Source organism: Peromyscus leucopus, chromosome 3 (assembly GCF_004664715.2).
Source record: "Peromyscus leucopus breed LL Stock chromosome 3, UCI_PerLeu_2.1, whole genome shotgun sequence".
NCBI classification, from domain to species: Eukaryota; Metazoa; Chordata; class Mammalia; order Rodentia; family Cricetidae; genus Peromyscus; species Peromyscus leucopus.
Genome location: NC_051065.1, coordinates 53686927 through 53758468, shown reverse-complemented (window position 1 = coordinate 53758468; position 71542 = coordinate 53686927). Strand labels below are relative to the sequence as shown.

General features: G+C 45.4%; 2 protein-coding genes across 2 annotated transcripts; one reads left to right on the top strand and one right to left on the bottom strand.

The window, feature by feature from the left end:
- Nucleotides 1-11556: 11556 nt before the first annotated feature.
- Nucleotides 11557-25537, bottom strand: LOC114691039 (aldo-keto reductase family 1 member B1). The gene is made up of 10 exons (XM_028866151.2): nucleotides 25391-25537; nucleotides 20596-20763; nucleotides 19835-19951; nucleotides 18815-18892; nucleotides 18379-18501; nucleotides 17827-17933; nucleotides 17491-17572; nucleotides 16922-17005; nucleotides 14989-15071; nucleotides 11557-11945 (listed from the first exon to the last, which is right to left on the bottom strand). Exons 1-10 carry the CDS (start codon nucleotides 25454-25456, stop codon nucleotides 11903-11905), a joined length of 951 nt encoding a protein of 316 aa, XP_028721984.1. The 5' UTR covers nucleotides 25457-25537; the 3' UTR covers nucleotides 11557-11902.
- Nucleotides 25538-52701: 27164 nt separating this feature from the next.
- On the top strand, nucleotides 52702-67597 carry LOC114691037 (aldose reductase-related protein 2). The gene is made up of 10 exons (XM_028866149.2): nucleotides 52702-52914; nucleotides 54785-54952; nucleotides 56041-56157; nucleotides 56919-56996; nucleotides 61500-61622; nucleotides 61889-61995; nucleotides 62636-62717; nucleotides 63581-63664; nucleotides 64204-64286; nucleotides 67286-67597. Exons 1-10 carry the CDS (start codon nucleotides 52849-52851, stop codon nucleotides 67326-67328), a joined length of 951 nt encoding a protein of 316 aa, XP_028721982.1. The 5' UTR covers nucleotides 52702-52848; the 3' UTR covers nucleotides 67329-67597.
- The last annotated feature ends 3945 nt before the right edge of the window (nucleotides 67598-71542 follow it).

Genomic DNA, 71542 nt, shown 5'->3' with positions numbered 1-71542 from the left:
TACTCCACCCTATCCAAGAGGAATTTCATCCTGTAAGTGGGGAGAGTAGACGCTGGGTCAAGGGAACTTCAGCGGCATGTAGTGGAGGCCATGTATTGCCTCTCTAAGCCCATCATGTTCTCTAATTCTTCACCAGCCTTCTTATTAGCAGGAATATCACCTCCCTGCCATGTAGTCCTGGGGTCCATCATGGATCGATCATACTGTAGGAATCCTCTCCTGTCCCCCATCACCATCAAGCGATTACTGCCTATAGGCAATAGTCTGCAAAGGTTTTGAACTAGCTCTCTACAGGCACACACAGAGAGAAGCCTCTACTGTAACGTAGAAAGGTAAGAAGTTAGAGTCACTGAGAGCTCAGCCTGTCTCTTCTACCTTTCTCCAGAGCAATCCAGGAAGTGAGATGCAATTAAACAAGGTATAGGAACATTGTGCATGAAATAGGCAAGCTGATCATCTTTTGTAGACTTTCTAAAGGAAAGTGCTGCCATCTTTCAAGTAATTCTGAAGAATCAGTCCTAGATCTGCCTGCTAGAGACAATAATCCTTTTCTATGGCCCTTAGCAAGCAGAAGAAAGCTGGCCATATAACTAGGCCTCCAATATGCAGCACCTACTGAATATCACCCAAGTGCAGGAAGGAAGCAGAGAATCCCAAGACATTCAACTTTGCTCTTCATGGAAGATTTTTTTTTCTTTTTCCTTAAACTCTTTTTAAGAATCAGAACCTGAGCCTAAGAAGATGGCTCAGTGAGTAAAGGTGCCTGCCTCCAAGCCCGATGACCTGAGTTCAATCCCCAGGTTCCATACTGTCAAAGATGAGAAGCAGAATTGACGCTCACGAGTCTTCTGAGCACCACACGCTTGCTGTATCATGTATGCCTGAACACACACACACCTATCAAATAAAATAAATAATAAAGAATCAGAGCTGGCGTGATAGTGCACAATTTTAATCCCAGCATTCAGGAGGCAGAGACAGGTGAGTCTCTGTGAGTTCAAGGCCAGCCTGGTCTACATAGTGAGTTCATGACTGTTAGGGTTACATAGAGAACCCTGACCAAAAACAAAACAAAACAAAACAAAAACCCTGTCTCAAAAAGCCAAACTAAACTGAAAGAATCAGAGCTCCTTTTCAAATAAGATGGTGTGGAATTAAACAAAGTAATCAAGAAGGACTTTGTCTGGTTGAGGTGGGGATGGGAGGGGAACAGAAAACCCACATCCCATTTTCCTTATTCTCCCCCAGTCCAGAGAAGAGACCTTAGGCTTCCTTGTGGGTCCCCACTGAAAGATGAAAGTGTAGTTTGTAGTCTAGACAGTACCACAGCTGATGATTGCGAGTGGCCAAAATGATGTCCAGACCAAGAGGACGGCAGTATAGGTGACTGTCTTAGTTTCTTTTCCTGTGGCTATGACAACATACTCCAACTTAAAGAAGAAAGAGTTTAATATATATATCACTCACAGTTCTGGGTTACAGTCTATCATGGGAGAACAGGAACTTGAAGCAGCTGGTCCCATACATCCACAGTCAGGAGGGACCAGTGAATGCTTGTATGCATGCCACCTGCTGCTCATCCTCTCTACACCTATACAGCCCAGGATCCCCTTCAGGGAATGGTGATGTGTACAGTGGGTGGGTCTTCCCATATCAATTAATAATCAAGAAAATTCCATACACACATACCCAGAAGCCTATCTCCTGGGTGATTCTAGCTTCAGTCAAGTTTACAGTTAACTCTACCTGTAGCAGTGACCTATGGAAAAAGAATACTGTACTAATGCTAATAGGCTAAGCTCCAGTCTTAACTGTAACCACTCAGACCAGCTGGCTGCATTTGATATAGTCATTTAACCTCTCCTCTACAGAGCCTCAGACCACTGACAACTTTTACAAAGACCAGCATTTCCAGTCCAAACCTGTTGAGCCATGCTACCTGGGGTGTGTGTGGGGGGGGGGGGACCACGTGTTTCTCTTGGGGGCTCAGGTCCAGGAAGCCATTGCCAGAGGCCCATATGGACCACACAGTGAAGCGGGCTTCCACCCTCTGCTCCGCACCTCCACCCTATTTCTGATTCATGCTATGCTCCTGCCCCAGGACCTCTCCACTGTACTAAACTGTACTGACCCCATTGCCTCCTCTCCTGTGGGAACCAAGGACAGCTGCAGGTCTACTCTTCCTGTGGTCAGGATCCCACTCTTTGACCCCTTTTGACCTATACTCCAAATTCATCCAAACTTGTCTGACCCCTGGGCAGGGCCCCAAGGTTGGCCTTCTGTTCCCTGTGTTCCAACTACCTGCAAGATCGGGGCCCTGATAGTTCAAAATCTGTTGCTTCGTCTCTGACCACCTCTCTCACATCCGCATACCACTGGAATGACTTCTACCTTATGGAAAACCATGCTTCTCGCTCATGAGTGAGCAAACTAAGAAGAGGCAGAGAGAAAATCAGTTTAAAAAGATAATTCTGTTCAAAGGACTTGCTTGCTTTCTTCCTGCTTTAGTCACATGCAGCTGGCCACTCCAAGTTCTCTCTGTCAAGAGCTACGAGAACAGCAATCATCGTAATAATAGGTCGGTGTGATTCAGGGGAAAGAATCAGATCAGGAGGTGGCATTGTTGACAAGCTGTGAGATCTTCAACATGTCACTGGGTTTCCCCTGGCTAAGTCCATCTGTAAAGTGAGACTTAGGATATGTAAATTTCAAAAGACTGGTGTGAGGACAAACAAAATGTAGCAAAAGTTCATTTTTTATCATTAAAAATGGGCTATGGATCGCTGGGCGGTGGTGGCGCACGCCTTTAATCCCAGCACTTGGGAGGCAGAGCCAGGCGGATCTCTGTGAGTTCGAGGCCAACCTGGGCTACCAAGTGAGCTCCAGGAAAGGCGCAAAGCTACGCAGAGAAACCCTGTCTTGAAAAACCAAAAAAAACAACAACAACAACAAAAATGGGCTATGGATCTGAACATAGAATTCTCAATAGAAAAAATAAAAATAGCCAAGAAATGTCTTCGATAATGTTCAACATCCTTAGCAGTTGGGAAAATTCAAATAAAAAAAGCTTTGAGGTTTCAACTTACTCCAGTCCGAATAGCTGGGATCAAGGACACAGCTCCCAAGCACTGGTAATGCCAGGAAAGGGAGCCCTCCTTCACTGTTGGTGGGACTGTGGACAGGTGCAGCCTCTCTAGGACACTGTGGAGACTTCTCAACAAGCTCAAAGCAGCTCTACCGTCTCACCCAGATATACCACTCCTCGGCATAAAACCAAAGGGTTGGCTTTCCTGCTACAGAGACACTTGCTCAGCCATGTTCACTACTGCTCTATTCACAGGAGCCAGGAAGTGGAAACAACCTAAAAGGCGTTTAACTAATGAATAATGGGCTACATATATACAATGGATTTCTCTTGATAAAGAAATATGAAATTTGCAGGACACAGATGGAACCAGAGACTACTGTGCTGACTAAGGTAGCCCCCACCCTGCCCCCAGAAAGCAACACCACGTGTTCTCTCTCCTTTGGTTCCTTGCTCTGAATCTTTAGATTTGGATATATAACCTGAAGTAACTGCAGCAGACAGAAAAATAGAAAGGGACCGTGGGGGCAAGGGGGCGAGTGAGGTCCAGAGAGGGGCATAGTAGGAGAGGATGTGCCAGGAAGGGGGCAGGGATGGGAAATGAGGAGAGGACTTTACCTGGGGAGGGGAAAGGGGGGGAATATAGTCAGGGAGGAAGAAGGGACAAATAACATGAACGATGTTTGAAAAAACAGAACATCTTACAAGCTTCCTTTAAAATACATTAGATAGCTGGGCAGTGGTGGCGCATGCCTCTAATCCCAGCACTCCGGAGGCAGAGGCAGGTGGAGTTCTGTGAGAGCCAGGCCAGCCTGGGCTACAAAGCAAATTCCAGGACTGTCAGGGATACACAGAGAAACCCTGTCTCAAAAAATTATATAAAATAAAAATTAAGATGCATTAGATGATTATAGATAGATAGATAGATGATAGATGATAGATAGATAGATAGATAGATAGATAGATAGATAGATAGATAGATTTAAATAGAGTTATGCCATATAGGGTGCTCACCCCAAGACCCACAGACTAATGAAATCCCCATGCCAGCTTAGGAAATCTCCCTTTGAGTTGTTGGTTGGGAGAGCCCTGTGACTCTCAAAACAGTATAGGCTATTGCTGTTGTCCTTGGTCCCTGAGAGTTTATAATGTATACAGACAATAGTATAGATCCTCTGTATAACACAAGCACCTGGAGGGGTGGCTCAGTAGGTAAAGTGCTTGTTGTGCAAATATAAGGACTGGATTCAGATCTCCAGAACCCGTGTAAAAAGTGAGACCTAGCAGTCAGTATGTCTGAGTAACCCCAGTGCTGGGGGGCAAGTGTGTGGGTGGAGACAGGCAGACCCTGGAGCTTCATGCTGACCTGTCTGTAGATGTAACCAACCGTCTTATTAAATAAGAAACACAGAACCAATGTAAAAGAGAAAGCCAAGAGGTCAGAGCTCAGAGCTAAAATCTCACCCTTCCTCCTGCGGTAGTCCTAGCTCTCTGAAAGAGACCTATTTCCTGTGTGTAAGTCTTTTCATAGTCTTTTGTTCTGCTTTCTCATTGGTTGTAAACCCAGACACATGACTGCCTCGTCACTGTCTGTATGTACAGCCCCCCAGGGCTTAAAGGCATATGTCTCCAATGCTGGCTGTATCCCTGAACACACAGAGATCTACCTAGCTCTTCTACCAAGTGCTGGGATTAAAGGTGTGCGCCACCACCGCCACACTCTTGCTATGGCTCTAATAGCTCTGACCCCCGGGCAACTTTATTTATTAATATACAATCAAAATCACATTTCAGTACAATTAGAATACCACCACACCTGTCTAGCCAAATCAATGAATTTCAGGTTCCCAAGAACCTTGTCTCAAAAAATAATGTGGAGAATATCCAAAGAAAACACCAGATGTCAATTTCTGTCTGTACACACACACACACACACACACACACACACACACACACACACACACACACATCACATCACATGAATGCTTATATAAAACACACACACACTAGAATACAATTAAAATAATAAAGATTGAAAATAAGCATGCATGTTCTCAGGACCCAGGTTGAGAAATCAGTAGTACCTCAGAGGACTGTTGTACATACCTCCCTCATATCAAGACTGAGCATGGATGTTAAATTGTTCCCTTGTTCTTCCATATAGTTTTAAGACCCATAATAGTTTCAAAACATGTTATTCAGTTTGCCTATTTACAGCCTTTATATCAATGGAATTTTACTGTCTAATTTTATTTACTATTTTTTTATAATTTTTTTTTTTTAGATTCACTCACACGGAGGCATATGGCTATAGTTTGCACAAAGTGAGGCTTTACTATCAGAGAGAGATGTTGATAACGACATAGATGCCCTTTACCATGTTAGACATGCTTTCCTTTTCCTTATTTACCAAAAGATTTTTATCATAAAATCATTTGAATTTTATCTGATATCTTTCTCTAATATACATATTCTCTAATATATGTGTATATATTTGTTACATATATAATTTATTTAGCTGGAGAATTGTATTACTTTGCAGCAGTAAACCAACAGTGAATATCTGAGATAAAATCATGTTGGTCATTTTATACATTATCTAATATTGTTAACTATATTTTGTTCAAGATGTTTGTCTTTGATGAGATTAGTCTGTGATTTTTTTTCCCTTTCTTGAAGTGTTCCACTCAGATTTTAGTATCAAAGATGTGTTGCTATATAAAATGGGTTTGAGCCGGGCGGTGGTGGCGCACGCCTTTAATCCCAGCACTCGGGAGGCAGAGCCAGGCGGATCTCTGTGAGTTCGAGGCCAGCCTGGGCTACCAAGTGAGTTCCAGGAAAGGCGCAAAGCTACACAGAGAAACCCTGTCTCGAAAAACCAAAAAATAAAATAAAATAAAATGGGTTTGAAAACCTTCCCTCTTATTCTGTGTAGTAGTTAGTTCTAACTGTCCACTTGACTCGGTCTAGAATTATCTAGAGTCTTAGTTGAGAAATAGTCTGGATAAGGTTGGCCTGTAGGCATGACAGTTGGGGGGTTGTCTTGATTGTTAATTGGTGTGGGAAGCCCCAGCCGACTGTGGGCAGCACCATTCCCCAGGCAGGGGGTCCTGGCATGTGTAGTAGTAGAGAGACAGAGCTGAGCAGCAAGAAAGCAGGCATGTATGCATTTATTTCTCATCTGCTTGATTATGGAAATAATGTGACTGGCTGGTTAAAGTTTGTGCCTTGACTTACCCACAATGATACAATGTTGGACTATATCCTGAAATTGCAAACATCCCTTTCTTCTCTAAGTTCTTTTCTGTTAGAATATCTTATAACAGCAACAGAAATGAAAGTAGAACAGTTTTATGAAAGAATTTGCATAAGATTGTCATTGCCTATACCTGAAATGTTACATACTCTAAAAAGCCATTGATTATGGAATCTTGAGGGATGCTGGAGATTAAACCCAGGGCCTTGCATATGCTAGGTAAATGCTGTACCACTGAGCTGTGTCCTTTACCTAGCTCTTTAATTTATGGAAAGATTTTAAAGCAACCATTCGATTTTTTTCATGGGTATGACACTATGAGTGTCCCTAACCCATTGTCTGCACAGCAAAGGTCTGACATTTCTTTAAAGATCATTTCTTCATATTTCTGCATGTGTTTTCTACTTTATACTAGGAGGTAGTCAGAGGGGTTAGACTTAGCAAGGAGCCAGAAGGCTATCCAGAAATCCCTGCTCCACCATTTTCCAGCCCTATGACTTTGGGCTGGTGGTCTATCATGTACCAACCACAGCAGCTTCATCTGCAAATGGGATAAAAACTTCATATCACAATTAGGGGGCTTAGTGAATATTAACATATGCCAAGCTCATAAGTAATAAGTAGGCACCATTGCTACCATCAACTCTAATTCTTGACTTGATTGTATATTTGCTTGAAAACTTCCAAATGCATTTAGAGTGGTAGGGGACAGTTTCTGGATAATTTTGTTACAACTTTATAGGTTTGCATAAAGGTGGCCAGAAAATATGAATGTGCTATCAGTTTTTGGCAACGTGTCAAGGCATTTTGGCCTAGCATAGTACTGATTTTCATAAATACGATATCTTTACATAGAAACGTGTCATCCAAGAATGAGGTTAGCCAAGATGCCACCTGACTCTGAGAATAATTGTATCTGTTCAATGTAAGGAGTGTATGTGGCTACCCTAAAGCAGATGAGTGTTCAGATCTTTTGCTCACAACAACCACTTGCTAAGTATTTTTAAAGTTCTCTCTTATGAGACATCTTATTTTAGAATTTTTGGAAATTTTGTGAAGGCAGGATAGCCAGTTAGTTGTCAAACACCTCACACCTACCTTCCTGTTATTAACACTGACTTGAGCTAACTTGTGAGCCAATATCGATGAGTTCATCAGCTGAGGTCTGTGTTGATTCTGATAGTTCTAGTTTTCGTCTGATGCTCATTTCCCATTGGAGGCCTTGTCTGTATTTAGCCAACATGTCTCCTTAGGCTGTTCTCAGTTGTTGCTTATTCTGATGGCTTTGATGAAAACTGGTCATGTGTTTTATAAAGTAGCCCTGCTGCTGTTTGTCTGTCTTTTTGTTTGTTTTTAATTATCATTAGGGTTTTTGTTTGGAGGAGGAGTAGACCGAGTGTTCTGGCTAGTTTTATGCCAATTTGACACAAGCTAGAGTCATCAGAGGAGGGAGTCTCAGTTCAGAAAATGCCTCCATAAGATCAGGCTGTAGGCAGGACTACAAAGCATTTTCTTAATTAGTGATTGATGGGGGAGGGCTCAGCCCATTGTGAGTGTTGCCACCCTTGGACTGGTGGTCCTGGGTTCTATAAGAAAGCAGGCTGAGCACGCCATAAGGAGCAAGCCAGTAAGCAGCACTTTTCCACGGCTTCTGCAATAGCCCATTTCCAGATCCCTGCCCTGACTTCCTTCCATGATGAACAGTGATGTGGAAGTATAAGCCAAATAAACCCTCTCCTCCCCAAGTTGCTTTGGTCATGGTGTTTCATCATAGCAATGGAAACCCTGACTAGGACACTCAGTCTCAGGCTATCAGATTAAGTTCATATCATCAACATGACCTGCCACTGTAGATTACTTTGTAGTAACTTTGGTTACTTGTGATAATATTTTATACATGTGTAATCTACTATAATTTTTAGTGTTGAGATTTTTATTACTTTAAATTATGTTTCTTTGTTTGGGTATGTGCACATGGCAGGTGCCCGTGGAGGCCAGAAGCATCAGATCTTCTGGAGCTGGAGTTACAGGCAGTTAAGAGCCACCTGATATGGGTACTGGAAACTGAACTCAGGTCCTCTGAATGAGCAGTACATCCTCTTAACGGCTAATCCATCTCTCTAGCCTCTGTAATTTTATTTTAATCTAATATCATAATATTATAATACAATGTAGTAGACAAAAATCCAGAGACCCAGATTCTGGGCCCATTTTACATTAAACTGCTAGTGAGCTTTTGGTATGTTACCTCTCTGGTCCTCAGGGATTTTGTTTTTTGGTTGGTTCTAATCTGAGCATATATTTTTTAAATAGTGTACATAGGCCAGGCATGGTGGCACATGCCTTTAATCCCAGCACTCGGGAGGCAGAGGCAGGCAGATCTCTGGAGTTCGAGGCCAGCCTGGTCTACAAAGTAAGCTCTAGGACATCCAGGGCTGTTAAACAGAGAAACCCTGTCTTGAAATCAACAACAAAAAGTATGATTTGTCTAAGCCGGGGGTGGGGTGGTGCACACCTTTAATCCCAGTGCTTGGGAGGCAGAGGCAGGCAGATCTCTGTGAGTTTGAGGCCAGCCTGGTCTACAAAGTGAGTTCCAGAACAGGCTCTAAAGCTACAGAGAAACTCTGTCTCAAAAACATAAATAATAAATAAATAAATAAATAAATAAATAAATAAATAAATAAATGAATAAATGAATAAATAAATATGGTGTACATGTGTATCATTGCTTCGAAGTGTCCTCTAAGCAATATGTACTTTTCAGGTTTTAAGTTTTTGTAGCCTCAAGGTGTCCCCAAAACACGAGGCTGTTTGATCTGTAAGATAGGGCAGCAATGGTGCTGTATAACCTCTGGATGTTATCATGAAGGGCATTGTAGCTTGTGTGTTATGTTGAGGTCACTCATTCAGGGAGAGTCAGCAATGATGGGACATTCCAGGAGCTTTGGGAAAAGGTACATGAAGTGAGCAAGTGAGGGCCTTGCCTGTATCCAGTACTGACATACTGTGGTTCAGTACTACCTTGAAATTAGATGCCAGCCAAGAATTTCACAATCACATCCTCAGACAGCCTTGACCAATGATGGACTCTGATGTAGATCCACCCAGGGTTCCAGATACCAGCAACTCCATGAAATGAAAGTTTATGTTTGTTAGGAGCAGCAAAAACGGGCTTTGAAACTGTTACAGGCCCTGCTGGGGAGGAGGCTATGGGAAAAGATGCTGCTGGCTCCATGCCCTGGTTCCTCCCTGACTTGGTGCACAACAACTTAGCCTTTATCTGCAGTTTATACACTGAAGGTCCAGGCAGAATTTTTCAGAATAAAGTCTGCTGCCAAAGTAAAACTGAAAACAATGGTTTGGAGAAACAGCAGATTAGATGTTCTCTCTGATTCTTACTATCTCTTATGTCCTCTGACTGTACTGAACTGTTTCTGTGAAACAACCTTGATAAAAGAACACCATGGGCAGCCTTCACCAGCACTCATTCCTTGTCACTAAATACGATCCTAGAGATGAAAAATCAGGTTTATCAGGAGCTGCTCCTTCCTGTGGGTGAGTCTGGCAGAGCTCAGCCCACAGGTATGGTGCTGTTTCTACAGAGGAAAGAGCCCTTTCTGGGCACGGCTACGCCTCTGGGTACCATTTGTGAGCTGTAAAGGGACCATGGGTTTGCTACTGTTGTTTGGTTATGATAATGATCTATCAGTAATAACAGCTGACATGTTTATTAGATGTGCGGGCATGTGTGTGTGCATGCGTGTATGTGTGTGTGTGTGTGTTGCATATTGAGGTCAGAGGACAACTTATGGGAGTCAGTTCCTTTTCTTCCCTTCCGCCATGTATGTCCCAGGGATCACACTCAAGTTATCAAGCTTGGCAGCAAGCACCTTTACCTACTTAACCATTTCCCTGGCCTGGATGCCATGTTTGAATAGCTGTGTGCCTGATGTTTTGGAAGGGGTTTAATATTCATGACATCACTTAATTCTTATGTCCACTCTAAGATAAACATTTTACAGACTGGGAAAGAGGCTGATAAAGTAACTTGCCAGCCGGAACAAGTGGAATTGTAGTACAAAGAATGTAGTGACAGAACCCTTAGCCTTGAGGAATATGGATGGCAGAAGTGAACACGCTCCTCTTGGGGTTTGAAATACACTGGGGTTCAGCTCCTCTTTCACTTCCTGACAGTGTTTTTTGTCTGAAAACAAAAACTCTCTTCCTAGTGATTGTCCCCAAGTTTTCCAGAGTTTTCTGGCCAATTCTTAACTACCTGAAGAGTTAGGCGTGGGGATTAGCCAGCTAGTAACCTATCTTGTCACACTACAGGTGGTAATGTAGCACTGGCAGCTAGAGAAGGTGGAACCTGCCTACTCCAGCAAGGGAAACTGGACCCGTGTGGTGCTAGAAGCAGGGCTCAGGTAGAGCTCATGTTTTGAGGTTCAGAACCTAGTTCCTCCTCTGGAGAGGTCCAGCACTGGCTGCATCCCTACTCACCTTCAGGAGTGTCCCAAATCCCAGGCACATGGAAAGCAGTCACTGGGCATGAGCAGCTGGTCTATAATCATTCAGCAAAGCCAGGAACAGAGCCGCCGGCTTTATGAAGCCTCCGGTCACACTGCGCATCCTGTCTCTCCTGCCTCGGGTCAACTGAATCCTGGATGAGGAAATGCTACCACAGAAGCCAGCAGGAGCACGAGGGCCCCAAACCTGCTCCGTAACCCGTGTTCACCATCTCCAGCTGACGTCGGCTTCTTGTGCCTTTCTTCCCTGTCTAGATGACGGGTTTCACAAAAGCCCGTTTCCCTCAGGCAGAGCGCCTTTTCACTTTCCTTCATTGGGAGGAAGCCCACCCAAGTAAAATGTGACATCCAGGGGGTTTTGCCCTAGCAGAAAGCCCTGGCTGCAGCAACGCTAGCCCAGAAAACTTGTAAACTGTTAAAAATCCCTGGGTATAACCTGGCCAGACTGCTCAGTCTCCAGAGGCAAGGTCCTGACACCCTGTTTAAGCTTACCATGTCACCAGAGTGTGGCCAGGGTGTGACCCCCCACCCTAACAACCCTAACACTAAGTGGTAAAGTGCTAGGGTGCGGGTCCTCATTTTGATCACAGCTCACCAGTCTGTGCTTGGGTCCTCAGGGAGGGCAGGCTGGAGTGGGACAAAAGGCGTCTATTGTTCACAGAACAAGAACAAAATAAAACATCACCAAATTCACAAAAGCAATTTTTATTTGAGGCAAAGGGAAGTGTGACCCAAAGGACTACAGTTCTAAGCACTAAAAACTTAACCGTTAGTGGCACTACTTGAACTACAAATCTTGCTTCTCTTTGGTTGGAAAGGTACTGTGTTAAATGTTCCCCAGGTGGGTAAGAAGAAAGGCCAAGAAAGGCTGAAGAAGATCCCTCAGCTACTGACACTGCTCTCCAGAGACCCCCGTGGTCTGATGGGCAAGGCTCCACCATTGCGGAGGGACACAGGCCACACGACACCTCTCAGGACAGATGAAGCAAGAAGAACAGGCGCGAGTCACTTGGGGTACAGCAGGCATCCACAGCTTCAGACTTCCGCATGGAAGGGGTAATCCTTGTGTTTAGCACAGCTGTCAGGAAGGAACACACGGACACTCAAAAACTGCCTTCCCTTACTTGTCGACTGTTCGTGTGCGGGTGTGCATACTACAGGCCATGTGGGAGGTCAAAGGACAACTTGTATGAGTCAGTTCTCTCCTTCTACCATTTCGGTCCTGGGCATATAACTGTTCATGAGGATTGGTTCCAAATGCCTTAATAAACCCAACTATCTTGTCAGCTCTCAAGGAAAAGATTTTGACTGTAGTAAGTCACCACATAGAGAAATGATGTCTCATCTTGAGCTAAGCCTCAGAGGTAACAAGCCAGTCCTAAGAGTCTTCTGATCACACACACAGTGAGAGAGCTACTCAGCCTCTGGGCTCCTCTTGTCTCGGAATGTCATTGAACTGGCATGCCTGTGACAGACTGCACCAGCACTAGGCCTGGGGCACACTGGGCAGCAAGTCCTGACTCTTGCCTCCTAGTAACTCGGACTAGCTGGCAGGATCATCTAACATCATATCATTTTCCTGTTGTTTTTAAAGACAGGGCTTGGTGTAGTCAGGCTGGCCTCAAACACTAATAGCCGAGGATGACCTTGAACTTCACATCTTTCTGCCTCCAACTCCCAAGTGCTGGGATTACAGGCATGTGACACACACACACACACCCCTCACCTGATCACCCTGAACACAGGACAAAAAGAGCATCGATAATGAGGCAACAGAAGGGTTTAAAAGCTGTAGAAAGCTGAATCCCAAAGGGCAACTTAAACAGCTGCTGCTCCCAGGAGAGAGGAGAGGACACTTCCTTGTCGTCTGGAGCAAAATGATTTGCTGCAGGAATCAGGGGAGGGGCTGGCCTGCAGCCGAGGCTACAGTAGGGCCAGTGGCTTATACTAGGAAGAAAATGACACGAACACTGGAAGAACTGGACAGTCAGGGTGTCAAAGTCCAAACACACGCACATACACAATTGCATACACATGGAAAAATGAAAAACCCAGTAAGTTCTGCAATGAGAATCAGAGACGAGAGCATGAAGTCCCAAGTGGCTCCTGCTCTCTGGAGTTGGGAGGGCAGGAGGGTAAACCAAATGTAAAGAAAGGTTGTTATGTTACTCCTCAGAAGATGCATGTAGTTGTTGTTATGTCTCAAGTGGTCCTTCCCTTCTGGAACTTCTAAGTCAGTGGTTCTCAACCTTCCCAATGCTGCGACCTTTAATACAGCTCCTCATTGCTACTTCATTACTGTCATTTTGCTGTTATAAATCATAATGTAAGTACCTAACATGCAGGATATCTGATGTGACTCTGTGAAAGGGTCGTTTGACCCACAGGTTGAGAACCACTATGCTAAGCAAAAGGGCATTGTCCACTTCATTTCTTCCCATCCGCTCTCACATGCAGTTCTTCTGTGATAAGCACCAGAGGTCAAGGGTGAGCCAGGCCTGGGCATGTTACTCTCACTGAACACTCGACCATTCACAAGCTCTCCTGACCCACCCGCCTTTCTCTTCGTCCTGATGAGTCAGCAGCAGGACAGGCTCAGGGAACAGTGTGTGTCCATGGGGCTGGCATGTGACAGTTAGGAAAAGCTTACTGGGAGGTCTGAGCACCTTAGAGCCAGCCTCTTCCTCCCCCTGCCACCCAAATCCATGACCACTCACTATTGCTAATGCACAGCTGTTTCTAGAACAGCCCTGAAAGGTGCAAGGGAGGGAAGCAGATACGAAGGGTCAGTTAGAAAGCACATGGTTTGTCCATGCCCAAACCTTCAACGTAAACATCAGCAGTGGCAGGGGAAACGCAAGACTGAGTGACTACTACAGGTTCTAAGAACGGAACGGATGCCACAGGCAAGTGATTCACTGCTCTCTTGCCCATCAGATCCAAAACAAAACAACAACAAAATGATTTTCACATTAAGAGGTTAAGTGTCATTAATATAAAATTAGGAAGGGTCCTGGTTGGGACTCCTGGGCTGGCTGTTTACGGTCTACTTAGAACCTGAGGCCCCTGTGACAGTAACATGCAAATAGGCAATCTCAGCCTGAATCACAGACGTGACTGCCTTAGGCACACGTGATGGTAGAGGATGCAGCCACTGTGTAAACCCTGAGCTATGCAGACAGCAAGAGTGTGAGTCAGAATTAAGGCTAGCATTAGAGCCACCAGGGATACAGAGGTTACTTGTTTTTTTGTTTTTTTTTTAAGATTTATTTATTTTATGTATATGAGTGCTCTATCTGCATGTATGACTTTATGCCAGAGGAGGGCATCAGATCCCACTACAGACGGTTGTGAGCCACCATGTAGTTGCTGGGAATTGAACTCAGGACCTCTGGAAAAGCAGCCAGTGTTCTTTTTGTTGTTGTTTTCGAGAGAGTGTTTCTCTATGTAGTTTTGGTGCCTGTCCTGGATCTCGCTCTGTAGACCAGGCTAGCCTTAAATTCAGAGATCCACCTGGCTCTGCCTCCAGAGTGCTGGGATTAAAGGCGTGCGCCACTGCCACCTGGCAAGCCAGTGCTCTTAACCGCTGAGCCACCTCTCCAGTCCCCCAGAGATTAGAAGTAAACATGTTCCCAGGGACTTGGAGTCCAAACCCCATTTCAGAGGGAAGGTAAGAAACCAGCAAAGGTAAAGTGGAAGGGTCCCTAGTGACTGAGTGGCATTCTTGAGTCATGGGGCTATTTGGTGTCACAACCAGGGCTATCCTGAGAACAGCAACAGTCTTCCTACCAAACTATTAGGGCCATTAAGTCAATGAAGTCACATCAAACTATCCTAGGAAAGTGGGCACCAGATGAGCCCCTGAGGTCATCTGAGTTCAGAAGAGCAACTGAAATGTCAAGGTTGGGCCAGCTGTGTTCTAGGCCGGAGGAAGAGACTGGACAGGGTGTTTGGCGGCTCTCCTCCCCTGGCTTCCTGCGGTGCGACCTGCTCTGCAAGGATCAGAAGACGAGGTCTGTGTGACAGCAGGGTGGGCTGCTAGGAGCCCCTGGGGCCTGAAGAGAAGCCTCTCACTCTACAACATTGGTGACATTGAACAGGCAGCACCCTGACTCACTCACCTCATCAAGGCACACACCCTCCAGTTCCTGTTGTAGCTCAGTAGAGTGGTCATATCCTCCTTGCTCAGCTCGAAGTCAAAGACCTTACACACAAACAAGAAAGGGAAAAGAGCAATGAGAGCAGACAATACCGTGAAGTTCAGATGGCTCCCACTGCCCGGAGTGCAGAGGGCACGACAGGAAATGGACCTTCAACAAGACTATTAAATACTCTCCACAAGATGCACACACTTCCGGCTCTATCTGAAAAGGCCTTTCCCTTCCAGAATTTCCACGCACACTAAGGCGTTCCACTGTGATAAGCACCAGGGGAAATTTTAATGAGTCGCCCGTCTGCTTCCATTCACCATGAAGCAGAGGAAGGTGTTTCAACAGCTGGAATACTCAGTATTCTGTGACGTGCTATGTGAGATGAAACAAAGTCGTCAGGCTGTCTAGAGGCACCAGCAATGCATTCCAGCTGGGGCACTGAAGGGTAGATAATGCCCTGTGGAGCTAGTGTGTGAGATGGCCTAAGAAAATAGCTAAGGTTTTCACAGTCAGAGCAAGAAAGGCAGATTGGGATAATGGCATCACTTCCATGAAGACAAAAGAATACAGGAATATGTAATAGGCCCCCAGACCTTAGCACAACTGACTCCATGAAGGAAGTACCATTCAGGACATAAAACTCAGCATGTAGACAGCACCACCAGCCAAAACAAAGTCTAATGCATCAAAGTCCGTAGTTCTGGAAAAGTCTCTAAATGTACTAACCTTGTTTTCTGCCTTCTGCAGATCTGCTTCCTGACAACTGTTCCTGTAACTAAAGTGTGTCAACCTAGGGTGTGGTTTTGTGCTTAAAAACTCACCCTGAGAAAGGGATGGGGCTACACTGGGATTCTGAACACTTAGTGTAGTTGTGGCTAATGAAGACTTTCTTTTTGCTTAACCCCATGTCCAAGTAGCCTTCTCTGGCAGATACCCCACAATAGAATACAGAGAAGAATTTAGGGTGTAAGGCAGGCATGTAGACAATTAGGCCAGAAGGCCGTTGGCAGCACTGGGGCTTGGAAATGGACCCACACCCAGACAACCCATTCCACTTGGCTCCTGATCAGAGTGTGCAGGACAAGAGTCTGCTACATACTCTTGTGATTACAGCCAGGTAAAAATATGCAAAGAATGCACAGGAAGATGGAAAAAACAAAGACACCAGGCTAATATTTTGAGATTTGTCATCTACCTTTTCTTTTCTAATACTTCAGAAATGAAATACGAGGTGAGTGGTTAACCTATCTGTAGCAGGACAAGGCCTTTCTTCGCACATCTTTCCACAGTAAGGGTCATGGTCATGGTCTAGGAGGAGGCATGACTAGTTGTTACGTCATCAGAACCACCTGACCATGGCCTATGGATAGGGCTGACTGCTGAAGAGCTACACTTCTTGGTGCTGCCACACTTTGAACCAGACCTCAGCAGAGCGTCCTTCTGCTTAGAGAGCACAGAGGCTGGTGGGACCCCAGGACTGTCCTGGAATAGCTCTTCTCCCAGCTAGCCCTCTCACCTGGTAGCCTGAGCTGCTGGGGTGGTGGGGGCGAGGGAGGGTGATGCTGGTAGATTCTGAATGCCCACACGCCTGGTGCCCAGACATTCCCAAGCCCTGCTCATGACTCCTTAGGCACCTCACAGAGTCAGTGGGTCAGCATGTATCCTAGAAGGCCCTAGCAGTCCACGGACTCACCACTAGCATAGCAACGTTCCCAAGCACTTACCGTGGAACCTGGCACTAGGAAGTGTTGTGTGTGCATCAAGACCTTGAGCTCACAACAGCTCTCAAAATGGGTATTACATGTGAGTTCAGTCTGTCACATAGCTGGGGAAGGAAGAGGAACCGGAGGCCCCCAGCCCACATACCATGGAGGGAAGCCAAGTCTGCCAGCTGGCATCTTACCTTCAAGTTCTCAGTAATTCGTGCTGGTGTCACAGACTTGGGGATCACCACCAAGTTCCTCTGTATGGGGAACCGAATCAGCACCTGTGGGCCCAGAGGTGCCGAGTGCGTACACATGCCAGGCACCGTGTCATCACCTCAGTCACAACTGCACAGGCAGAGGTTCAGAGACATCTAGTGATGCCCACCAGTCCTGCTCTATCGATGGCTCCAGGCATATCACAAAGCCAAAGTACCTCACTGCCTGGGATTCACACTACCCACTCAAGAAAGAACATCTCCCACACTGCAGAGAGTAGGGGCTCTTCTATTTGTCCCGGGATGAACTTTCAAACATTAGTAAATGCTGTGTCAATGTCTAAAGACAGCAAGGCAGAAACTATTATTCCAAGACTACATGGAAATTAATCCATTCAAACCCAGATCTGTGTCCTTAATATTGCATTCTAGGAATACAAACCACACTTCCAGAGAGCGCTTCATGGGCTCTGCTCTCTCCACTCCTGACTAACAGGGACCACCGGGAGTGTAGTTCAGGCAACAGTCTCGAGTACCTGAAGTAGCCATACCTGGGCTGTAGTTTTATTGTACTTGGATGCAATTGCCTTAATCCGGGGATCCTCCAGGAGAGAAGGGTCTTCTGGCTTGGCCCTGGAACAGAGAGACTATGAGATCAATATTCTTAACTGCCACTCAAGGCAGCTGGCCACACTAGGCCTGACCCTCCCTTTGACTTCTGGGTGGTTGACAGGCTCCTGGACTGAGCCTTTGTACAAGCCTTTGTACAAGACTGTTCATCAACCTCCCAGAGAAGGTCTGCACGGCAGCACAGAGGCATTCCTGTGACATTCAATCATTGCTTTCAGTCATTTCTAATTTCCAACAGCAACCCCATGGAAGCTCACCAGGGCCTGTCAGGAGAGCCAAGAGGACTGTACGCAGTCACCACGATGCCTTTGGAGTGGCAGTACTCAATCAGCTTCTCCTGAGTTAGGTACGGGTGGCACTCAATCTGCAACACAAGCAGGAAGGTTGACTGTGGCAGTGGACCTAGTTAATGTGATGTGGTCAAGTCCCTTCTCTCCTGAAACAGAAATGCCTGCCTGCCAGATAAGCTGTAACAACTCTGCACATTTCCCAGCTGGTGGCCTTCACATTAAGAATAATGATTTTATTATCAATGCTCTATGGCCATAAACCTTTAAGGCGTTCTCTGGCCTTGGCCACTTACCAACTGATAGAAGCTGGCAGATCTCGCTAGCTGCCCACTGCTCACGTCAGAAGCCACATCTTTGCTGGCTAGCCTTAAGTCCTATCCCTGCAAAGCTCCCACTCCCAGATGTGCCTGTCTGTCACGATAAATGAGAACTCAGGATTCCCTGGGTGATGTGGACCACAGGTAAAAGCCAGGACTGGCTGATAAAACAGCACAGCAGCATCCTCTGGGGGAGGCTCACCTGGTTAACTGCAGGCTTATATTTTAAGCCAGGTTTGTTTAAGATCCTCTCAATCTGGAGAGGGTTGAAGTTGGAGACACCAATCGATCTCACCAAACCTTCATCCACCAGCTGCTCCATGGCCTAGAAAGAAAAGAGATCTATCTGGGTGCCAAATGAATCCCAAAAGAACAGGGACTAGAACCAAGTTTGTGTCCAGAAGCTTAAAAGACTATGTCCTCCCTATGCACAGTCAGCTTTCAGAAGCTGAGAGAAGGCCATGAAAGCCGGACTGCCTTTCCGGAGACTAGACAGATAACCATGGAGACAGGATGATTTACACACGGTGAGAGGCGGCAGAGCAGACTGCTCAAATCAGACCGCTCCCATCTGCCTCACATGCAGGAACAAGACACCAGCAATAAATAAGGAAGGGTCCCAGCCAGAGTCATCTTACCGTCCACGTGTCCACAAAATCGGTGTCACTGGGAATCACATTTCCTGATGCATCCAGTGGGAAATAATCAGGCCCAGGCTGTCATTAACAATAAAAACACATATGCAAAGTGATCACTAACAGTTCTTCACAGAGCCATCTTCACCTTCAGCATTACAAACACTGTGGAAGATGGGAGAGGCGGATCTGGCAGCCAGGATGGAAAGGACACCAGACAGTGACCCCAGTGGAGGTCCCTGTCATGACTGGAGCGCTGAGGCTGTCAGATGGAGTCGGACATGCTCAAGTCTGAGACTAATCCTGCCACGGGGAAGAGATGTAGACAGGGAAGGTACTCAAGGCTGGGAAACTCAGGGGCCCATGTCTCAGCTAGCTCTCAGGCCTCTAAAACTATCATCCTGCCCAGGCCTTGCTTGCTTGTCATTAAAAGAACAAAAACAAAACAACAACAACAACAAAAAAAAACCAAAGAGTGAAAATCAAGTCCCTCAGGCCCTAGGAGATCACAGTGAGCTAAAATAGAGCTGAAGGATAAAACCCATAACCTTTCAATCTGGGTAACCATGCAGAAAAACAAGCCAGGGGCTAGAGGCAGAAAATGTAGTGATTCTGAGAACCAGGCTGTGAATGTGTATATTTACACAAATGAGAACGACATGCAATAAGGTGTAAACTCCTATGTATGAGCATTGTGTGCACATGCCTGGAGGAGGAAGGGCAGTGGAGGCTGACTGCACCCGCAGCTGTGTGCAACAGGAACAACAGTAGCCACATCAGCCAGTCATCACCAGTTTTCAATTCTGGAAGCACCAAGTGAGAACAGTGCTGCTCCCCAAACTGCAAAGGGTGCATGTGAGTCACAGGTGGTTCAGATGGTGTAGGAAAGGCACGAGGCTGGTTTCTAATACATTATGGGTGGTGATCCTGATGCTGGTCCGAGGCCCACACCTCTAGGAGCGGAGGCAGGAAGAGTCAAGCACCGATCACGTGCTGACAAGGAAGCTAAGGCCCTGCCCTTACCTTGAAGCCTGTTGGCCAGTGAATAAGGTAGAGGTCCAGGTAGTCCAGCTGCAGGTCGCTGAGCGTCTTCTGGCAGGCTCCTTTCACCATGCTCTTGTCGTGGAACGTGCACCACAGCTGGACCAGCAAAGGTACATCTTAGCCCTGCCACGCAAATGCCTCTTCCCGGCTGGGAGCCACGCAGCTCCAAGGCAGAGGACACACTCCTCTCCATGACACCAGCAGTGGCTGGAGAGTTCCTAGTTCATACTGTGGACCCCAACTTTCCAAAGGCAAGTGGGACGGTCAGGTCCAGGGCACCTCACAAAAACCAAACAAGGCATAACTACAGAACTGAAGGTGCTAACCACATGCTCAGGGTCTACTTCCCTGCCAAGCTGGTTCACACGGAGCCAGCCTCACCCTCCAATCTAAGCTCCTTTGTGTGCCCACAGCCTCCGGCTAAAAATATAGGCCAGCAGTGAAACCCTGTCTGTAAAGGGGAACTAAGTCCTGTCCCTGAAGAAACTCCTTAAAAAGGAAGAGTCAACCCCCAAGCAATCTAGTCAACCCCCAAGCAATCTAATCAGCACAGGGCTCTCCACAGGTCTAACAGAGAGATATATAGGCGGAAGACAAAGACCAAGTCCCCCTGGAGGGCTTGAGCTGGACCTGGAAGAATTACCTACCGAGAGCTAACTGCCATCAGGGTAAGTGTGGACCTGACTGGCATCTAGGTCCCCCTGGTGGAATCGGACCCCAGGATCCTGACGGGTCGGTACCTTGCTGACGATGAAGAGCTCCTGGCGTTTCACCACCTGCTCCTTGAGCTTCTCCTGGAGGGCCACTCCCACCTCCTTCTCATTCTGGTACACCTGGGCGCAGTCAATGTGGCGGTACCCAAAGTCAATGGCAACCTTCACGGCCTCAGTCACCTGGCCAGGAGGGGACTGGAAAGGAAGGAATAAAAACCATGAGATTAAAAACAAAACAAAATGGGGCAGAGTCTGCAATAGGCCAACGAAAAGCAGTGGAGCAGTGGTCCTGGATCAGGCTCTGATTCAGCCATCACACATTCATGTGGTAGCACTCCAGTCAGCTCCCAGGCAGGAGGCCCAAGGTGTAATGGCTCATTACTTCACCTTAGCACAGCCTGACAGCCACTTGCTAGCAGCACAGGTTGCTGGAAGCCTGGGACATAGGTGTGATCCCATCCCTCTGGGGGCAGAGGCCAGCCTGGACTAGACAATGAGGCCATGTCTTAAAAGCAATCCCCCACTAGCTGAAATCACAGGTAATGCAGGACACCATTGGACTGAAATAGTTAGGTATTTATCATACAGCAAGATCTCAACTGCTGACACTCGGTGGATGAGAACCCAGCCTAGGAGGTGGACACAGAGATGGCCCTGCAGAGGTATTAGCAGACAGAAGTGAGTGGGAAGCCTGGCCAGTCAGCAGGACGAGCCTGCATGGCCCTGAACTTCACCAGCCCCCAGACTGCACAGCAATGTTCCTATCTCCTGGCTGCTCCTGTCTAGACTGGAGGGCTGAGCAAGACACTGTGTGGGGCACTACTGAATGAACACAGCACATTCCTTTTGGAGAGCTGGGGCAGAGCAGGAGCAAATGAAAGGAAAACTCCCTAGGGCCACCAGCAGCTGCCAACATCTATTTTGTCTGGAGCCTTGCGAACAAAACAGTCTGGGGAAAACATGGAACGCCAGAACAAGTCCATCCCCAGCACCTGCTGGCAGTGGGACCTGCTCCTCACCCAGCAGAGAAGGAATCTGCCTGCTGGAGGGGCCATGCCATTCCCCTTTACCCTGCTGGGCAGCCTCTTGTTTCCCTGGAGGATGACCTAATAGTACACCCGTGGCTTCTCTCCACCCTTCCGTGGGTGGCTGAAGGAACTATCTCAGCATATGCAGAAGGCTCCCCCGCCACGGGCTCTCGGGGGGCACCCAGACATAGCCATGGCTGATATTAGCTGTGAGGGGAAAGCACATCCCTGCCTGAGGAAGCCAATGTAAGAGGGGCCGGGTGAGTTGGGGCTCTGCCTCATGGCACATGTTGAACTTTTACCAGGAATTATGGCACTTTCGCTGCCTCTTCTCTTAAAGCCCCCGCCCCCACTTGCCTGGTAGTGAGCCTGCCTGGGGCTTGGCAGCACCTGGCTTTGGATAGAGTGCTGGGCACAAGGCCCAGGATGGGCAAAGCCAAACAACAATTGCTACGGCCACTCATGCACAAACAGGAACACACTTGAGCCAGGCTATGAGACTCCATCTCTGGACCTGCACTCACCTGCTAAGGGCCCTCCTCAGCTAGAGCCCTTTGCTGGGAGAATGCAGGCTTGCAACTCCTTGAAAGAATGGGGCCGAGAGTGACTGAATCCTGGTGACCTTAATTTCTAACTCCAAATGGAGTTCCAAGTGTGAATCCAGTGGCTGTCATGGGTATCGTCAATGAGACCCCACCCCAACAAAACTTTTGTGCTTGTTATCTGCTTATGGTTAACTTGACTGTTCTGTTCCTCAGAGCTAGAGTGCAGACAACACTAATCAAGGTTGCCAGACAACTAGACCAAACTAAAATCCACAGAAAAATCTGTGTGATGTTTTCATGGGAAGACAAAGACAGATAAAAGCTAGACAGGCAAGAGGTCAAGGAGAAAGCCTGCTTCCAGAGGTGTCCTTCCCTACACACAGAACCCTGGTGGCTTAGTAAGCAGACTTCAATCTGCCACATCCACAAGCCTCTGACAGAAACCCACGGAATGATCACAATGTGCCACCTTCCATGCCCTACCCACAGTCACCACAAAGAGCACTTTCCACTGTCGTCTCAGAAACCAGCCTCACTTGTTTTGAGGGGGTAAGTTCATCTGACAGCTCAGTAATCTACACAGTAATTCCAAGAGATAAAGTCTGACCCTCAAGAACGACCCCTCCCCCAGCCTTACCATGCTGAAAGCCCTAACCTGGTTCAGCAACACTAATAAAATGTGCTCTACTGTAACAAGTCAATAAACCTGTCCTGATTTTAAGACACGGCTCCACCCAATAGATGTGAGTCCAGGACTGGCCCTACAGGCAGGATTCATTTGATGGCTTTTGATCTTGAAGATGGAGAGGTTAAGGTGTGTAGCCTGATCACTGGCAGGCAACCAGGAAACCAAACTCCTATTTCAATGGCCACAGCTCTTCCTCCTGGCCCCAGAACGGTCACTGGAAGCTTGTTTTAACTCAGCAAGTGGCAGGAAGACTATTGCACATTTTTCTTCTAGGGGCAAGTACTACCCCAAAGAGGCAAAAATTAGACTTGAAAAGAAAACCTGTCACAGCTTAAGAATGGCAGGGCTACAGGGCATGTGCACATATACAGCAGTTTCACCTGAGATACCAAGATCTGGTTGGGGTGCAATTAGGCCAAAAGAATCTCAAAAGACTCCTGGCTGGGAGGCACAGGGGACATTAACTGGAAAAAGACTGAGAACACAGTTGTCCCTCCATTCCTGGACGCAGTCCTAGTCTACATGTGGAAGAAACAATGGCCATGTCCTTACAAAGATTTTCAAATAGGTCAAAACATCAGTACAGGATGCTGGTCTGTATCATGGTTAGCTCTGTCTTACAGGCCTCCTGGCCATATGGGTGTATTTACTGTCCAGAGCAAAGGCAAGCCAGCCAGGAAGAAACTCCTCTGAAGTAAGAATGTCTCCCAACTGCCTGAAATCCTCACCTCTGAGGAGAAGGGGGGCGGCGGGGGGGGGGGGGTAATGAAGGCTCTAGAGGAAAGAGTGGATCATAGACTACCAGAGTCCTGCTGCTAGTCTGCTGGGTACCACAGAGCCACTGACATGATTTCATGAGAACAAGAAACTGCATCCATGTGCCCTCTCCTGTGACCGTCACAATGATTATACTGTTCATCATCTATGAAGGAACATGCACACATATGCAAGGGAAAACATTACGTTAATATTCTTTTTTTTAAAGAGGGAAATTTACAAGTCTCTACTGACCCCATCTCTTTCATTTCTACCCTTTTCCCCCTTCTATACCAACCTCACCTGGCCCCCAAAAACACAAGTGGACATTTTCTCTACATAGTTTCCTTAATAGTGGATTTGTTCACCTTAATCTAACACATGATTTCTAGATCCTTTATACCAGCCAGTCGCTGTGGGATGGGACAGAAATAGCTGACCGAGAAGAGGCTAGAATGATCTAACCATACAAATGTGTGTTATTTTAAACGAACACCCAGCTCTCCGGGGCTGCTGCATGCTCTCCAGCAACTGACTTGTGAACTTTAACTCCTGTTGTGTTTGAGAATTGATCTCCAAATGCTGGCCTGTGAAATGATTTTCTAAAGTTATGACCACGGTTTTTGGAGAAATGGGATAGCATTGAAGTATCAAAACTCTACCCATATTGTGGGTCGCGTCTTACTTCCAAAACTTCTACTGTAGTTACGTGTGCCTATACGTGTTGTGTTCTGTAGCTGTGCTCACTACAGCAGGGAGACCATCTTCCTCATCATTCCAATGCACGAAGTTCAACCTGGTATACGGCTGTAATTCAATTACACCTTTACAGACCCCAACCGCCCTCTGGAAACACAAGCTGCATATGCTGATCTACTGGCCTAGAAACACGCTCAGAGAAAGACAAGTCTATACTCTGCTTCTTATTCACCATATACATTATCCATTTTAACTTGGTACAAAAGGACTCTGTCCTGCTTCAAACTATTAGCGCTCAAGTCTGCCCATTTTTCTCTTTCCCTCACTGTGTCTAAGTGCTTACTATCCAGGTCCATATTCAAAGTTCCTTTAAAATCCCAGCGGTGGGATGTAACATATACCTACAACTACCCTGTAAGTAGCTTAAGAACTAGGTTTTTCCTCTGTTCCAGTAATGCCACCAAAACTGGTTCCTCGGCTGCCAGATAATCAAATCAGTTACTGCTTTTAGTGTTGAATTATCTGTTCTCTCCTCTCCCGCTCCCCGCCCACCCCCCCACCCCCCGAATCTCACTCTGATGTATCAGGCCCTCTTCTCAACCCTGCTGGGATGTGTTGAGGTTTTGGAGGTGTCCCACCTGGATCCCTCTTCTTTAACAGTGGGTGGTACCCAGCAATGCGGAAGCCAGATTAATTCTCTGAGGAGTTCCGCACTCGTTAGGAGCTGTGCCCAGAGCCTTAGGGGGCAGAGAAAGAGGCGAGTTCCTGGCAAACTCTCGCCTCCTAATTTAATCATCTCAGGCCCATTGGCCCAACTGGCTCATTCCCGAGAGGGCAACATCCGGGCCAAGTGGGGACAACCTACACGTGAGGCTGGGGCGCCACGGGTGCCTGGTGGCAAAGCTTGGGACTCAGCTTCCGCCCCTCTCGCCGGGTACCCGTGGGTGTGTCTCCACCTGGGGCGCCCATGCCGACTCTAGCCCCGAGCCCGACAGGCGGGGCCCCGCCCCGATGCGCACCACAGGCCCCGCACTCGAGCCCCACTCGACATAGGCCGTTCGGGGTCACCCAAGCGGGGGGCGGGCCGCGTCCCTCAGTGCTCCTACCTTCCAGGTGCCCAGGCCCAGGGTGGGCATCTTGGCGCCGCTGTTGAGCTCCAGATGGCAGGCCATGGCCGCTGCACGTCACACGCCCCGACCGACCCGCAACTGTGCGGCGCTGGCTCCGGCGCGCACCTTTAAATAGCCCCAACGGTCTGCAGAAAGGAGGCCTGCGATTGGTGCACGGCTGAGCGAAGGCGTCTTCTGATTGGTCACCGCCGCGGTCCATGAGGGGTCCGCGAGGATGCTTCTCCCGCGAGGTCCTAGCGGCACGGAATTCTCCAGCTGCTTGACCCGCGCCCCACGTGGCAGAGTGATTAACTGCTGTTGGAGCGCCAGAATGTGCATGTTCCGAAAATAACCCGCATCCTAGAGAGATAAAGAGACTGGGAAGAAATTTTGGTTTCGTTTTAGAGCCCAGAAGACGTTTAGAGTCCCAGGATGACACTTTTCTGGACTCCTACGCTTCTCGTTTTCAATCTGATGGAGCAGATAGGCTTCAGGTGTATTTGAGTGTGCTTTTTTCTTAGATTAAAATGCTTGTAACCGATTTTGCAGAATACCACGAAATTTCCGCTATCCTTTTGTATGGTTTTCTGCCACCACCGGTGTCTGGACATGGCTCAGTTTGGTTCAGCAAGCCTTGATACAAAACCCAGCAGCTGTTGATGTTATGAAACCCTCATAAACTTGATCCAGAACGCACAAATGATTCTGGAAAGTAAGACTGTTGAATTGGCAGGTTCCCGTTTAGCAAGTTGGCCAAACCAAACTGGGAGAAAAGTGAACGAGCAGAATCCCACAGAAGGAAAAGTTCACTCTCACAGTGCAATGATTCTGAATTAAGAGGCACTAAGTAAATTGACCAGTTGTATTGGGTAGAAAGACAGACTTTTCCTAAAATAATCTAGGTTGCCCCAAGAACTAAGGAGGCAATTTTGGTACTCTTCCAACACCCATCTGGGTGTTCATCCCTGTCTCCTTTTGCTGGGTCATGCTCAGTCGACCCCTGATTATGCAACAGGGCAGCTGCATGGGCTGAGTCACGGGTCAGGAACCCACCTCTCAAAGTCCCATGCTGGTGATTTTCCAGACGGTGCCCTCTTAAAAAGTGACACTCCTCCACCCCCATCCCAGGGAAAATTTATAAAGAACAGATATTTTTCCATTCGAATTTTGTAAAAGAAAAAAAAAACACGTTGGCATGGGGAAATTCTGGTGTAATTTTTCTCTGAATAATAGAATTTGAATTTGAGTCTCCTGCTGGGAACTTGGTTTGTGTAAGATAGCAGATGATGTGGCCCACCACTTGTCTTCAGTTAAATCCCTCTTGGCATTCGGAGGGCTCTGCCATTGAACCTCTTGGGTCCAAACACAAAAGGGTTGATGCCTTGAGAAGCAATGCACCTGCTCTATGTGGCAGCCCACATCTCCTTACTCACATTCAGGAAATTGAGGCAAAGGGATTGAGACGTTGGAGTCAGCCTGGTTGCTTAATGAGATCCTGCCTAAAAGATAAAGAGGACCATACTACCGCCACGACAAAGCATGTATCTTTAGCCACAGGGGGCATACACAGAAGAGTCATCATCAGTTATGGAAATGCACTATGTACCAAAAGCTTTGTTATTGCAAAAGAAATTAAATAGAACGGTTGGTTGTCTAAAACTCAGTATTTTGCCTGGGCCATTCAAATGTGAAAAGACACACCCATGGAATTCTCCTAGTAATCACAGTGCTAAGTTGAGACAGACTATTACAGTAGTCTCCTGGTAACTCCGGTTGCCTCCGTAATCTTTGTAAAATGATTGTGCATGCATCAAATTCTTCTTCAAAGAGGAATATAGCCAGGCATGAGAGTGCAGGCCTTTAATTCCAACACTTGGGAGGCAGAGGAGTAGATTTCTGTGAGCTCCATAGAAAAGCCTTGAAAGGGAACCTTTCTGTAAACCTTTCTGTTAAAGCTTTCTAGTTTCACCTAACACACTCTGACAATAAACTCCCACCACAGGGATTATTTCACAAGGATATAACTTGGGGGGGGGGCAGCTATACTGTAGGTATAGGTGTGAATTTTCATGAGAGAGGTGAGTACTACTGCCTGAGATTTTATTCCCAGGGTACATCCCAACACTGCACAGACATGTGTACATGTGCATACAAAAATCAATGTAATGCACACAAAGTCAATCTGCAAATGTCTAATAATAGCAAGAAATAAAGCTTAGCCATTAAATGGGAAGACAGTACAGACACAAAGAAGAGTGTGTTTGAAATGATGCTGAAATAAAAATACGCTGGGTGGTGGTGGCGCATGCCTTTAATCCCAGCACTCGGGAGGCAGAGGCAGGCAGATCTCTGTGAGTTCGAGGCCAGCCTGGGCTACAAAGTGAGTTCCAGGAAAGGTGCAAAGCTACACAGAGAAACCCTGTCTCAAAAAAACAAAAATAAGTAAATTAATTAATTAAAAAGGTAAAATAAAAATAGACACAAAGTCATGTGAACAGGAGTTAATGACAAGCGGGAGGAAAAGTCATATTACTTTTAGAAAGGAAGAAGCTGTAGGAAATGAGGGTATCATTGGTCCGACCATTTCCTTTGTAAACACATTATTTTTTGCAACTAATAGACAACCTCTGGGGCTGGAGAGTTGGCTCAGTCGTTAAGAGGACTGGCTGCTCTTCCAGAGGAACCAGGTTCAATTCCCAAGACCCACACAGAGACTCACAACTGTCTGTAACTCCAGTTCCACACCATATTCTAACCTTTGAGGGCACCAGGAACACATGGCTATAGACACATATGCAGGCAAAACACCCAAATACATTAAAACAAAACAAAGAATAACGTCAACAAAAACCAAACGACTCAGCAATTAAGAGCACTTGCTGCTTTTCCAGAGGACTGAGTTCAGTTCCCCAAACCCACGAGAGGCTTACAATGGCCTATAACTGCAACTCCTGAGGATCTATCTGACGCCTACTTCTGGATTCTGCAGGCACCTGTATATGTGTGGCATGTAGTCACACACACACACACACACACACACACACACACACACACACACTTGAATAAAAAATAAGTCTTAAGAAGTCTATTTTTGAAAAGGACAACCTCCCTTTAGCTGCCGAATGCCCACAGATGCCCAGAGTATAAAGCTCGAGTTTCTTGTGCTGATATTCACAGAACTATTTTCAATCTGACACAATTGCATGAGTATACTAAAGGCCACTGCAGGGTATACTTTTAAAAGATGAATTATGATGTGTGTGAATTATACCCCAATCAAGCATTTATAAACAATCCAGCCAAGGCTACACGTTGCACAGCTCACCGAGGCTGGTGGAGGTGAGCTGTTGGAGGCTTACCTCCACACAGTCTCTCAGGACCCAGGGTATGGAGGTCTCCTCTGACTGCTTATTGTTCCAGCCCAAGTCTTCAGAGTTTGTCCCAGAAGAGCCAAAGGAAGGGAGGGTCTCACACGAATTGTTCAGGTCTGGAAAGGGTGCACATCACTTCTACTACAGTGTATTGACCACATCTAGCCAGCAGGCCTTGTGTACTAGTTAACTTCTCTTGCTGTGATAAACACTGACCAAAACCACCCTGAGGAGGGAAGAGTTTATTGGGCGTACAGGTCCCAATCACAATCCATCATTTTGGGAGTTCAAGGGAGGAGCTCAAGCAGGAGCAGAGGCACTGGCTTGCTTCCCACAACTTGCTCAGGCTGCGTCCCTACATAACCCAGGACCGCTTACCTAGAGGTGCCATCACCCAGTAGGTCTGGATCTCTTACTTCAACTACCGGTCAAGAACATGCTCCACAGGCATACCCACAAGCCAGTTTGATGTAGGCATGTTCTCAGTTGAGGCTCTCTCTTCACAGTTGACTCTAGTTTGTGTCAAGCTAACAAAACCGAACCAGCACACTTTACTTATCCATCATGGTATGACTAAGTGTCACCATTATGTGTTAGAAAGCAAGGGTACCTGGGATGTGGGAAGAACCACGAGTCTCTCCCACAATGACAACTACCGAGCTTTCAGCATACTTCAAGCAGCGAATTAAGCACTATACAAATGTAACCTAAAGGTAATGCTGCTGCCAGTTATAATGCCAGCAGTGATGATAACACAACAGCGGGCACCGGTTGTGCTCAGTATGTTTCCAGCATCACTCCATAAGCATTATGCACATGCTTTCGTTTCGTCTTCAATGTCATGGATGGTGTGGGTACTGCTATTAATACATGTTACTTATGATGGAAACGGGGCATCAAGATGTGAGATAAGTTGCTGTCTTGCTAAAAGCAAATGTATAGTCACAATGTGAACCCAAGGAATTTGACTATAAAAACTGCAATATCTAGTATTAATTTTTAGCTTGGTAGCATCTAGAATCACCTGGCAGATAGGCCTCAGGGCATGCCATTGGAGGGGTACTATTCTTGATTATATTAATTGTTGTGGGTGGGACCATTCCCTGGTCAGGGATCCTGGCTGTAAAGAATAGACAGGTAACTGAGCAGCATCCTCTACTTTCTGATTGCGTATATGATGTGATGAGCTGCTTCAAGCTCCTGCTGCCTTGATTTCCCTGCCACAATGGGCTGTAACCACCTTGAACCGTAAACTGAAACAAAACTTTTTTTCCTTAAGTTGCTTTTGTGAAAGTATTTTATCAAAGAAAGGAAAGCTAAGGCTGAACTCAAGCTCCAGACAGGTGGGTAAAGACACCTTAAGAGGGGCTGGAGAGATGACTCAGCGGTTAAGAGCACCGATTGCTCTTCCAGAGGACCTGAGTTCAATTCCCAGCAACCACATGGTAACTACAACCACCTGTAACTTCTGCTCCACAGGACCCCATGCCCTCTTCTGGCTTCACTGGGCACTGCACATGTGTGGTGCACACACACACACACACACACACACACACACACACACATCCAGGCAAACACTCATACACATAAAATAAAGAAAAATAAAAATCTCAAGAAACTTTAAGAGGTACATGACATTTGTCATCCTTTTTGTGTGGTTTATTCTTTACATGTGTGGTACATTCTGGTCTTCCTTCCTTCCTTCCTTCCTTCCTTCTTTCCTTCCTTCCTTTCTTCCCCTCTTTCTTTCTTTGTTGAGCTCTAACTCATTCAGAACATGAAATTTCATAATCCACTAAAGAACTGCTACTCACAGTTAGGAAACCTTTGCTCTTCTTTCACTTCAGATTTCACATGAAGTCATAACTCACAGAGCAAGGAATCTGTGACAATATCACACAGGAAGCATAACGACAACTCCAGGAATGATAGGAGATGTCCCCCATGGGTTGAGGTATTGAACACTTGGTGTCTACTTGTGGAGCTAACCTGAAGGAAGTGAGGCCTTTGGGAGTTGGGGCCTGCCTGGTGGAAGTACACCATCTGGGATGGGCCTTGGGGATAGGAGTAGGCCTTTAGAAATTGTTCCTGCCCAGGATTCTAGCTTGCTCTCTCTGCTGACTGTTAGTTTATCAACTTGACACAAGCCAGGGTCACCTGAGAAGAGGGGACTTCAATTGAGAAAATGCCTCCATCAGATTGGCCTATGGGCATGTTTGTGGGACTTTTTCTTGATTCACGATTGATGTGGAAGGGCCCAGTCCACTATGGGCAGTGCCATCTTGGGCAGGTGATCCAGGAAAATCCATATGCAGACTTACCAAACCATGAGAAACATGCCAGTGGGCAGCATCCCACCATGGTCACTGCTTCAGTTCCTGACTTGAGTCCCTGCCCTGGCATGCTTTCATGATGGCCTATAGCCTGTAAGCTGACATAAACCCTTTCCTCCCCAGGTTGCTTTTGGCCATGATAGTCATCACAGCCACAGAAAGCAAACCAAGACACTCTCGCTGCGTTCTGCTCCATCATTGAGAAGCTACTGCCTGATATGTCTGCTTCCCTGGATGGAGCTACTTCACCGTGCCTGCCCTAATGGGGTGGACTGAAATCCTCGAGAGCCCAAAAACCCCTACCCCATGTTGTTTCTGTCAGGTAGTTTGTTCACAGCGATACGAGAGGTAACCAATACAGTGATTTTCTTACCACATCTGCACACACATCTCTATCTCTACTCCCACCCATCCATCAGTATTGCCAAGAGAACCCAGTAGGGGTTTTAGGGCAGGGACACAGGGCATGGCAAGAGAGCAGGAAGGCAGAGGACACAGGGTGCTTAGAGGCCCTTAGCCCCAACCTTGAGGGAGATGAGATTCAAAGACAGAAGAAATGGGTCCGTCCGGGTGCTGGCTCCAGTGCGTCAATATTTGTTCACGTTTGTGAGGCCAGGTTTAGAGGACAAACATCACTGAGTTAGCTGTTAATATTATTTCCTCCTACCAGACAGGGTGGACAACAATAAGAAAAGGATGAGCCAACCCACAAGTGAATTTTGTCTGTCTCACCCTGACTGTGGCAAGTTCTTATGGGTGATATCATTCATTGATTGCTCCGTCCCTCTCAGCTCCAGCAGCTTCATATGCATTACCCCTCCAACTGCCCCACAGAGACGACTATCTATATACCTACCCCTTTCTATTTGCAGAAAGAATACACTGAAGTTTTTTGATTTAATTTGCCCCAAGGCAAAAAACGTTATTAAATGGCTTTTCCTTGAAACTTTGGTATTTTGTTCAGCCTGGATCTTTTATTGCATTCGATTTTTAAAGTTGCGTTACAACATTATTTATCTTGATTTTTGCTTTAATTAATTGATTGGTTGGTTTTGAGCCTTAGTCTTGATGCGTAGTTCAAGCTGGCTTTGAACTTGTGATCCTTCTGCCTCAGCCTCCAAGTGCTGGGGTTACAAGTGTGTGCCACCATGCTTGACTTGATGATTGAAAATTGTGGGCCTTCCTCCAAGCCTCTAAATTTCTAGGAAGAAAATACCTGACTCGCCTCATGCCGGCTAGATCATCAAAAGAAGTATGAACCAAGTGCCAGTGGCAGGGCTATGGACCCCGAGCGGTCATTACTCCCTGGCAGTAATTTGTGGTTGTCACGTTACTAAGTGTTGACGCCTGGATGTGTCGGCACCACTCTCTCCAGCTTCCAGCCATGAAAGTTCTAGAAAGAGCAGGTGAAGAAAGTTCAACTCAGATGACTTTTAAAAAAGACACGAATTTTTAAAATTGCAGCATACTCATCCCAGGGTGTGTGTGTGTGGAGGTCAGAAGACAACTTGTGGGAATGGATTCTTCCCTTCCACCAAGCGAGTCTTGTAGATCCAGCTTAGGTTGTCAGGCTGAACAACAGGTGCCTTTACCTCCTGAGCCTTCCACCGGCCCAAGAAAACTTTAAAAATTTAATTGCACTTACTGACGCATTTGTGTTCGAGGAGGAGGATGGTGTGCATGTGAAAGTTCGAGGGCAGCTTGTGGGGGTCAGTTCTCTCTGCCATGAGGTTTGCACGGACTGAACTCAGGTCGTCAGACCCAGTGGCAAGCGCCGGATGTACTGAAGCATTTCACCAGCCCAACAGAGATGTGGGGGCTACACTAATTTGGGAGGTATGCCTGGGGCTTACAACTCTTGGGATGCTCTAAGGCCTTGTAGACCCATGGCTGAGAACCTCCGGTGTCTGACACTTCCTGAGTGAGGGGCCCAAGGTTGCTTAGTGGCAAGAGAATAGACCTATAGAGAGAGTGGTGCAGGGAACCCGTTCTTACACCAGAAAACAATACATGCCCTGCACTCTGGTTTAAGAACAGGTTGGTAAGACTGACAGAATTGCCTACTAATTTGGGGTTCTGGTCTTTGGGCAGGAAAAGAAGTGTTAGAGGTGCAAAACCAAAATGTTTTTGACTTCAGAACTGCTAGCATATCCTGGTATTGTGTGTGCATGTGTGTTTGTGTGTGTGGCGGGGTGTGTGTGCAGAGGCCAAGAGTTAACCTCAGATGTCGTTCCTCAGGTGCCACCCTTCTTGTCTGCAGAGTGTCTCACTGAGAGCTGAGGCTCACTCACGGCCAGGAGTCTGCCTCTCTCCACTTCCACACACTGGGATTATAAGTGCATGCCACCGTGGCTGTCCTTTTATGTTGGTGCTAGAGATCAAAATGGGTCCCTGTGCTTCTGTGACAAGTGCTTTGCCTACTGACCTATCTCCCGAGCTCTGGCGTCTTGGTATTTTTAAGTGGGCTGTGAAGGAGCCTCTCTTTCCCCACCAGCATGGACTTCCCATACAAGGGCTAGGATCACAGGCGTATTGATTCTTCTACATGGGATTCAAACTCGGGTTCTTATGCTTGTACAGCAAGTGCCCTACCTCCTGAGGCTGGCTTGTATTCTGAATGTAACAGGAATGTGGACGGATTTCAGCAAGAAAATACTGTTCTGACATACATTATAGAATGGTCATTCTTGATGATGTGTGTAGCCTAGACATGGGGCAGGGTACAAGAGAGGAAGTGGAGAGGCCAGTTTGTAGCCCCCTATGATGCTCTCAGAGAGATAAGAGGGTCTAGGTTGTGGGTGATGTCACACTCGGGGTTTGCTGGGTAGTAGACTGAGATGGAATCCAGTATGCAGGATGTCAATCCAGGAGGATGCTTGGCATCAGTCCCTGTGAAAGGGAAGGGTCTGAAGAGGAGGGAGCATAGGGTGGAATCCATTTTCATGTAGGTCCAATGCTGTTTTGACCGATGTACTGAGAGCTATGGTGTTATCATGGTATTGAGATGTCCTTGGTTGTACCAAGATGACCGCAAAACTTGCCGAACCATGAAATTCATTGTGCATTGGATGTGGGCCACATTGGAAGAAATGTGACACTGGACAAGGCAGCTCCCTATCAGAGGGTCTGTGTGCCAATAGAATTCCCAAGAATTCTTAACTGTGTCACCCTGCAAGTGTTACCCCTTTGGGAAACAGAACAGTTACTGAAGAGTGTGGAGGTGTAGGGATGGGAAGCACAGGTCCACAAGTCTTATTGAGATTAGCAATGAGCAGGACCCCTCCAGTTCACCCTTGGACCCTAATCCACTATACACAAAGGACTTTGATTCAATGTGTGGCTCCCCTTTCAGTTTAATGATGTCTGATTTCTAGATTAAAACTCACACTCTTACATGTGCTTTATAGATTGGAGCATCCTTGAGGGAAGATACCGGATGGGGAACCTGGTGTGGTGCTCGCAGTTGCTGGCTGATTGGAAATCTGGTGATAGCGGTTGCATCAGTCTTGGTGAGTCATGATGCTTGCTGCTGGTTTATGCACAGTCATATCACTGTCCCCACTCTTCCTCTTCTCATGTGCCTAGCATGCCAGCACTGACCAGAAGGCTGATGCCAAACCGGGTCAATGTTAATGGCATAGCCCATGCTGGATGATCCGCTAAGGCGTTGATATGATTTGGAGGTATTTTTCCAGCTCAAAAGCAGTGTGTAGAATTTATAAAGACAAAAAGCACCCTCTCCTGCTTCTCTAAAGAGAATTTTGGGTAAATCACAGAGGACCGCTTTAGATGGTTATCAACCTTGATGGGACCAGGGATGTTTATGGCTTTACTAGCCAGCCCTTACATCTCCTATTTGTCTTCCTCCAGCTCATTGTCAGAGAGGGTTAAAGACCCTGTGCTTTGTCCTGCTGCCTCCCTAAAAGTTCTGTGAGGAAGGTTTTCACAAGGTGGAGGCCCAAGGCCCTGTGTTTAGCCACCTTTTACTGTTTCTCTTAGCATCATCCTAGCACTGAAAGAGTTAAAATAGAACAAGAAAGAGGTGAAGGCGGTGTGGGAACCAGGGCAGGCTATCTCAGCCTCCTCACAGGCCTTCCAAGTCCTCTGGAAATGAAATTCATGAAAGAAGTCTTGTTGGCTGTTGTGAGAGTCATCAGTTTCACCAGAATGAGGACTTAGAGTCATCAGTTTTTTCAAGACGTTTTTGTCAAGCCGTGAGAGCACACCCCAGAGAAAGTCCCTGAGTGTGCAGAGCCCTGGGAGCACGTGGCTGGGCTCGGGACATACATTCTTTCTTATTGGAAAACAACAGGAAAGATCATTGTTAAAACAATCCGCCCAGCTTCACTATTTGTAAAATCAGCCACAAGTCATTTATATTATTTATATATTTTTTGTTAGGAAAGTACATTTCCGATGCCTACAAATTCCCCATTATATGTATAATCTGGAGGGTATGTCTTTTTAACTTACATTTTGTGACTTTGTGTGTCGGAGTGGACACATGCTGCAGTGTACATGGTGGAAGTCAGAGGACAGCTTTTAGATGTCAGCCCTCTTCTGCCATGTGGGTCCCAGAGCTTAAACTTGGGCTCTCAGGCTTGGCAGCCAGTGCCTTTACCATTGAGTCATCTCACCAGCCTGGAGTGCACATTCACCCATAGAAGAATTCAATCCAGGTGGTGGTGGTGCACATGCTTTTAATCCCAGCACTTGGAGGGGGAGCAGAAGCAGGAGGATCTCTGTGAGTTTGAGGCCAGCCTGGTCTACAGTGTGAGTTCCAAGACTGCCAAGACCACACAAAGAAACCCTGTCTGGAAAAATCCCTTCTAGATGGTTACTTTACAATTTGTTTCATTCTGTTGTAAGCCTTCTTGTTCACCAAAGAAATGAGGCCAAGGACAAAGTTCTCCTTTACTCACTGGAAGAAGTAACTTTGGGATTCAGTGTGTGGAACTTGAGATGGAGACTGTGCCACATTGGCATAACCCGGCATCTTAACAAAGACTTCTCTACACCAGGTTGGCTTGTGGGTATGTCTGAGAGCAACTGTCTTGATGGTGAATTGATGTAGGAAGACCTAGACCATTGTGAATGGCATCATTTCATAGGTCTGGGCCCCGGAAGCTCTAACAGTAGAGAAACCTAGCTGTGTGTTGGCAGAAATCAATCAAATATGCATGCACATATTCTTTCTCTGCTCTTACCGTGTTTTGAGTTCCTGCCTTGACTTTCCTACAGCACTATAAACTAAAGAAACCCCTCAAGTTACTTTTTAAAAAAATATATTTGATCACAGCAACCCAAATGAAATGAGAGTAGAGACTCTCAGGCTCCGTAGGGGAACAGTCCCTACTGTCCCTGGAGTCAAAGCTCAGGATGAAGGCCTGCTGCCGAGTCCGAGAGAGATCAAGAAAAGGAGCTGAGACATTCTCCACTTCTGAACCCTCCACTAGGCCTATCTGTGCACTTATGAAGTCTTATTTTAGCCAAGAGCCTTTAAACTAAGTCAATTTAGCATGGACTTCTCTTCCTTGAAATCTGATCACACCTCTCATCTTCTACCATCCCTCAGGTCATACCTGATCACCCCTCACACACCTTCATGAGTCCTTATAGCAGCTTAGCCGTGATCCACCTTTTCCATAGTGTTTTTCTCTTAGCCACTGTCCGTCCACTGACCCCCACACCTCTCCTTGGTCTTAAATTCCTGCTTGGCCATGTGGGATTTAGAGTTGAGTCTCACCTCTCCTCCACCGTAGGAGCCCAAGGCAGTGCTTCTGAGAACGTTCTCCCCTGTGTTTTAAGAAGTATCCTTGAGTGATGCTTTCTTTGTCAACAATCCTTAACTTCATTCTGTGCATGTGAACTAGTGTGTGAATACTCAGACAGCCCGGATGTGCCTTGCTAGGCAGGTGTAGTATCAACAGTAGTGCCCTGCAGAGGTGACCACAGAATTGCCACAGATGGCTCTGTGTCATTGCTCTGTGCCAGTCCGTGGCAGGAACACATGAGGGGTGACTGGGGGTGCCATTCTCTTTGTCTGAATGTTCAAGATATTTATTTTTCTCCTTCAGTTCTTAGTAGCCAGCAGTAATTTCCAAATTCTTGCCTCATTTACCTATGCCAAGAGAATAAAAAAAAAGGGTATCTTTGTTTTATTTGGGCTGGAATTGTAAATAGAACTTGGGGATATCTGAACATCTGGTAATGGACGTGTTTAGTGGAACCCAAAGAGGAAGGGGAAGCCTGGGGGATGATAGAATAAGCTGCTTGACTGGCTTCTCCTCTTTAACTGGAAGTTTTCAGCCATGCATTCATCCACTCCCTCCATCCCTCCATTGTGGAATATGTATACATGTACTTGTATTTATAAATAAATAAACATTTTTTTTTTTTTTTTTTGGTTTTTTGAGACAGAGTTTCTCTGTGTAGCTTTGCGCCTTTCCTGGAACTCACTTGGTAGCCCAGGCTGGCCTCGAACTCACAGAGATCCGCCTGCCCCTGCCTCCCGAGTGCTGGGATTAAAGGTGTGCGCCACCACCACCCGGCATTCTCTCTTTTCTTTAGTGAGATCCATCCCGAGAAGTGACACTGCAGATACCATGCATCTGCACTCACATCAACCAGTTGGCTTTCTTCCTTAGCAACCTCTTTTAGCAGATTCATGCCTGGACTGGAGAAACGGCTCAGAGGTCAGGACCCGGGTTCAGTTCATAGATGATTTTGGGTGGCTCGTGACTGCCTGTAACTCCCGTTCCAAAGTGGCTGAGGTTATCTTTTGGCCTCTGCACACAAGTGCACACACACACACACACACACACACACACACACACACACACACAAATTTATGCCTAACAAAAATAAAAATTGGTATTAACATCACTGCTCATTCTAGGAGCTTCTTAAAAGATCCATTCACTCACTTGAAGAGAGAATCATATAAGAATTTATAATCAAGATTTCTTTGAATTTTTTATTGAAAAAACATTGCTTTGCTGGTCTTCTCCTCTTATTATGTTGTGACTCTTACACAATCCCAATCAAACTCTACCCTTCTCTTCTATTGAGAGATATGCCTTAAACTATACTTAAAACTCTCAATGAATTTCCCATTTTTTGTCCTTTATCCCTGAAATGACATAGGACTTCATGATCTTCCCAGCAGGATCAACAGATTGTTTGGTTTTATATCAGGGATTCCATATCCTGCAGAAGCCCTTCTCTTAACATATTAGCAATATACACTGTAAGTAGAGACCTCTTATGTGAGAAAGTTTTTAATCATTGAAACTCTCATTGAAATTATTGAAGTATATACAACTCACTTCAGAATCAGATACTGACAGTAGGAAAAAACATGGCTTAGTTTTTAAAAGAACACCAACACGAATGAGTTTAGGAAGTTACACACTCTGGGGAAACGATCACATGGCTTCACCTTACCTTATCCAATGCTGCGTTAGTCATCCGATTATCAGCTGAGGATTTGGCCAGAAAGCTGGCATGTTTTCTAAGGTTATCTGGATGGTTCTTCTCAGGCGAATTAAATGTAATCATTGATGATGGGATGCTGTGAGGAGTACTGAACCTCTAGTTGAAGATTAATAAGTTTTGATTACATATATAAAAATCCAAACAATCCTTTTGGAGTTTGATGCATCTACATGCCTTGACTGTCATGAACTCTTTTATAGCCAGAACACTGAGGAGCAAATCCTCCTTTTGGTCTTAACATTGTCAAAAATGTTTCTTGAGAAGCCTTCAGCGAGTGTCACGCCTTGCCTGGTGGCTTGTTCTCCAAACACACTATTCCCAGCATCTATGTCTGTCGTGACTCCCATCTCCCCCTCTAGTGTGGTTTTTCATTGTCTTAGCATACACACCAAGAAAGAGGATTTCTTACAGAATCTTACTATAGGCAGGGACGGAGGCGACAACCAACAGTTTTCTGGACTTGTCATTCTGTTTTTTATACTATTGTCCCTTACTGGATTATTGATAGCAAAATCCTTATTTCCCTTTTTAAAGAGTTATTTTATTTTTAATTATGTGTGTGAGTGTGGGGTTGTGCTTATGCCTGCAGGTACACAGTGGAAGCCAGAGGAGGGACTCGACACCCTGGAACTCCAGCCATAGACAGTTGTGAGCCGCCTGGTGTGGGTAGTGGACTGAAGCAGCTGCCTTACATGGGGAGGTCCTCTCCTCTTCAAAAGCAGCAAGCTCTCTTAGCCACCGAGTCATCTCTCAAACCCCCTCATTTCTCTTGATGATGAGTTTCTCTAAGAATTAGGTCCCTCCCATGTGGTTTGGTCAACTGATTGAACTCCAACCATCCTTCAGACATGGGGTCTCCCCACAAATTTCAGCCTATTGTGTTTTAAATCTCACCAGTCAAAAGTGACAGATCCTTCTTCTGTTACCATCCCTTCCTCTCCTGGAACAATTGGGATATGAAATTTTAAACAAAGACAACTAGTAAATATTTAACATTTCACTAAAATAGAAAAGTTAAATAACAAAATGACCTTTCCTAGCCAGTGTTATGGAACAAGTAAGAGAGTGAGAAGTGGACTCAATTCTCTTCAGACTGAACTAAAACAATTTTATCTTCAAAAATTGGCTTTGACATTAAAAAAATCTCTCATTAGCTTTTAGCTCCAAGGAAAAGTATTACATAAATCATCTTTCTCAGTACCACTACTAATACCTACTTTTTAAGCACTGAGTATCCAAGTAGTTACAGTTATCATGACCTCAGAGGGATGTCTCTGCTAAAAACCATTGACTATTGAGGCCTATTGACTATCATCATCATGTGGCAAGTGGAAGTTTCTTGGTGCATTTACAAAAGATCAAATTATTCAGAATGGCTCATAAGTCAAGACAGGAGAGTACAGCCATCCCCATTCCAAATCAGATAATCCTATAGAATTAATTTAACTTATTTTTAATGTGTGTACATGTGTGTCTGTGTGGGTGCATGTGTTTGTGTGTGTGTGTAGGTGTGCAAACATATATGTGAATGAATGTGTGGAAGGGCATTGTTTCTGAGGAGAAAGAAGGCCATAGGTTTTGCCACACTTTCTGAAGGGCTTTAGAAAGTAAAAAGCTGAGCTGGGCAGTGGTGGCGCACAACTTTAGTCCCAGCACTTGGGAGGCAGAGGCAGGCGGATCTCTGTGAATTTGAGACCAGCCTGGTCTGCAGAGTGAGTTCCAGGACAGACAGGGCTGTTACACAGAGAAAGCCTGTCTTGGGGGGAAAGAAAAGTAAAAATCTGGTTTAGCATAAGAAACAGTAGACTAAAGAAAGAAGAACAAATCAAATTGCTTAAAATTCGAGACCATACTTTTAACTTACCTTTCATTTTTATTCTGTAGCATTCTAAGACCTTTGTTTTTAAAGCTGGAAATGTAAAAATAATCCATCTTCCATCATGGTCTCAGCCATCCAGTCCCAGAGCTCTCTACTGATGAGGCCATCACTAGTCTGTAGCTGTTTTTTGTTTGTTTGTTTGTTTTTTGTTTTTAATTATATGGAACCTTTCACAGTACTTTCTTAACTTTCCCTACTGCAACTAGAATACATCTCACTATTGCATCCTTTCATCTCTAACACAGCAGCTCAAATGTTCATAATCTGCTGTAACATCTTCCCAGGTCTTCTTCAGGTTAATATAGATACATGTTTCTAAAAAACACATATAAATACTGAGAATTTGTAACATGGTGGCCTGACTGATCAATTAATGGTTCTTTCTGATTTAGCTACACTTAAACTAGCCAAAGTCTCTTTTCAAAGGTCATCCCCAAAACTGTAAATTATATTCAGGATGAAGTCACATCAATTCAATGATGCTTTCATGACCTGCAATCTACATCTCTATCAGAAAGGCTGGAGCTGGATATGATGGATTACACCTGTAATCCCAGAACTCAGGACTGCTGTGAGTTCAAGGCTAGCCTGGGCTACATAGTCTCATAAACAAACAACAATGGGTGTCTGTAACTGGGATATTGATTGCCCAACATTTAGAGAATGTTTCCATCATGAAATCCCGGTTTCAAACAGCTCCCCTTTACTCTGAAGCAGAAGGCATTGCATTTAATGAGGTTTGAGTTCACAGTATTAGTTTAACTAATATTAATAGTATAGTATTTCAAAGGAGACAATTTTAGTTTTCACTCCCATGACCTATGACACCTCTAGTTCTGTATCTGTAGAAAAAGGGCATAAAATTGCCTTCTAGTCTTATTTATTTTATTTTTAAGTTTTTGAAATCGGATGGGCTAAGAGCAGAGTCCTGACATTCCACTAGAAACTTCCTTGAGTGTTGGGGGATAAAAGTGAATTAGAAGCTCCTGAGGGTTTTTTTCCCCTCTCTTAACAGTTTCACATCAGTGGCCTTTCCTTTTCTGCCACAAAACTGCTGCAACCTCTACCACCCAAAGCCTGAAGATCCCACTTATCCTTTAAGCTTCCAGACTCCCCAGCACGACCTCTGTTGGGAGACCTGGTATCACAAAACCATTACCCTGTGACAGCCAGGACCAACTCTATCATGCCATGCTTCTTACATGTGGTGGTTTGAATGAAAATAATACCCACAGGTCCATAAGGAGTGGTACTCTTAGGAGGTGTGGCCTTGTTGGAGGAAGTGTGTCACTAGGGGCGGGCTTTAAGGTTTCAGATGCTCAATCCAGGCCCACCGTTGCTCTCTCTTCCTGCTGCCTGCTGATCAGGATGTAGAACTCTCAGCTATTTCTCCAACACCACGTCTGCCTGCAAGCTACCATGCTTCCTGCCATAACACTAATAGACTAAACCTCCGAATAAAACCAGTCCCAATTCAATGTTCTCCTTTATAAGAGTTGCCGTGGTCATGGCATCTGTCCACAGCAATAAAACCCTAAGACTATACTCCGAGCTTGATGCTGGTAGAGCCACATATCATCTTACATAGAAGGAAAAGTATGGTTTGGGGGAAGTATAAAAAGTTTTCAGCAAAGATACTCATTCTGATGTAGATACCACCAGGAGGACAGAAGTTCTGACAGCGGAGGCAGTTGAGAAACAGCGAGGTAAGAGAATTCCCTATTTTGTACATATATATATGAAAGGCCTGACTATATACTTGCTGACAAATCTTCCATCTAACTGAGTACGATGGTCTTGGGTGATGAGGCAAGGATGGCAGTGTTACAGTGAGCTGGAAGTGTTCAGAAGCAGGTGTGGAATGCAGTTCTTCAAATGAGTTAGGATACCAAACACTTTGAAAGGGTGTCTGTTGAAGATGAGGATGATGACTCTATGACAGATACAGACATGGTTGCTGGCAACCAATTAAAAACCTATTCTTGAAAGTGCAGCCGGAGTCACAAGTGACAGAAGGCAAGTGTATCTGCTTCAGGCCCATGTAGACTGATGACAGTAGCTGGAGATGGCCGCACACTATGTTCCAAATTCATTTTCAAGACACTGGGTGTCAGGTAATGAGGACTGTGACAACTGAGAAACTGAAATGAAGCCTTGCTTCTTATCCCCCAGGTGTGTGCTATGGCTTATTCTCTAGATGGCAGTGTGTGAGGTGGGTAGAACCTCACAGATTCTGATTAGAGCAAATGGTGCTAGCAATCTGGGGTCTCAGGAGACAGCTGTAGAGAGAGCTGCAGAAAGCAGGGACTCCGGAGATCTTTGTGGTGGTTTGAATAAGAATGGCCCCATTGGCTCATAGTCGAATGTTTAGTCACCAGGCAGTGGTAGTGGAACTTTTTCAAAGGATTGGAAGGATTAGTAGGTGTGGCCTTGTTGGAGGAAATGCATCACTGGGAATGGGCTTTGAGGTGTCAAAAGATATACCAGGTCCAGTACCTCTCTCTTCCTGCTGCCTGAAGATTAGGATGTAGCTCTGCACTACTTCTCCAGCACCACACCTGCATGCCACCATGCCCGATGCTCCCTGTCACAATGACAATGGACTAAGCCTCTGAAACGGTAAGCAAGCCCCAACTCAGTTGGACTATAAGAGCTGGTCATGATGTCTTCACAGCAATAGAAGAGTGACTAAGACAACCTTCACAGGGTCTTTTAGACTGTTCAGCAGAGAACCGCACACACTCACTCGATGTGAAGAAATGACATCCACAGACAGAAGGGGAAACAAACCAAGCTCACATGCTGCTCCAACTTATAAAACCAGGAAAATGCCATGGTCCATGGGGCACTGGGTAGAGGCCCCATCAGAGTCTGAAAAATAGAATGAACTGAGTAAGCTTTGCATTAGCCTTCAGCCCATGATCATGTGCACTACACACCTGTCCAGGCTTTCAGGAGTACCCTCCCTGAAGAACACATCTAATTCTCTCTTAGTTTTCACCCCAAGTTTCTATAAGACTTATAGAGTTCTTGTTTAGAGGCACTTTCCAAAAGAGTAAATTGGGTTATAGCCCTACTTAATGGTTCATGTTAATAATTTGTGACTTCTATTTATTCAATTTCAAGTTATTTCTGTAACTATCTGGTTCTCACTCCCATATGTTTTATTTTCCCCCACATAATAGTATTTGGGCATCTGACCTCCTAAGTAAAGGGACCAATTTAGGCTTTCCTGGGATTTCCCTTGTTTTAAAATCAAAACCCTATGATCTGGAAGCTCCCCCAAGGTCCAGATAACAGGGATGCTTGGCCCCTCTAGGAACAGCTATTCCTAGAAACAATTTTCCTCAAGAAATTCAGTCTTTTTCTGTTTCTTGTCAGCTTTGTTGTTGTATATACTTTTGCTGGCTTCAACTATAGATTTCCCTTGGTTGCAAACATTCCTTTTAAAACATTTATTGTGGTGTGTGTGCGCAGGTCACACACACACACATACACACACACACACACACACCACTTTCTTGGGATCCTCGTTAAAAGGAACTATCTATAAGAACAATATCTGTAACAATTCCTGAGATCCTTAGTTTGGTTGAACTAATACAATTCTTATGTTCTACTCCAAGTCACAATCCAGTTGTCCTGACAGGATATGAATCTATCTTGTGGATTCATTTCCAACTGCCCCTGCCATGGGAACCGTATCTGTTCACTTATTAGCTGATTCATTCACTCACAAATGAATACTATTGAAGAATACGTATTCCCCAGCAAACCATGCTCAGTCAACCGCACTTGGATCTTGCTCTCAGGAAGATTCCAGATTCATGGGGAAAGGTACAGTACAGGGGGTCTGAGTTAAGAAGCGATTGGCACCTAATGCATAGATATCACCCAGAGGGCTCGAAGAGGGGGAAACGGACATGGGGACAAACTCAGGATGGTGGGAAGGCCTTGCCCGGCCGGGAAGGCAACAGTGGTTACTATTGTTACTATTCAGAGACATCAACTAGGCAGGACGGCCTCCACGCACAAGATTCTACCCGTGGGGAGAGAGCGCAGCCTCAACACTGCATTCAGTGAGCGAATGGAACCCCACCCCGGCCCAGGAGCAGTTTTGTACTGGCGAATGGAAAATTACTGAGGAGGCGCCAGCGGTAAGGATGACTTTGGCTCAACTGATCTAACAGGATTCTTGAGGGAGGGTATTCAGACATGACCTCTGCGGGGGATGGTGGAGAGTGGTAGGCTAATCAGATATGGAAGATGAACTGATACCGAGGACAAGGAGCACTTACTAAATTGACTTCACAGAGTTCTTTGCCAAACTGGATTCTCAAGGAAGTTCTCAGATGGACCTAACAGGCGTTCAGAAGCCTGACCAGTTTGGCCAAGCAAGAATCTGTGTGTGTGTGTGTGTGTGTGTGTGTGTGTGTGTGTGTGTGTGTGTGTGTGTGTGTTTCAGGGGTGTGTGTGGGGAGGCTGAACTACAAGAAGGTTGTAGAATCCACTTTTTGTTTTTTTGCAGGGGGTGGGGGATGGGGGATGGGGGAGAGGCTGAACTACAAGAAGGGAGTGAAGAACCCACGGGCCCGCTGGGCTTGGGGCATCTGAAATGACCTGGGGCGCAGTGGAGACAACGCTGTGGAAGATGCAGAGCAGGAAGGCTCCAGGGCTGCGGTGTGGATAGTGCAGTGGACAGCACAGAGAATACCAGAAAGCGCCTCGCCTCCTTAGGCTGAGCAGAACCACAGACGGGAATGCGGCAGGAAACAGACAGGGTCAGGAGGAAAAGGAGGGAGAGACTGAGGCGGAGTGACTGTTGACCTTGAGTGAGTGACAGGTTTGGGGGAGGGACAGTTAGAAAATGCACGCATCTTAGGGAGCTTGAGAGACACAGTTTCTGGAGTTCACAGTCGCTTTTTACCTGGGTTATGTCTCTTCTGGAAAAGAGAAAGAACAAAGCCTTGGGTTGGGGGGGGGGGGAGGGACAGCCTGGTGGAGTGCCAGCCCGTCCTGCCTGTTACTTGTTTACCGAAACCGTGGCGCCCTCTCCTGGTGGGCTATGGTTCTTCCACTGCAAGGCTGCTTGTTTCTCAGCCCAAGTCATGCACGGGCACTCCTAAGCAAGCCCTTCTTCCCAAAGGACCCACAAAGCCACTGCCAAGAACCATTAGAGGACCCTGGGATGCCTCTTACACCACAACTCAGACGATATTCCAAATCCCTTAGCTGCAGGATACAGACCTCAGAAGGAATTCACAGTATTCAATGCCCACCCAAGACACACCTAACAGCATTTCCCCCTAGAACCTGAGGATCTGAACAGGGAGAGATGTCCTTCTGGGCAAAAGTCCTTCCTCTGAGATTTGAGCACCCAAAGAAAAGTCCCAACAGGCTTCATGTCACAACCTGAAAGTGTTGACGTGTCTTTCCTCTCTTGCAAACAGCTAGCTAACAAACACAATAAAGAGAACAACCATTTCACACTGAAAAGTCACAGATTTATACAAACTAGCTCTAGCCTGCGATGGTAATATATAATATATTTATATGGGCATCTTGCCCCGGGATTCATTTTCTCAGCCATCACCCAAAGGCACATAGAGCTGAAGGTTGGAAGCACATTGTGAGGGCTTGGGAGTCCCCTGCAAAACAAATGTCAGATCTTCCCACTGGAGCCCACACCGACAGTCTTCCTCTCTTGAACCCTGAAACCAACCAGAACATTCTCCTGTGTTGCTGCAGGGTACAGGGGTGGGAGAGGATGAGGATCAGAAATGGAGGCTTGTGGGTGGCAGGCATCTAGAGGGGAGGGTGGTCATGACAAGACCCTCAAATTCCCTGTGAACAGGAATCACCTAGGAATGTCATAAACATCCAGATTCTGCCCTGCTTTTCTGACATGCTCACAGATGCCACCGAGGCTGCCAGCTTCTAACTGTGCTTGGAGAAGCAGAGAAGGCACACAGAACAGGAACTGATGAGGATTCAAAGACATTTGCCAGTGTCTGAAAATTGCTTTGGTCTTACCTCTGAGCCTGGCCTTGAGTCCCAGACTGTGTTCTGAATGGCTAATTTCACATGAGTAGAACAGAGTTCAGTCTCTGTCCCCAGAAAGAAGGACCCCAGGGGATGCTTCATAGTATGGTCTTGAAAAGCCAGCTGTGTGGTCTCTGCTGCCCTCTACTGGTCACAACTTACATGCACACAATAAGCCTCCTCACCCCTCACCCCATCCTGGTGAAGGGTGGAGTACTTGGATCACCTTGGGGAGACTGCCCTAGCTGTTCTAAGCAAGGAAAGGAACAGACAGACGAGACTTGCTCCTGTAATCTGGGAGATCCCTTTGTAAAATCCTTTAGATGTCCACAGGTTCTGAGTTTTGTCACAGCTTACTATTACAGAGAAAGTTCTGGAGACCAAGCCTTAGGTCTGCTTTGGCGTTTGTGACCTTTAATATTGAGCAGCAGGTGTTTCCATTACTTTGGAGTTTTGTTTTGTTTTTTAATCCTTGAGTTAGACAAGAAAGAATATGTATGATGAAATAATATTCTAACTTTTCTGATATGTGACCCCTTGTCCCTTGAAGGCACCATTTTTTAACAGACAAGCTTGGGAGGCTAGGCACAGGCCCATACCAACAGTAGAGAAACCCCACATCTTGGCAAAAGAGATTCCTCCTGGCTCAATGCCAAAGCTGCTTTGCCCCACGTTAGGAAGTGTGAAGCTATGAGAGCCAAGGTTACAGTTTAAGTTTTAATTACTAAGAGATCTAGGAAACAAAAATGCCTCTGATCTGCAAGCCTCTTGCCCAAGGACAGATAGTTCCCGAAATGCTGGAGGCTGTTGTTTATGGGAGATAACAAGCCACATGTTTTCACTCCCCTGAACAAGTTTGTTTGACCCATCTGTACCGATGTGCTTGATCACAGGCTGGAGGTAGGTCAGGATGTATGCTTTCCCCTGATTGGACCTGACGGGAAATGGAATGAATCACTGTGATTTTCCTGGTAAGAATGTTCCTGGATTTGCTGTTTTCCATGATTTTAGGAATATTTACAGTATTTCCATGATTTTAGGAATATTTACAGTATTTCTGGAGGGGTTTGTGTTTTGATATTTCAATGTCTTATTACAAACCAGTTCTTTCCTAGAAGGCTCACACCAGAGGGCAGTACTAGCAATGTTCTGGTCTAGTCTCAAGGCATGGCAGGCAGAGCTGATGACTTGCTCTGGACTTGGTCCCGGGACTCTTGTTCTGTGCCTTTTCCTAAAGAATATATGACTTGGGGCTGGAAATATAGCTCCTTTGGTAGACTGCTTTCCCAGCGTGCATAAAGCCCTAGTCTCAACCTATAGCGTGGCGTAAAACATGGAGTGGTGGTACATGTCTAATCCCAGGATTTAGGAGGTAGAGGTAGGAACATCAGAAATTCAAGGTCATCCACTGCTTCAAAGCAAGTTTGAGGCCAGCCTGGGCTATATGAGACCCTGCCTCAAAAATAAATAAATAAGACTATCAGTTTTGACTTTCTTAGGGAAGAACATCTTAATAAAATTCAAGTTTTTATCCAACATTGCATACAGAGACTGTAATCTAGCGTGCAATTGACATTCCAAGGCCTCAATAGCCTGCGGGTGCAGGAGAGGTCACATGACCACAAACGACCCCAGAAGCTATGTCTACCTAGAAGTAACCAGGGCCTGCTTGGCTGCACACAGGACCCCAAATGTCCCCCATGGGGGTGCCTCTTGCTTTTCTTGCCCTAACCAGTTTCTCTTGTCCAGGCTGGCTGTTGTGATAGTGGCCTGTCCTGAGACACACAGCTCTTCTCTTTGCCTTCCCTCAGAACCTTGGAAGCACTACAGCAGTGCTGTGCTTTATGGGGGGAGGGGGGAGAGGGGATGGGTCAGGAGCTCTATACACCCTTCCCTGGGCCCCTGGGACCTTTCAGTACAGAAACTACTTTATGTCCTTCAGCCTGGCTCCAGCAGGAACACCTAGAAGGCAGGACCAACTGTATCCTAGCATAGAGTAGGGCTGACCCAACCAGGAACAAGTGTGAGTAACGTGGGCATTGTTCCAGAAACTCTTCACACGCAGAGCCCGGTGGTTGGATATCATTACAAGGGACAACTTGGAAAGTGGGCAGGCATCTTCTGAGGGAGCAGTTTCATTATTAAATGCCTTACTAACTTTGAGAGACACATTTCTCAATTAAACTCACATATTTAGCAGATACATGAATGGTTTGGTCACTACCACATGTGTTGAAGTAGGAGGCTCCCCTACTTCAGACTAAGCTACTGCAAACAACCAGGACAAATGTCCCCTGAAAATGAGGGCTATAATAAATAATGTCTGATGGCGTTGTCTGTTGCTCCATTTCTTCCACTTTGGTCATCTCCAGCTGCTCACAACATCCTCGGGGAGGGACCTCCAACCAGTTCTCAGTCCTGTCAGGGTCATTAACACCATCAGAAAGGCTGGGTTTATGTGAAGTAAGCCAATAGTCCACCACCAGCATTTAGGCATGGGGATTTCTTGGTTCTCCCAGGCTGGAATTCTTCTGTAAAAGGTCGTACAAGCTTAAAAGGGACCAACTCCTGAAAATTGTTCTCTGATCTCCGTATGCTCACCATGGTACACACCCACACTCATGCACTTTCATGTCAACATACACAACAATAATAAAAATTAAGCCAGGAGTAAATTGGTAAATTAACAAAGTTAGAAAGTATCTAAGCAAGCCTTTATTAAACCATCTATAGTTGATTCAAAGTATGAGGCTGGAAACCTGGCTCAGTGTGTAAGAACACTGCCTGCTCTTCTAGACAACCTAGGCTTGAGTCCCGGCACCCACATGGTGGCTACACTATCAGTAACCCCAGTCCCAGGGGATCCAAGGGTACCAGGCATGCATGTGGTGCACAGACATACATGCAGGCATACGTCCATATACATAAATAAATAAATAAAAAAATAAATAAAAAAATAAATAAATAAATAAATAAATAAAATCTTAAAAAAAAGCAAACAAAACTAGCACACACACACACACACACACACACACACACACACACAAATACCTCGCTGTGTCAACCCAAAATGATGTCACATCATGGCATGGCCTAAGTCATTTTCCCTGGGTTACTGTTACAGCTGGCTCCAGTCAGGTCAGAACTGTTCCAATGCTACTTGAACTTAATCTAGAATGGCAATCTTCACAACCAAGACTTTACTGTCCCCTCTCCTCTGGAAACACTCAACAGGCCACACTCTTATTTTCCTTCCCCCAGTGACCAAGTTCCTGTTTACATTAGCTGATCACATTAGCTAGCCTTCCAATAGTCATCTATGGGTAAATTGCTGACTCATTGTGAACCAACAGAAAAATTAACATGGATGAAACTTCTATGCCCTTCTAGAAGGAAATGGATAAGCAAACTGTGATGCCTGGGACAATGAAATCGTAAACCTGGGAAAGTAGAAATGAGTGTCAAGCCACAAGAGCACCGAGCCACATGAATGCCAAGCCACCAAGGGGACAGGGGTCCTCTGAGTGCGCATCATTGTGTTGTGGAATGGCAGTCTGGAAAGGTTTACATTTATTTGTTTTGTAATTATGTGTACTTGTGTGGATATGTGTCCGTGAGTGAAGATGCCCAAGGAGGCCAGAAGAACATATTGGATCCCCTGGAACTCGAGGTGCAGGCGGTTATGAGCTGCCCAATGTGGGTGCAAGATGACCTCTCCAACCTGGAACTCACTGGAAATTAGGAAGACAGGAAACAGATACTTCTGCAATCCAAACCTGTAATTCCAGTACAGGAGGTAGAGGCAGGAGGATCCAGAGATCAAGGGCATTCTCAGCTATGTGGCTAGTTTGAGACAAGCCCTGGCTGCATGAGAAAGAAAAGAAGAAACGGAGAAGGGGAAAGAGGAGGAAAGGCTAAGAAGAAATCCACTGGTCAACACTACCAGTGATACCGGGAGAAGCATCGGGTGTGTGGACTACAGCAAGGTAGAGCACTCTCTTCTGTGAGAGTATGATGTGGAGGCTTTGTCCATTCTGAGGCTGACGGGTGGATGCTAGAGGTGTATCAAGCTTTGAAATATCTGGAATTTTATCTAGAAGTCTGGATGTTAGGTCAGATTAAGAAGTTGGCTGTAAAGATGATTACAGCTAGCCCAAGGAACTCTGGCTTTTGACCTGAACCATGTTCTAGCCAACATCAAGGAGCCTGCAGCATCTTTAGAATAAATAAATGGAGCTTCTTCAATTTAGTTTACTGCTGACCCCTTGTATTTCATTTTTACTTCCCTTTACATATGGATTCAAATCTACTATATTTAGGATTTTATCTCCCCTGGTGTCAGTGGGATTTCAATGGGGTGGGGCAACATGTAAAAAAATGTCTCAGTGTGAGGTGGGCTTGGCTGTGACATCTACCTGAAGTTGGTCACATCCTAAGAATTAATCTGGGTCCTCAGATATGATCAGTCTTCCTAAGATGTCCATATCACCATCAAATCCTTAGACAGAGAGCCTCAGCCTTGGCTCTGTCTCTCTCGAATATATTAAGTTATACACACACTGCAACCTTAACCTTGCTGACTATGATGTGAGCTATGTCTCCTTTCAGTCAGTTCCACAGACAATTGAGCTCTTCTCTGCACTGTTCTGGGGAGACACTGAATTTGCCTTGGGCACACACCAGGCTATTGGCCATTGTCACTGTAGGCATCCTTGGGGTCAGGGTTCCCATCGTGGGCTTGATATTTCTGTCCTAGACTCATGTTGGGAAATGGGGTATGGGGTATGGTGTTTCTATGGTCTGGGACTTCTCCAGTCATCCAGACATTCCAGTTACACCCCAATGTTATTAATGATAATTATCTCTAAATTTGAAATATGAACAACTTTTCTTCTCTTACAACTCTGCAAAATCTTTTGTTTGTTTTGATATTTTTTCCTCTTTATAGAGGGCACGTATTAGTTTTATAATATCAACAAATAAAAGTCGAGAACATTTGTACAGGAGTATTAGAGAATTATAAATATGGAGGTAAGATAATAATATGTATTATTCAATAAATGGCAGAAGAGAAAATTCCCACTTAGAAAAAACTATCAGTTTGGACCCAGACATCACAAGATAAACTGAAACAAATTTCCTTTGCGTGTATACTTCTAAAGATTTATCTCAAGGACTCTGTGTCCAATGCCTCACTGCAATGATATACTTTGAAATGTTATTTATACATAATAGAAACCAGCTGGAAATCAAGCAGATATCCAAGAATAGTGGAAATGGCAGGATAAATGATGGCAAAATCAAATAAAATATTAGAATGTTTGGCATAAAAGCACTTTTAAAATGATTTACTCTAAATGATAGATGAGCTTGTCTTACGGTGTCAACTTTGAAAACGTGAGTGCAGTGCATAAAAACTAATACACAGGGAGAGAAAGATCTGAGGGAAAAGCACTGGGCAGTGATGTCTTGAGTGACGGGAATAAATGTGCTTTATACTCCCATCTTATAATTGTCTCTCTTGTTCACATTTTCCTCGGTGATATATAATATTTGTATTTACAAAAATCTGGTTTTTTTTAATGTAAGCACAAAAAGTGTAAAAGGTCATTATAAATATAACTGGTCAGATCTCAAACAAAAGAGAGAGACTATTATGAAAGAAAGGGTCCTGACCTGCTGGTTAACAGGGGAAATTTGTTTTTTACAACCTTCCAGCAATTAGATGAGTAAAACTTAAAAAAAAAAAAGACAGAAAACAGACACTTCTGAAACACCATGGCCTTGCTCAAAGTGTCTTGTCCCCCACACACTTTGTCTCTCTCCCCCCTGCAACAATCCCTGCCTGCCTGTCTTTTAACTTCAGACTAGCACCTCCGTTGTTGATTTCTGTAATCGACACAGTTGTCTCAAAATAACTGATGAAAGCCTCCTTCCTCATTTTGCCTCTGAAAACTTTGGCATGCTTTAACCTCTTGGAATATCTACAGGGCTCACTACTCTCCACGGAATGTTGCATCTCAAGCAAACTGAGCAATGCATCTTGAGGACCTTTCGCCCCGTGTTGTTTAGGTTCATAAACCTCTAAGTAGCTCTTCCAGAGTAATTCATGCTGCACGAGGGAGACTTCCTACTGGGTTATGATTAATCCTCATTCACTCTCTTCAGTCTTACAGAAGACGGAGATAAACTTCCTGTTCGGAGCCGGTCCCTGGGTGTGGCTGCTTGCTCATGCAATAAGATTCTGCCTCTTCCTCCAGGACATAAAGCCTCCACTAGGCTCATTACCAGCACACAGACATCGGCTCTCTCAGGAAGTCTTCGGCAGCAACCATGGCCACCTTCGTGGAGCTCAGTACCAAAGCCAAGATGCCCATCGTGGGCCTGGGCACCTGGCAGGTGAGTGTGCTGTCTTGGGAGACCTGCTGTCTTCAAGGAGAGTCTTGGCATTTCCTTCTCTTTCCCCAGTATCTGCTGAGGGTTTGGAATCCTAGAGCCAGGACCCAAGTTGCTGTTGGCTTTTGTACCACTTCAGGCCTCAAAGCTCAGACAGGTTTTTCTGAGCCGTGATGATAACTTCTCCAACAAATGTGAAGTTTCCAGCTGTCCCTGGACTTTAAAAACAAACGCTCCACGCAGTTACTCTCTTAGGAAGCTTTCCTCTGAACTTATGAGACACCCAACATTTTTTAGGTCTTGACTGTGTTTTGGGTTTTTTTCTTGCTGAGTAATTCAAAGACAGAACGCTGAGTTCCACATGACCCAGCTTTCCTTGCTGCCAACAGGGAAGGACTCCGTCTGTAGCATCTGGCCTGGAGCCTGTGTGAAAGGCAGAGTCTCAGACCCCTGCCCAGGCTACTGAACTGGCCCCTGCCCCTTACCAAGACTCCATCTGATTCGCGGGCACATTAAACTCTAAGCCCAAAGACCACAGAGCCTGGGCTCAGGCCCTGCCTGGCAATGTTACTCCCCTGGCAGAATGCCCCCTGGCCCATCCTCCTTTCCAGAGAAGCAGATTCCCCAGCCTCTGTTGAGACAAGTCTGATATTGTCCCATCTCCCAACCCTGCCTTTGCGTTTCCCTTGGTGATAACGGGACAGTGGCCAACTCGTTTCCAGGAGCTCTCTATTTGGTTTCTGGAGACAGGGAGTTTAAGTTGCCCTAGAACTCACCCTGGAGCTTAGGTTGGCCTTGAACTTGGCCATCCCCCTGCCTCAGCCTCCAGATGTTATTACAGGTGTGAGCCTCTCCGAGGAGCTGTTTTTGGAGCCCATGTCTCCTGTTCTGGGGACTTAACTTCTGTCTCCTGTGCTGTCTTTTCATCTGCCCGTGGGACACAGATAGGACACCGCCTTGTTTCAGCACCGGGTTGAAATCTTACTTGAATTTGCTCCATAACAGACATTTCACTTTCTACCAAGCTGACAGGCACTCTTACCAGAAGAAACTCTCAGAAATTCAAAATTAGACGGAGAGCTGGACAAGGGAGTTGTTTTAAAGATAAGGAGGTGGTATTGACCTAAATGAGTCTGTTCTTATCTGTAGAAAGGCAGGTATGGTATGAGGGGAGGGCCCAGGTACTTCTGAATGGCTAGAGGCCATTTCTTGTCCCAGGGAAGCAGACAAGATCTCTGTGGTGCTTTTCTGTGTTGGATACTTAACCAAGAAATTTTTAGAGTTGGTGAGAGAGGAAGGATCTTTGGTTGGTTGGTTGGTTGGTTGGTTGAAGGCTTTTTTGTATTCATGTTTTATTTTGAAGGCAACTATGTACCCCAGGCTGGCCTCAAACTCACAATCCCCCTGCCTCTTATTTCCTAAATGCTGGGATTACACACATGGGCCACCACACCCAGTGGTTTGGCTTTTGTTTAAAAAAGAAGTCTACAGTATTCTGTCCATTTACACTGTTGTGTGGCAGAGTCTGAATTTATCATTCTCCACCTTCTTCACGTGGTCTGGGGCTGAAATTCCTCTGGGTCACTTCAGAGTTGAATTTGGCTCTTTGCAAGTTGCAGTGGGAGCCATCTGTCACCTCAGAAACAAGAGACTCTTTAAGAGCTGGTGGATTTGATGGGAACTGACTTTTAGGTAGGAAGAGAACGTGTGGTGGTGAACATTCTGGTCCACTTTTTCTTCTCCTTTGAAAAGTTGGTTTTCTTCCCCAGTGTCCCCCAGCAACGCTGTAGTTTTCAGAAGCTGGGCTGTGTGGAGTCTGGTGAGGAAAGTCTTGGCATAAGAGCATCCAATGGCCTTTTCTGTTGCCTTTTAGTCTCCCCAAGGCCAAGTCAAGGAAGCTGTGAAGGTGGCCATTGATGCTGGATATCGCCATATTGACTGCGCTTATGCGTATTACAATGAGCATGAAGTAGGAGAAGCCCTCCAAGAGAAGATCAATGAGAAGGCTGTGAAGCGGGAGGACCTCTTCATTGTCAGCAAGGTACAATGGCCCACTTGGTGGACATGACTTCAAAGCCAGTAGAATAATCTGGTCCATACCAAGAGCCCTATCCACCATTCTCCTAAACTCCTTCCTTGCTCTTGCTATATCTGTGGGCGTGAAGATCCACACTCCAAGTCAGTACTGAGAAGGTTCCGCTGCTGGCCCACCCTCCAATGTTAGCTTTCCCATAACAAGATGGTTCTGTTGAGGTTTGAGTGCTCTTCACTGTCTTGCTTTCTGTCAGTGGGATCCTTCTACCTAGTCAGAAGCTAGGGGTGCCATCAAGGGCGGGTCCTGGGACTGGAGAGATGACTCAGGGGTTAAGAGTGCATACTGTTTTTGCAGAGGACTGCAATTTGGTTCCTAGCACTAACAGGAGGTGGCTCACAGCTTCTGTAACTCAAGCTCCAAAGCATCCCATACCCTCTTCTGGCCTCTACAGGCATCCACTCACATATATGTGTACATAGGCACATACATATAAATAATAAAATAAATCTTAGGGATGGGCCCTGAGCCATACTGCTCAGTACTGTGTTCTCAGTGGCTTTGTAGAGAGAGCTTTTTTTAATCATTACATAGGAATACCTTTTTATCTCAGTTCAGTAAAGGGTGAATTATAAAATGCTATTTTAAAAAAAGGAGAGAGGCAAGTGGAGTGTGAGGTTGTTGTTTGGGTATAACTAGCTGGGACAATCTACCCACTTGGAAACAGCATCTGGTGTGAGAATCAGACTCACTGTACAGAGTGGCCACTTAAACTCCTTGTAATTCACCATTAGGGTCCGGTGTCTTGGAGATATGGGACTAAACCCCAATATCATCAGAATGCTAAGTGATCTAAGAAATACACAGAATTCGGTAAGCATGGGAAAACAAATCACCCTGAACACGCAGGAAATAACCTGACTCACTGAGCCCTCGGAACCTTGCACATCAGATCATGTATGTTAATTAGACTGTTTGGTTAAATATAAATAGCTTGTCTTGAGGTGAGATCAGACTGTAAATCTCGGAGCAGGGAGGGTGAGCTTAGCGTGGCCCCTTCTCTCCAGTTCCTAATGCTTCCTTGTTGCACCCTGCAGCTGTGGCCCACCTGCTTTGAGAGGAAACTACTAAAGAAAGCCTTTCAGAAGACCCTCACGGATCTGAAACTGGACTATCTGGACCTCTATCTGATTCACTGGCCCCAGGGACTTCAGGTTCGAGCTGCTCTCCACACCTTCTATGGCTCTGAGATAGGGCTGGGGGGAAGGGGGGCAGGGGAGAAGCCTGCCAACTTCCTGTGGATTCCAGGTCCAGTGATGCCCTCTCAAAAGATGTCTTTGGCTATTCTTGCATATTCTATTTTAGTGTTCGACACTCCTTCCAAGCAAAGTGTGCCTAGGGAGTGACTTCCCAGAGCAAAGCCCAAGTATGAGGATGTTGGGAAGTATTAAATCCATGCTAACAAAACAAAACAAAACAAACCCCCCATTACTCAGCACCCAGAGCCCTGCTTCTGCTTGCTGTGAGGGGCTGGATGAAGGGCTGTGAGTTCTCAGTTGCCCCCCTCACTCATGCACAGCTAGGGTGACGGTAACCACCCAAGCTCTGGACTTCCAGAGGAGTCAAGGACAGGCTCTGGTTACAGTCTTCAGCAAACTGTACCATTCAGATCTAGCCCATGCCTAGTGATGTTGAAATTAAAATTTCCTCCGGGTCCATGTGGGTTCAGGTACGCTGCATTCATTTCCACAGTGATGGAAATTCCTGATAGTATCTTTGACATACAGTAGTAGATTCCGGAAGCAGTCCAGCAGTTTCTGTAATTTAGGATTTACCTATCACGGTAGGTTGGGATAGCGATGGTATTGAAGCTGACCAAATGCTAAGCAGGTGTGGGTATTTGGTATTTCACTGTCCTGGAGGCTTGCGTCATAGTGCAGGTTCAGCCAATGGGCATTTTGTTTTGTATTTACAGCCTGGAAAGGAGTTATTCCCCAAAGACGATCAAGGCAATGTCCTTACCAGTAAGATAACATTCTTGGATGCCTGGGAGGTAGGTTCCAGCTTCTACTGTCCAATGGAGATGTTGTCATTACGGTATGAAAAGGCCCACATGCCTTGTGTGTAATTCTGTCTCGTTTCCTACTCCTTCCTTACCATGTTTGGATTTAGGGTTCATCTGGCATCATCTACTTTTTTTTTTTTTTTTTTTTTTTTTGAGATGGTTCCACAGTGTATCCCTGGCTAGCCTGGAGCTCACAGAGATCCATTGGCCTCTGGCTCCCAGGTTCTGGGATTAAAATTCTTTGTTTTTGAGGTGACTATTAGGATCTTAATTGAGACAAGAAATACAGTGTTCCTCAGTTTGTGGTAAGCATATGCTGTGTTGACACTAAGGGCAGGCACTTGGTACAGGGATGCTGTCTTGACTTGCACACTTTAGCTGAGTAGCCAAGGGAAATAATTTTATTATTATTATTATTTTGGGTTTTCAAGACAGGGTTTCTCTGTGCAGCCCTGATTGTCCTAGAACTCAGACATCTGCCTACCTCTGCTGGGATTAAAAGCGTGCACCACCACACCCAGCTAGCCTAGGGAAAAGACTGAACTCCTTCAAGGCAGTTAATTCTTATATATGGACTTTTTGTGAGAAGGCTTAGTGGTTTAGTGCTTGCTGCACAAGCAGAAGGATCCAGAATGCGCACAAAGCCAGGTGTGGAAGCACATGTCTGTAATTCCCGTGCTCATACAGCAAGATAGGAGGGAAAGACAGACAGTCCCCAGATCTCCAGCCCGCTAGTGCGGTATACGCAGAGATGAAAACAAAGAGACCCGTCTCACACAAGGTGAAAGGTGAGGAACGACACCTGAGGTTGTCCGTTGACCTTCGCACACTTGCCATGGCATGTGTTCCTGCACACATATGAACACACTCACATAATACACTCTACTGTCTATATCCTTCAGGGTGTGATAAGGATGAAGAGAGCTAACATCCAAAGCTTCATTACGGTGCATTAGTCACCAACCCTGTGAGGGAATGTTACTTTCCCTATGTACAAATGATGAAACCAGTAACCAGAAGACTTGGGACATCATCAAGTTACGCAACAGGGGTATGACACAATTAAAATTAGAGCAGTTCTATCTGACTCAAAAGTCCAGTTACCAAAATCTTTAGCACCGTACTTGGCAAACAGTGAGCATATATCTAAACATCAGAAAATAGCAAGCACCTTTGCTTTTTAAAAACCCAAACAATTCAATCTACCAGCTGTGTTACTTTGGAGAACCCAGACCAATACTTGATGTCCAAAATAAATGTTCAAAAGCTAAATAGGTGGTGGGCGCTTTCAAACATCAACAGTGGAAAAAGTGAACGAGCTAGTCATGAAACAAGCAGTGACAGAGATCCCAAGAATTCATGTGTTGCTTGTCCAGCAGCCCTGAATTTGGGTTGTGTCTCCCTACTTCAGAATGACTTACACGGGTTTTCCTAAGAGGAGGGAACTGATAGAATGACATTAAATGTAATTCTACTATGGTTAGTTTATCCCAAAGTGTTTAGACACCAGCACAGTGTTTTTGCTACTCTGAATTTTAACTGGAGGTAGCAGGATAGTATGGAGAACACGGTGAGTAACAGTGGAAGGGACGGAGAGGAAGCAGAGCCGCCGCTGACGTTTTATAATGGCTGGGCTGGCAGCCCTAGTGTTGTGGAACGCTGTGCTCTGGCCAGACCACGGCTATTGCTTGGTTTTTTTTTGTTTGTTTGTTTTTTGGTTTTTTGAGACAAGGTTTCTCTGTGTAGCTTTGCGCCTTTCCTGGAACTCACTCTAGTCCAGGCTGGCCTCGAACTCACAGAGATCCCCCTGCCTCTGCCTCCCGAGTGCTGGGATTAAAGGCATGCGCCACCACCGCCCGGCTTATTGCTTTCTTTTAACAGAGCAATCTCCTGTAAACACGAGACCCTCACAAGACTGGGCCCGCTAACCTTCCCTCGTGAAATGGGGGTGGGAGGAGGGTTCACGGGGATCGTGAGGAAGAGCAGGGGCTCAGGAGCAGCTCAAGAGTTAGCACACAGGGCCCCCCTCTTGCATGTGGACATGTAGGGGTTAATGGTTGCTAGAAAAACGTTTTCTTTGGTGGTGTAGCAGCTCTGAAGTTGCCCCTGCTGCTATAGGTAGCTCCTCACTCTTGGTCCTGTGAGAAACCAGTTCAATGAGTTGTTTTACCAGCGTAGACTTGGGTGGTAGACCCAAAGGACTCGGGTCATATGGTCTGCCGTTGGCACCCCATCTGGGCTGAATAGATATCTGTGTCTCTCCTGGAAAAGACAACAAAACACCTAGAGATATATTTGAAAGGAATTATTCTTAACAAGTAAATCATTAATTATATCTGCTAGCAACAGAAAGCGGGTTACAAGAAAATCTAGGGCGAAATCTAGAAATTGTGGAGTTAGGTCACTGGTGAGAATTTACCTCCCAAGCACAAGGCCCTGGGTTCAGTCACTAACACAGCAGGAAAATAAAATTCAAAAATCTGTCTATATTTATAATGGGTCTTGAAGATTTCCTTGAGTCTTTCTGACCTCGACAGGAAAAGGAAAAATTAAAGGCCTCCAAAGTGACCAGCAACATTAAAAGCCACCTGCTTTGATTGATGGCATAATGAACAATAGAGTGGTTTTATACACATGGAGTAAACAACAAAGAGTGGTCTGTGTGGCGCTCATTTTTGCACTGAAACAAGTTATTAGTAATAACTTGACATGATAACTGTCATACGTGACCATGTAATAATTCAGTTAATATTTCATAGTGAGATGTGGAGACCAGCCAAGCTCTGGTTCTTATACTGAATTAACTATGACAATTCTGTCACAGTCAGATACCTAAGGACATCCCTGACTTGCCTAGTGCTATGTCCTAAGGCTGAATCCAATAATTAGTGCTAACTGCAACCTTTTTAGAGCATATGTAGACAAGCTGTAGGTGTTGATTAGGGAACAGCAGGATTAGCCAGGCCAGCATGGAGCAGTTCCTTTGGAACAACAACCAATCCAATAGAAACCTTACTGACTGAACTCCAGAAGAGGGGAGGGGAAATTAATGTAAAGAAGGTAGGGTGGGTCATACATGCAAACCAAAGTTAATTTAGGACACAAACACATTAAAATTATCTCATTCCACTTCCTGGTCAGTGCTTGACAGTTCTGCCTACCAAAGTCCTTCCTCACTCACCCTGGTGGCTCTCAACTTTGTACACTAAGTTCAACAGGGAGTTTTGAACATCCTAATTCCAATGCTGTGTCACAGAGGAAGTCACTAAGAAGCTTGGGAGTGGGGCTGGAATGTTACCGCAAGACTTATTTTTTTTTAGGCAAGATCTCACTATGTAGCTTTGGCTGCCCTGAATCTCACTATATAGACCAGGCTGCCTGCTGGCTGGGATAAAATTTATGTGCTACTACACCAAGCAACATTTTTTTTTAAGCTTTCAGAGGGTTCCAAGTTGCAGGAAGGCTGAGAAACTACCCAGTTCTCATGGTTTCCACTGTTAGTCTTTGCTTCTGACTTCTTTTGCGCTCTGTTCATGGATTCCCTCCTTTGAGCTATTTTTTTTTCAGGCCCAATTTAAACTCTGCTTATCCTGTCATTCTGGGACCCACATGGATTCCTTCCTTCCCACACTGATGCTCAGGGTTATGCCCACTGTCAAATGAGCCCAAACAGCCTCATTGTGAAGGCTGATGGCTCACTGAAAGACACACACTGTGTACTTTTATATTCTGCAAACTCCTCGGCAGGGACTTGTAATAAATGAATTACAAGTACATGTTGAGTTTGTGGCTGCCACAGTCAAGTATGATATCTTGACAAATTTGTGAATTGTTCATCCTGGGCAAAATTGTTTTTAGAAATACCCATTCTTAGGGTTAACATAGAGTCATGGTTGGGGCAAGTAGTCAATTGGCCAGATTTCAGACCCACCTAGCCCTAGGTTGGGTGCCTTGCTAGGGTCTGATATGTCTGCATGTCTCCCCACTAGGAAACAAGCTACATGGTAGAGGAAAGTGGGGGTCAGAACCCAGATAGGCAGCTGGTTCTGATGACACAGGCCTGTAACCCAGGTGCAGGAGGCAGAGGCAGGAGGATCATGAGATGAGGTTAACCTGGCCTGCAGAGGAAGTTCAAGGCTAATCTGGATAATTAGAGAGACCCTGTCTCAATTTTAAAAATGAAAAGAAAAGCGGCCAGAGATGTAGCTCAATAGCAGAGTGCCTGAATGACCCTAGCATCAGTCCCCAATATTTCTCTCTCCCTCTCCCTCTCCCTCCCCCCTCTCTCTCTCTCACACACACACACAGTAGCATACACTCCTAGTAGCATCTGCCCCTTGACGGGCATCGACTGTCAGGACTGACATTTCTAGTGTCGCAGCTTACCTAACCTGGAGGGTTGTTTATCCATTCCTCCTATCCAAGGACTAAGCCAAGTCAGCATCCCTGTGTCCTCCTACAACCATCAAACGGTCTTCCTTACTGTGACAGGGCATGGAGGAACTGGTGGACCAGGGGCTGGTGAAAGCCCTGGGCGTCTCCAACTTCAACCACGTGCAGATTGAAAGGCTCCTGAACAAGCCTGGACTGAAACATAAGCCAGTGACCAACCAGGTAAATTCTCTTTGGTGAAGGGTCCTGCTCTGTGACTGCTTCCACACTGGGAGGCAATTTCCATACAATCTCCTGAGTCTCATCTCTGAGGCCTGTGTTCAGGATGCTCGGGGAGGTGGGAGGCAGATCTCTGGTCTGGTCTGTAGCACATCTATCAGTGGGTTGTATTTGGCCTGTGTATTGATCTTTTCTTGTGCCTGGAGTTCCCTCTGAGCCACTCAGGAAAGAAGGCCCACTTCCCTAGTGACAGGTGTTTTCTCTTGCAGGTCGAGTGTCACCCATACCTCACCCAGGAGAAACTGATCCAGTACTGCCACTCCAAGGGCATCACTGTCACAGCCTACAGCCCCCTGGGCTCTCCACATAGGCCTTGGTGAGGTTTCAGAGCAGTGACTTTCTTTTATCACTCTTAAAATTAGTGTTTAATAATTGGCTAGTATTGGTATGAATTTCTTTCTTCTTTTTATTTGGGGGGGGGGGGGGTTGTTAAAGACAGGGTTTCTCTGTGTAGCTTTGGAGCCTTTCCTGGAGCTCACTCTGTAGCCCAGACTGGCTTCGAACTCACAGAGATCTGCCTGCCTCTACCTTCCCAGTGCTGAAATTAAAGGCATGTGCCACTACCGCCTGACTGGTATGAATTTCTTATGCACTTGGAAAAAAAAAATGTGTCTATAGCAATATATCTGACAAACCCAAATCTGATTATGGGGCGGGCGGGCGGGGGGGGGGGGGGGCACAATTTTTTTTTTTTATAAAAGACAGGATGCCTTATCTCTTAAGAGTGCTCCATTTCTGCTATTTAGTGCTAGAGCATGCTTACGAATTCCTGAGGCTCCAGAGCCTACAGATGGGACCCCAGGAAAGACACAAAGCTTCCAGGTGGCTCCCCTGCCTGCTTTGCAGTTGGAGAAGGCTGTGGTGCTCAGACTTGACACTGTCATGGAAATGGGGTTCATTCAGTGCATGGAACAGCCCTGGTGATTTATTCACTCCAGCTATCTTTCTGCCTTTAGGGCCAAGCCGGAAGACCCTTCACTACTGGAGGACCCCAAGATTAAAGAGATTGCTGCAAAGCACAAGAAAACCTCAGCCCAGGTAAAATATGCCGCTCCCATTTTAATCCTGCAATCCCTTTGTTTTTGTTTTTTTGAGAGTTTCTCTGTATATCCCTGACTGTCCTAGAACTTACTCTATAGACTAGGCTGTTCTCAAACTCATAGAGATCTGCCAGCCTCTGCCCCCCAAATGCTAGGATTAAAGGTGTGTGGTGTTTTTGTTGTTGTTGTTTGGTGGTTTTTTTTGCAATACATTTTTATAGTCTTGCTTTATTCTTTATATTGCCTTCTTTTAATCCCTTAGAGAGGAAGAAGTGGGAAATATAAGTCTATTGGCATCTTTGGGAAATCCAGCTGGTGGTGTCCAATGAGAACCACCACTCTTCATCAGCTCCCTGCCACATCCTCACTTCTAACTGGAGAAATCATGGTGTATCTTTCAGGATTAAGGGAGATAAAGAAGCCATAGGGAGCTGCAGAGATAGTCCTTGTATTAGTTCCTTTTCTATTGCTGTGAAAGGCACCATGACCAAGGCAATTTACAGAAAACAGGGTTTATTTGGAGCTTACAGTTCCAGAGGCATAGGAGCCCATCACCATCATGGCAGGGAACATGGCAGCTAGCAGTCAGGCAGGTGTGGTGCTGGAGCAGAAGCTAAGGACTCACATCTTAACCCACAAGCAGGAAGATGAGAGCACACTGGGACAACATGAGTCTTGAAACCTTAAGCCCACCCCCAGTGACATACTTTCTCCAACAAGGCCACGCCTAATCCTTCCTGAACTGTTCCACTAACTGCGAACCAAGTTTTCTAACACATGGACCTGTGGGTTCATCCTCATTTAAACCACAATTCTCCTCTTTTAGTGAGCACATGCCTTCACTTCACTTTTTGTGCACAGGTTCTGATTCGGTTCCACATTCAGAGGAATGTGGTGGTGATCCCCAAGTCTGTGACACCAGCTCGGATACTTGAGAACTTTCAGGTAAGATCCTGGTTGACCCTCTGCTACGTGTATGTATCGGAGGACTCTCAGTAGGCTTCTCATCCTATCCTGCAACATCAGTGACGTCCCTAACTTCTCATCATCTTATGAACTCTTGTGCCAGGGAACTGGCCTCAACAGAGCTGAGATAAAGCACCAGTGAGCCACAAATGAGATGAGGGTGGGGCCGGAGAAGCCCTGTCAGCTCTGAGCATAGGTGTACTTTATGCACAGAGAAGAACCTTGCTTTCCCATGAGCACTTAGATCAAGGGCCATAGACTATCCTAAGTGCAGACTGCCCTGGCCTTCCCAGCAACCTTTTAGCTGAATGGACTGGACTTGAAGAAATGTCTTTCTGGAAAGATCCACGTGTCTTTCAAGGATTAGACAAATTGTTAACTAAGATTTTGTGACTCTGAACCCTAGAAATAACTCAGTTCTTAAACTAGAAATGGTTTGTATGTAGTGAGAGCTTATGTACAGCCTCAGTTACCAGCCCTTTTCTTGCTAAGGAGCTTTGGGACTCTTGTCTTCCCAGGTCTTTGACTTCCAGTTGAGTGACCAGGAGATGGCCACTATCCTCAGCTTCAACAGAAACTGGAGGGCCTGCCTGCTGCCAGAGTAAGTGGGTAGGGTTATGTATGAGCTTTCTGAAGCTGCAGAGGATTAACTAGAAGGGTTGGAAGACATCCAGGATAACTTTATCTTCAAATACTATCTTCTGTTGTGAAAAAATAAAGTTTGAGTCATGGGAAGTCATGACTGCTAATTGCTGCTAATTCTATGAATTTTATACCTGGAGCCAGAGTTTTAAGAAAGAACATGATGTTCTGTAGTTGGTTTTTTTCACTCTTTGGGGGCTCACCACCCAGATCCAAAATAAATATGTGGAGACTTATTCTTACTTATGAATGCCCAGCCTTAGCTTGGCTTGTTTCTAGCCAGTTTTTCTAACTTAAATTATCCCATTTCTCTTTAACTATGTCTTACCTCTGAGCTTTTCACCTTTCTTTATTCTATATATCTTTCTTTCCATCTTACTCCATGGCTGGCTGTGTGGCTGGGTGGTTGGTCCCTGATGTCCTCCTCCCCATTTCCTCTCTTCTCACTCCTCACTCTCTTCTTAGATTTCTCCTCCTATTTATTCTCTCTGCCTGCCAGCCCCACCCATTTCTCTCTTCTGCCTAGCTATTGGTGTTTCAGCTCTTTATTAGACCGGTCAGGTGCTTGGGGCAGGCAAAGTAACACAGCTTTACAGAGTTAAACAAATGTCACATAAAAGAATACAACACATCTTTGCATCATCAAATATTCCACAACATAAATGAATGTAACATATCTTCAACTAGTATTCCACAACACTGTTCCTTTTCTGGAGGCAGAAGCACTTATCCACTCACTCATTCATTAATGATTTACCTGCAATGTGCTATGTGCCAGCATGTTCTAGGTGTTTGGCACAGCACACTATACAAACTTCATGCTTCCCAAGCCTGTATTGTAGCACCAGCTGGAGTACCTTTAAGTATGTATGTCAGACAGTAACAAATGCCGTAGAGGAAAGTAAAATAGGGAAGTGGTGCATCCTGCTGGAGTAGATGTTTTATATGTCATGACCCAGGGGGCAGTTTGGCTGATATGTCAAGTCACAGCTGAAAGAGGCAAAAGATGCAGCATGTGGTATTAGGAGAACGCCTTTCTTGGCGATTACAGCAGTGAGTGCAAATGCCCTGAGGTAGTGGATTTAGGGCACTGGAATAAGGGGGCCAGGGAAGCAGCAGCAGATGAGTAAAGGCTATTGTGGGAAGAAAGGAATTCAGCCTTAAAGCTAAGGGCACGCAGTTGGTACACACTGCAAGAAGGATTTTGATTTTAGAATAGAAGGCACTTAGAAGCCAGGAGAGGATGTGACGTGTCTGAAAAGTTCCAAGCTGACTTCTGCATTGAGAGACCACAGGGAGCCTACTATAACAATCTGGTGAAGAGAGGACAATAATTGGATCTGGCTTCCAACAGAAAACAGCCAACTGAATTTGCCAAATAAAATGAACAAACATGGTTTTGCTTGCTTTGTTTTGTTTTTGCATGAGCAATTCAAGAGCAGAATTGTCATTTAGAAGTGAAGGATTTGGCTTGAGACATGGTTATGATGCCTTTTGATTATCAAATAGGTAATGTGAGATACTTATAAGTGAGTGGAGGAAATAGATTGGTCATTCAGTAACTATGAAGTCTAGGATAGATTCATAACTTTGCCAATTCTGATTCCTTATTTACTGACTAGGAATGATAATACCAAATACAGCAAATATCCATTGAATACAAGTTTAGGATTTATCAGAGATCCTAGCTCATGACTTAATTTGTCTTGTTTAATACAACAACTATAATACAACAACCAATCTATTGATTTCATCATGATTTCCTACTTTTCTGTAATATGGAATGAACAGTTTGCAAGTGGGCCTGTTTCTGAGACCCTGGCCACTGCATACTTCCCTACCCTCTTTTCAAATGCTCTGCTCATCAGTTTGAGAGAAGATCATGGTATTGGAGCCACTTATGTGTCACAGTTTGTTGTTAGTTGTTTTTTCTCTTTTGAGGGGCCCACCACCCAGCTCCCAAATAAATCACACATGGAGGCTTATTCTTAATTATAAATGCCTGGCCTTTGCTGGGCTTGTTGCTTGCCAGCTTTCCTTAACTTAGATTATCCCACCTACCTTTGGCGTCAGGGGCCTTTATCTTTCTCTATTCCTGTATACCTTTTCTTTCCTTCTTAACCTGTTTCTGGCTGTGTAGCTGGGTGGCTGGGTAGCTTGGTAGCTGGCCCTGAAGTCCTCCTCCTTCCTCTCTCATTCCTCTATCTCCTTCCTCCAGATTTCTCCTTCTACTTATCCTCTCTGCCAGCCAGCCCCATCTATCCTTTCTCCTGCCTTGCTATTGGCCATTCAGCTCTTTATTAGACCACCAGGTGTTTTAGACAGGCACAGTAACACAGCTTCACAGAGTTAAACAAATGCAACATAAACAAAAGCAACACACCTTAAAATAATATTCCCCAACAATCGTTCCAGGGAATGGGGTGTGGAGAGGCTGAGAAAGCACATAGAAAGTACATTCTTATTTATTCCATGTAAGAATGCCTGGACTGGGGAGGCAGCTCAGTTGAGAGAGTGTTTTTCTGGTATGCATGGACACTTGAGTTGGATCCCCAGTAGTACATAAAACCAGGCCTCTTCCAAATCCATGGCCTCTTTTTTCATTAATTGTTGTTACATACATGTATGTTTATGTATATACATACACGTTCCTAAGAGATCAAGGAGAGGCATATGGAAGGTTTTGGAGTGAGGAAAAGGAAGAGGGAAGGGATATGATCATATTATAATCTCAATACATAAAGGAAATAATTAAAAAAAATAAAACTAGGCCCGGTGGCACCTGCCTCTAATCACAGTCCTCTGGTGGTGGCGGCAGGAGGATCATAAGTTCAAAGTTGTTCTCTGCTGTGTAGAGTTCAGAGCCAGACTGGGATACAAGGGACCCTGTCAAAAAAAAAAAAAAAAAAAAAACACCATTAGATGACACTAACGTTTTCTCCATGCTTGTTGCTGCAGGACACTAAACATGGAAGAATATCCCTACAATGAGGAATACTGAAGCTAAACCATCTGATGAGGCTTTGCTGATGCACACCTCACTCATTCCTGGACTCCCATTTGAGCCAAGCCTGCCTGACATTGTGCTGTACTTAATGGCAATGCTGAACCACATTTCCTGTGATGAAAGGAAATGTGACTCTGAGAAGCAAATGGGTATTTCTTTTACTAATTTAAACTGACCAAATGTTCGTCAAAAACCCCAGAACCTCTGGTAACATTGGAGGATATAAAGATAAAACAATAAAAATCATAACAGTCTCAAACATATCCAACAAGTGTTGAGGTGATTGTTGAATGAGTGAACTCGTTGGGCCAACTCTTATTCTTCACATTTCACACGAGACAAAATGGAAGCATGGCAAAGCCATGAGCTTGCTTGCTTGAGGTCCCTGAGAAGTGAGTGGCTAAAACCAAGTTTCAAAGGCAGGTGCTCTCACGGAGAACCCAAGGCAATTTGATGACCTCCTCTGCCCAAGTCTTCTTACTTCTTCTATTTCCCTGTGACCTTCTTGTCACTTTCTTCTGGTCACTCCCCAACCTTGCCTGTAATACCCCATCAGGCCATAGAGTCAGTGTCTTTATTACCCCATCATGCCTTAGAGTCAGTGCTGGTGGGGAAAGAGTCTGAAATCCACAAAGGACATACCTGGGTAAATGGGGAGTCTAGACATGAAAATCTATTGCCATTTATTTGGGGCATGCTCCTATTCTATAGTATTTCTTCTTGGAAACATTGCAGTCTTTGAGAAAGGCATAAAGAGAAGAACATAAAGGCACCTGGCCACCCATCTTACAAATTAAAAGACACTCACATTGGGTCACATTTGTTCCAAATGTTTTGAAAAGAGAAAAGCATTCAAAAACTAAGTGGTAACCATAGGGTGGAAAACCCCTCTAGCTCGCCCTAACCCTGCTCCCACAGTGAGTGTCTCATCTGCTGCTCAGAGGCCTGCTTGCTTCCAGTCCTGCCCTTCCTCCACTGTGCATGGTGGTGATGGTGGGTGGACACCATCCACCCTATACTTCAGGGCTCCTCATCAGATGGCTTCCCCTGGGACTGCTTAGTGGTGGGGGCTACCATTAGGAAGCTGTGGGGCTCAAGAAGCAAAATGTGGTTTTCAGATGCTGTTTCTCATAGACGTCTCATTTGCTGTGGGAAACCAGCTCTTTCTCACAGCTTTGACCTTGGTTCTGTCTCCTACCAGTTCACGAAGCTTCTGGGATTAGAACACACCACTTTGTCCCTTCGCTAATGTGGTACTCCATCAACTTCTCAGAGGGGTGGTTCTTCCTTTTGAGGCTCTGGTGTTGCCCTCACTGACTCTCCCCTTCTTTTGCTGGCTGCTGGCCTTACAATTTCTTCTTCAGAAGCGCTGACTTCTCTGACTTCTCATGATGCTCTTATAGAGAAACCAGACATTAGGTTCATGAACCACCCTCACTAAGCATGCCATCATTATTGTCAATATTATTTGTTTTGTTTTGTTTTTTTGAGACAGGGTCTCATTATGTAGCCTTGGCTGTCCAAGGACTACATCGACCAGACTGACCTCAAGCTCACAGAGATTCCTCTTCCTCTGCCTTCTGAGTGCTGAGATTAAAGGTGTGCACCATTCACACCTGGAAATATATCTTAATGTAACTTATTCTGCTTGCAAAGGCCCTATATTCAAATAAACTCTCATTCTGAGGTCTGGGCAGACATGTGCTTTTGACTTCCTATTTAGGCAATGTCTGGAACATTATTATACCTTTATTTGACTACTTAGTATTTATGAAACTATAGTGTGGACATTTAAAAGATAACTTACTATTATATTCTTTTGTTACCAAAATGGCCAAATTACCATCTTTTTATATCATCTGAAAATATTTACACTTTTTTTAGTAGCTTGTCTGCTTTTGTATGAATTCATTTTTCTGGCTCCCTGGACTCTGTAATGTTCTATGTACAGTGTAGACTGTTAAATGTTGGCAACTTTCCACCAACATTTGCCCCAAGACAGATGTGGTAGTCAGAATCTATGACCCTCCAATGACCTTCCCTGTGTGATCCTTTCCCTTGAGTGTAGGCAGAACTGTGAATTATACTCATACAACATATGAAAATTTGATGAATATATACAAAATTTGATGAAATAAGGGTTTTGGTTGATGTAATTGTCTCAAACCTGCTGAGTTTTAGATAGGAAATCATTAAGTGACTTACCTGCGTCACTTCTGTTCATGAGACAATCACTTGTGTGGAATGTGACAGAGAACAGGAGAAATGATAGAGTAAGCCATAATTCCCTTTCATGTCAGTAATCCAGACTCATCAATAATCAATAGCAGGGCTTTTTAGTAGTAGATGGCGCATATCTAGAATTGAGATGAAAACACTCTTGCTGATTCTGTGCCGTATTTCCTCTGCTCTGTTGAGAACAATACTCATTTCAAGTGTGTGCTCCAAAATAAGAGTTTTATAGTATGTGACCCTGTGCTTGAGTTAAATATTTTATGTTTATACTTTAAGCAGGCATTGAAAAATAATAGAGGCATACTAATAATTAAGCATCTAAATGCTTCTTCACTTAAAGTGATAATGAACAGCAAACCGAAACAAAGTCCACAAACAACAAAGGAGACCACGGCAGAAGGGAGAAGGTCATGCGTTCACACCATCAGCAGCACGTTTTCCCTGTGCGTTGGGAGCTGCTTGCTTTTGCATTTTCCAGCTGTGAGCAAATCACGTAGTGAGCTCTGAGCCAGATTTCCTATCAAAAGAAAAGTCTACAGCTATGAAAAGTTGCAAAAACTAAAATATAGAGCCCAGCGTGGTGGCGCACGCCTTTAATCCCAGCACTCGGGAGGCAGAGCCAGGTGGATCTCTGTGAGTTCGAGGCCAGCCTGGGCTACCAAGTGAGCGAGCTCCAGGAAAGGCGCAAAGCTACACAGAGAAACCCTGTCTCGAAAAACCAAAAAAAAAAAAAAAAAAAAAAAAAAAAAAAAAAGGCCGGGCGGTGGTGGCGCACGCCTTTAATCCCAGCACTCGGGAGGCAGAGCCAGGCGGATCTCTGTGAGTTCGAGGCCAGCCTGGGCTACCAAGTGAGCTCCAGCAAAGGCGCAAAGCTACACAGAGAAACCCTGTCTCGAAAAACCAAAAAAAAAAAAAAAAAAAAAAAAAAAAAAAAAAAAAAACTAAAATATACCTTTTAGAACTGGGCAAAAATGAGGCAGAACTCGTGGCTTTCAATACACCGACATAGCAATACAGATGTGAATATTTGTGCAACTAGAGACACATGTGTGCCATTTCCCATGAGAAGAAACCAGAGTGTTGAGAAGCCAAGGAAGGGTGATGATGATGACTTCATGTTTACGATCAGCGGATGACGAGTCCTGCCCTAGGACGCAGAAGCCAGCTCAAACACAGCAGACACACAAACACTGACAATAGTCAACAACGGTCCAGAGTCTGAAATGAAATTCAGGAGAATACATGGGAATGAATAAACAATGAAGAAATGAGCAAACTTCCTCAAACATATTGTCAGCCATGTTGTGACAACCATATTAGCATTAATCCACTCAAGGAACGTCAGTAGAGTTTAAACTAGTAAATAAATATTTGCCTTTTCACTTATTAGTTACTTATTATTTTTTTTTTTCCTGTAGAGCCCTGGCTGTCCTGTAACTCGATTTGTAGACCAGGCTGGTCTCAAACTCACAGAGATCCACCTGCCTCTGCCTCCCGAGTGCTGGGATTAAAGGCATGCGCCACCACTGCTTGGCAATTCTTGCCTACTTAATCACTAAAGGAAGCAGTAGCTTTAGGATAGACAAATCCGATCAACTTTGGAATGGGTAGTTCTCTGCACTAGCACTTCCAAAACCCACCTCCATCACTGAGAACTTGGCCGAGATCTCACGCCAGCCTTGCTATGTCCTGTGATGTCGCTCTGACTCCGTGTGGCTTTAGTTTCCTGTCTGTGAGAGCCATTGCTCCCTGCCAAGGCAAGGGCTGTAGTCTCACAGGAGCACCCATAAGAATCAAATTATCCACAAGACTAGCCCCTTCTCTAAGGACCACTTTTCTGGGTGTGAACTGCAAAATAATACTAGTAATAATGAGCTGGTGTGATGTTGCAGGTATTTACTTGTAGACGGAGGAGTCTGAGGCAGGAAGTTGCAGCAAGATCCAGGCTGGCTCTGACAACCTAGTGACTCTCT

Coding starts and splice junctions, on each gene's coding strand:
- LOC114691039 (XM_028866151.2), bottom strand. CDS start 25,456: ATGGCCTGCCATCTGGAGCTCAACAGCGGCGCCAAGATGCCCACCCTG. Junction 18,893..19,834: donor ACTGGCCAACAGGCTTCAAG/GTAAGGGCAGGG, acceptor TGTTAATGACAG/CCTGGGCCTGATTATTTCCC. Junction 17,006..17,490: donor ACAATAAAACTACAGCCCAG/GTATGGCTACTT, acceptor CTGGGCCCACAG/GTGCTGATTCGGTTCCCCAT.
- LOC114691037 (XM_028866149.2), top strand. CDS start 52,849: ATGGCCACCTTCGTGGAGCTCAGTACCAAAGCCAAGATGCCCATCGTG. Junction 61,996..62,635: donor GGCTCTCCACATAGGCCTTG/GTGAGGTTTCAG, acceptor TTCTGCCTTTAG/GGCCAAGCCGGAAGACCCTT. Junction 63,665..64,203: donor GGATACTTGAGAACTTTCAG/GTAAGATCCTGG, acceptor TTGTCTTCCCAG/GTCTTTGACTTCCAGTTGAG.